Source organism: Zophobas morio, unplaced genomic scaffold (assembly GCF_036711695.1).
Source record: "Zophobas morio isolate AGI-343-1 ecotype UQ-CSIRO unplaced genomic scaffold, CSIRO_AGI_Zmor_V1 ptg000003l, whole genome shotgun sequence".
NCBI lineage: Eukaryota > Metazoa > Arthropoda > Insecta > Coleoptera > Tenebrionidae > Zophobas > Zophobas morio.
This window is the reverse complement of record NW_026972108.1, coordinates 72,090-133,836: the sequence shown is the minus strand read 5'-3', so window position 1 is coordinate 133,836 and position 61,747 is coordinate 72,090. Positions and strand designations below refer to the sequence as shown.

General features: G+C 33.2%; 9 protein-coding genes across 14 annotated transcripts; 6 read left to right on the top strand and 3 right to left on the bottom strand.

Annotated features, from left to right (window-relative positions):
- The first annotated feature begins 5,304 nt into the window (after positions 1 to 5,304).
- LOC135133092 (serine-rich adhesin for platelets-like) lies at positions 5,305 to 28,455 on the top strand. 2 transcript variants are annotated; one of them, XM_064061363.1, is made up of 5 exons: positions 5,305 to 6,280; positions 27,421 to 27,464; positions 27,514 to 27,624; positions 27,693 to 27,771; positions 27,814 to 28,455. In XM_064061363.1, the coding sequence occupies exons 1-5, from the start codon at positions 5,532 to 5,534 to the stop codon at positions 28,343 to 28,345; spliced, it is 1,515 nt and encodes a 504-aa protein (XP_063917433.1). In that variant the 5' UTR covers positions 5,305 to 5,531; the 3' UTR covers positions 28,346 to 28,455. The 2 variants fall into 2 exon arrangements, with proteins under 2 accessions (XP_063917433.1, XP_063917426.1); XM_064061356.1 differs by having other exon boundaries at positions 5,307 to 6,280; positions 27,693 to 28,455.
- Positions 14,897 to 15,656, bottom strand: LOC135133218 (peritrophin-1-like). Of its 2 annotated transcripts, none has more exons than XM_064061543.1 (5): positions 15,549 to 15,656; positions 15,471 to 15,503; positions 15,247 to 15,423; positions 15,180 to 15,203; positions 14,897 to 15,129 (listed from the first exon to the last, which is right to left on the bottom strand). In XM_064061543.1, the coding sequence occupies exons 1-5, from the start codon at positions 15,589 to 15,591 to the stop codon at positions 14,930 to 14,932; spliced, it is 477 nt and encodes a 158-aa protein (XP_063917613.1). In that variant the 5' UTR covers positions 15,592 to 15,656; the 3' UTR covers positions 14,897 to 14,929. The 2 variants fall into 2 exon arrangements, with proteins under 2 accessions (XP_063917613.1, XP_063917621.1); XM_064061551.1 differs by having other exon boundaries at positions 15,253 to 15,423.
- On the bottom strand, positions 19,291 to 20,786 carry LOC135133201 (endochitinase-like). 2 transcript variants are annotated; one of them, XM_064061509.1, is made up of 11 exons: positions 20,579 to 20,779; positions 20,489 to 20,524; positions 20,250 to 20,438; positions 20,173 to 20,199; positions 20,095 to 20,121; positions 20,015 to 20,038; positions 19,931 to 19,954; positions 19,842 to 19,865; positions 19,757 to 19,789; positions 19,650 to 19,706; positions 19,291 to 19,599 (listed from the first exon to the last, which is right to left on the bottom strand). In XM_064061509.1, the coding sequence occupies exons 1-11, from the start codon at positions 20,613 to 20,615 to the stop codon at positions 19,391 to 19,393; spliced, it is 687 nt and encodes a 228-aa protein (XP_063917579.1). In that variant the 5' UTR covers positions 20,616 to 20,779; the 3' UTR covers positions 19,291 to 19,390. The 2 variants fall into 2 exon arrangements, with proteins under 2 accessions (XP_063917579.1, XP_063917586.1); XM_064061516.1 differs by lacking the exon at positions 19,842 to 19,865 and having other exon boundaries at positions 20,579 to 20,786.
- On the top strand, positions 21,139 to 22,032 carry LOC135133245 (peritrophin-1-like). Of its 2 annotated transcripts, none has more exons than XM_064061584.1 (4): positions 21,139 to 21,439; positions 21,515 to 21,719; positions 21,768 to 21,812; positions 21,863 to 22,032. In XM_064061584.1, exons 1-4 carry the CDS (start codon positions 21,410 to 21,412, stop codon positions 21,931 to 21,933), a joined length of 351 nt encoding a protein of 116 aa, XP_063917654.1. In that variant the 5' UTR covers positions 21,139 to 21,409; the 3' UTR covers positions 21,934 to 22,032. The 2 variants fall into 2 exon arrangements, with proteins under 2 accessions (XP_063917654.1, XP_063917648.1); XM_064061578.1 differs by having other exon boundaries at positions 21,140 to 21,473; positions 21,522 to 21,719.
- On the top strand, positions 22,375 to 25,362 carry LOC135132938 (probable chitinase 10). The gene is made up of 12 exons (XM_064061160.1): positions 22,375 to 22,478; positions 22,526 to 22,720; positions 22,768 to 23,064; positions 23,113 to 23,178; positions 23,226 to 23,426; positions 23,811 to 23,882; positions 23,929 to 24,123; positions 24,176 to 24,205; positions 24,252 to 24,470; positions 24,517 to 24,741; positions 24,795 to 25,043; positions 25,093 to 25,362. The coding sequence occupies exons 1-12, from the start codon at positions 22,436 to 22,438 to the stop codon at positions 25,299 to 25,301; spliced, it is 2,001 nt and encodes a 666-aa protein (XP_063917230.1). The 5' UTR covers positions 22,375 to 22,435; the 3' UTR covers positions 25,302 to 25,362.
- On the top strand, positions 25,554 to 26,635 carry LOC135133185 (peritrophin-1-like). Its single transcript, XM_064061487.1, has 5 exons — positions 25,554 to 25,672; positions 25,721 to 25,915; positions 25,970 to 25,999; positions 26,047 to 26,265; positions 26,313 to 26,635. Exons 1-5 carry the CDS (start codon positions 25,621 to 25,623, stop codon positions 26,540 to 26,542), a joined length of 726 nt encoding a protein of 241 aa, XP_063917557.1. The 5' UTR covers positions 25,554 to 25,620; the 3' UTR covers positions 26,543 to 26,635.
- Positions 28,456 to 28,565: 110 nt separating the features above from the next.
- LOC135133166 (probable chitinase 10) lies at positions 28,566 to 29,583 on the top strand. Its single transcript, XM_064061464.1, has 5 exons — positions 28,566 to 28,676; positions 28,722 to 28,916; positions 28,968 to 28,997; positions 29,044 to 29,265; positions 29,312 to 29,583. Exons 1-5 carry the CDS (start codon positions 28,628 to 28,630, stop codon positions 29,536 to 29,538), a joined length of 723 nt encoding a protein of 240 aa, XP_063917534.1. The 5' UTR covers positions 28,566 to 28,627; the 3' UTR covers positions 29,539 to 29,583.
- Positions 29,584 to 29,685: 102 nt separating this feature from the next.
- On the top strand, positions 29,686 to 30,835 carry LOC135133231 (peritrophin-1-like). Of its 2 annotated transcripts, none has more exons than XM_064061569.1 (4): positions 29,686 to 29,803; positions 29,861 to 30,252; positions 30,327 to 30,530; positions 30,579 to 30,835. In XM_064061569.1, exons 2-4 carry the CDS (start codon positions 30,201 to 30,203, stop codon positions 30,779 to 30,781), a joined length of 459 nt encoding a protein of 152 aa, XP_063917639.1. In that variant the 5' UTR covers positions 29,686 to 29,803; positions 29,861 to 30,200; the 3' UTR covers positions 30,782 to 30,835. The 2 variants fall into 2 exon arrangements, with proteins under 2 accessions (XP_063917639.1, XP_063917631.1); XM_064061561.1 differs by having other exon boundaries at positions 30,324 to 30,530.
- Positions 30,836 to 34,112: 3,277 nt separating this feature from the next.
- LOC135132950 (peritrophin-1-like) lies at positions 34,113 to 34,896 on the bottom strand. Its single transcript, XM_064061170.1, has 4 exons — positions 34,785 to 34,896; positions 34,531 to 34,725; positions 34,440 to 34,475; positions 34,113 to 34,380 (listed from the first exon to the last, which is right to left on the bottom strand). Exons 1-4 carry the CDS (start codon positions 34,825 to 34,827, stop codon positions 34,196 to 34,198), a joined length of 459 nt encoding a protein of 152 aa, XP_063917240.1. The 5' UTR covers positions 34,828 to 34,896; the 3' UTR covers positions 34,113 to 34,195.
- Between the last annotated feature and the right edge of the window lie 26,851 nt (positions 34,897 to 61,747).

Genomic DNA, 61,747 nt, shown 5'->3' with positions numbered 1-61,747 from the left:
GCCCGCAACAACAGGCATAAAGGTATCACAGGAAGGCGGACAGCCTAATCAAATTAGCTCGACATGTCAAGGCTCATTTCATCACTTTTACTATTTCAATATCTCTCAAGATTATGTTAACATTATTTGACAACTGACTCGGTACCATTTATCAATAATCATGTCAAATGCAACAATAACAACAAGGAACGGACTCACCAAATTACAGTAGATAATCCAATTAGCTTTTACAACAATTAACAATGCAGATTACACCTTAGTGAAATCTCACTCACATCACCCCTAAGACCGATAACTCAGTGATACACTCACCTCAACACTTTTTGAACAACCGTAACACGGAACTGTTAAATTTTCGTCTTAATCGGTACGCGTCCGTTTTAAAACTGAAATCTTTATCCAGGCCCTTTTAGTTACACCCTCTCAACAGAAACACAGTCAACCAATCAACCCCAATCTGGTCTATTTTCTTTGGGTCACACATGTGGTTTCTGTTTTTGCCTGCGACTGCGATAATCTCAGATTTGTTTCGCTCAAGTGTAGGTCGCTGGACCACCCGCACCCCTGCATCGCAGGCCATTAGTAGGCGTGTGAAAGGACATAAGCCATTCCCCAGTTTCTGGGAAATATATATTTTTACGAGCCCCAAATTAGCATGAAACTCTTAACTGCATGCTTCTACACCCCAAATATAAAAAATATGAAGAGAAACACATGTTAAGTACAAACCTATCTTACAATTGATAAAATAATTGTTAATTAAAGCAGTCATATTCTTGATAAAGTAGTACCAACCTTGCTGACTGATAATAAGTCAAAATGACACGGACTCACTATTTAAAGAGTAATACCCGATTAGCAAATTCGCCACATCGACTTTAGGGATCGATGGCTCACATCCCCAATCACGTTTTACAGGTTGCATAATTGTTGTTATGACCGATTCACCTCGACACCAGCCCTCCTGACCAGGCTATAAATGTAATTAATCAGCTATCAACACTGACGACTTAAAAGTGAGTTTATGATTTAATTATGTTATATTAAGATCTGACGTTTGATAATGTGGATAACTGGTAAAGAAATAATGTAACGCCCTCACACACATCAAAAAAAAAAAAATGTGTTCTTTTGTTTAAAATTTTTCTCCCCTACATTTGTCACTTCAGCGATAAAAACACAGTGCTCCAGGCTCCAGTACTTCCAGTCCCGTGTCCCATGTTCCCATTTCCGACCCAATACGAACTCGTCCGAGCCATGGCGGTATTTTCATCCCTGATTCCGCTAACAATTTTTTTAATCGTGTTTAGAAAACTTTCGATTAAATAACTTCCGACTAGACCATTTGCTATCCACTCCACCTACCTCCCGTTCCCCTCAACCCCAGGGTCGCTGATGCTTTCCAACTGATGGATTCTAAATCTGCTCATATTTTATGATTTACTGTAATTCCGGGCGTGCTTAAACCGGCGGAATAATCGGGCGGAACGCGGAATTTAGCTTGTTTTGGTCCGTTCTGTGTTTTCTTTATTAGAGAGGAACGAGAAAATTGTGTTTGTTCGGGTCGAGGTAATAAATTTATGGAGGTGGCAGTGGATGTGGCTGCGGAATTCTTGTCCGATAAGTCTTAATTTTGATAATAGTGGTAATACGGGATGTGTTCGAGTTGACTTTGTAAAATGGGGCGTGATTTCGAGCTGCACCAGATGGCTGCGAGTTGTTTATTTACGTGTGACGCAATTGTTTATTTACTGCATGTTTAATAATGCAATGAGATTTATCTTGTCGGTGCCAATAATCCGGGTTGAACAGAGATTGATTTTTCAATGACAGACGAGATACATATCCGACGTTTGTTGTCTTGCTTGTCGTTTTTGTTATCTGACGTTATCTTTTCGTTTTTTTCCTGCGTAGTTTAATTTCGCAATTTTTATTTTTTTATATTTACAAATTACGTAATTATTTTTTTTGGTTTAAGCACGGTACTTCACTTGAGCTGATAAAATTGTTTTTTAATAAAGGCTATAATAGCTGTAGATATGATTCACAGATAGGTACATCAACAATTTTGTTTACTTCGTGTTAAAAATTTAGAAAATATTTATCTTTTCAAAAATGAAATTTTGACGATTTTACTAAATTTGACGCTACAATAAATTTTTGGCGGTTTTGGTCACAAAATTGGATTTACGATCATTCTTTATGAATTTTTTCGCCAGATCGAGTTAAGTCAGGTCATTTTAAGCCACTTCAGGTCAAGTCAATTCAATTTAGCTTATTTCAAGTTCGTTGTCAGGTGAGTACAAATTCGCCTAAATAGGTTATGTAAAGTCAAGCCAGATCAAATCAGGTCCAGTCAAGTCAAGCCACTTTAAGTGAGGTCAGTTCAAATCGGACCAGGCTAGGCTAAACTAGGTCAGATTGATATAGATTAGATCAGGCTAATCTAAGTTGAATCTTATCGGGTCAAGTAAATTTATTTTAAGTCATGTTATGTTAAACTAGGTGAGGTCAATTCAAATCAGGTCAAGTAAAGCCAAGTCAAGTCAATTAATTTATGTTGGATCTTGTCTAATCTGGTCAGGTGTCAGATGAGTATGCATCTGGTTAGGTTAGGCCAGGTCAGATTAAGCCAGGTGAGGTCAATTCCAGCCAACCCAGCCCAGGTTCTAAATTCAGTGAAATTTCTTTTTCCTGTTTTACTAAATGCTAAATATTTACTTTCCCTTTGTTTAGTATAGATTTTGACCTCTCTATGTAACAATAATATATCTCTAACAAACTTCCTGATATTTCTATTTAAATATTAATTTCACAGAATAAAAAAATGACATTTCGTCAAAATTTTGCTGTTGATAGTAACTATGATGTTCAAATTTTGCCATATTTTAAGGGGTTTACCAGAAAAATGGAGGATTTAAGTTGATTACTACAAAAATTTACCATCTTAGACATGTTTTAAGTTTCTTGTTGTCGAAATAAGTCTACACATACTAAGAAACAAAGCCAAAATATAGCCCCGCCCACCCACCCTGTCTCAATTGTGATGATCTTTTATTATTCGTCGTTAGCCAAGGGGGCGGAGCTTAACTGCAAAATCATTACTTTTTTGCGAGAAATTAAAAACATGTTTTTGAGTATCGTGTTGTTTAAAGAAAACTGTATATATTAAAAAAAAAGGCACAAATTAGGCCCCACCAATACACGCCCCGATCTCAACTCTCAATTGTGATGAATTTTTCATTCGTTGTCAGATCGAGAGGCGGGGCTTAATTGCAAGATCCATATTTGTCTATAAGAATTTACCATTTTAAACATGCTTTAAGGTTCTTGTTGTGAAAAGATGACTGCACATATTAAGAAAATAGGCAAAATATAAGCCCCACCCACCCGCCCCATTGCAGTTGTGATTCGTCCTGAGCCCAGAAGGCGGAACTTAACTACAAAATCTTTATTTGTCTAACATGTTTTTGAGTATCGTGTGGTTCAAAGAATACTATATATATTAATAAGAGTTTTAAGTTTTTATGACTAGAAAAATCATCACAATTGTGATGGGGTGGGTGGGCGGGGTCAATATTTTGCCTTTTTTTAATATACCTAGTATTTTTTGAACAACACGATACTCATTTTTAATTTCTTGTAAAGAAATAAGTATTTTGCATTTAAGCTCCGCCCCTTTAGTTCACAGCGAATAAAAAAATCATCCCAATTTAGACAGGGCGGGTGGGTGGGCCTATATTTTACCTTTTTGTTTTATTATGTGTCGACTTCTTTGTACAATATGAAACTTAAAACATGTTTAAAATGAGAAATTTGTATAAGGAAATATCAATTTTGTAATTACGCTCCGCCCAATAATTGCAAAATCTATATTTCCTTGCACAAACCATTTTAACCATGTTGTAAGTTTCTTGTTTGAAAAAATGGCCATGTATATTAAGAAATAAAAGTCAAATATAAGCCCCGCCCACCCGCCCTGTCTCAATTGTGATCATTTTTTTATTCGTCGTGAGTCAAGCGGACGGAGCTTAACTGCAAAATCATTTTTTCTCCACGAAAAATTAAAAACATGTTAGCGGAATCAGGGATGAAAATACCGCCATGGCTCGGACGAGTTCGTATTGGGTCGGAAATGGGAACATGGGACACGAGACTGGAAGTACTGGAGCCTGGAAGCACTGTGTTTTTATCGCTGAAGTGACAAACATCATCCCCTTGTTAGCCTCAACGAATAAACCCCATTATTATTTTTAATACGTGCTTTAATTAAGTAGTATTCCGACATCAGAAGTGGGATTTCTTCCACGGCGAACAGTTTAGTAGTGTCCGTTTTAGTGTATTAATTAGTGTGTGAATAGTTAATTGAAAAAAAAAAAAAAATGCCACGAATCTTCCGATCACGTCAACGTAGCATGGACGAGCATGACGATGGACGTCGAAGACGCCGTAGTCGTAGCGAGCGTCGGCGTCGGTCGACTCAGGAGAAGGACGCTAGATGCGTTGGACGACGCAGTACTCCAAGATCGCCGTCGTCAACAAGAAATAGACGGCGACAGGTAGAGGAGCAATCACCATTAGCACGGCGTCAATCGCTAGACGGACGTCGTTCTGGGGAAGAGTGCGGAACCACCACCGTTTCAATGTCAGTGGCGGATCTGTCCGAGGCAATTGCTCAAGGTATGGACAGGATGGCAGGTAAATTACGCAGGCATACCGGGAACGAGCAAGTAAGTTTAAGTACGTCCATTTTAAATAATGTAATTGCCGAATTTAACCCTCTGAATGACGACGTTGGTGAGTGGTTGAACGCGGTTGATGAATTTGCTACCCTCTACAATTGGAATGACGCTACGACTTCTCATTTGGCGTTAGGTAAACTCCGTGGTCCGGCGGAAAATTGGTACCGAGGTTTGCCAACAAAATTATTTACATGGGCTGAGTGGCGGGCTATGTTATTAGAGAATTTTCGGCCGAAACGAGACCTGCATAAAGCTCTGCAGGCCATGATGCAGTGCAGACCTAGTACCAAACACACACTTTATGAGTATGTGTTTATCAAGTTATCATTGATCCATAAATTAAAATTACCTCTGTCGGGTGAAGATCAGGTCAACTTGATAATGGGGGGTATAGATGACCAACAAATTAAATTTGCGGTCGAAACGGCTGGCATTAAAGAACCGCATGTGCTGGCGACGCACTTCAAATCGTTGGATGCGATAAGAAAACATCCCGTAAGTGGGTGTTAGAGTTCTTGTCGAATTGCTCTAATTGACGCCCACATTCGTCTACCCCTGGCGCCGATCTGAGAAATATGATCCATGTGTCGAAGGCCAAGTTGGCGGATATGTGCGATATATGCATAATGAGTCAGTCTTATGTTTGGTCTCTCGAATGTGAGACGCTGCCTTGTATTATTCTTATATAAAAGTATTGTTTGCTGAACTGTTTTTGATTGACTCTTTACGAAATCTAACAAGTCAGAAGTGGGATTAGAGACCCTTGTACTAGTAGTTAATTAGTGTACGATGCCAAATAACACTAAAAAGCGAAGACGCGGTAGTACTTCGAGTTCGAGCACGAGTTCGCGTTCGAGGTCTACCTCTAGTTCGAGTTCGACTTCGAGTTCGAGTTCGAGTGTAGTGTCAAAAAGAGAAGTGCAAAAATTGAAGCGTCAGGTGAAAAAGCTGAAAAGACACCGATCAACGACATCTACGCCCCGGACAGGTGACGAAAACCTAATTCCAATCTTCGATCCAACACGCCCTGAAGCAGTTGTGAAGAAATGGGTGGAAAAAGTCGACAATCTGGCCCGCCGTTACAACTGGGATGATAATGCAGTTATCCGGCTCATCCCAAGTCGTTTGCTGGGTAACGCACGTCAATGGTACGACGAAAGTGTCAAGTACGACGCAACATGGAAGAAACTGAAACTCTCTCTTATTGAACAATTTAGTAAGTCCGTTCCATTTTCGCTATTGTTAAAAGATGCTGCTAATTATGAAACAACACCAGGTCAAAACCTTGGAGATTATTGTTTCCAAAAACTATCCAAATTGAAAGCTTTGCAGTTGAAAATCCCAGATGAATTTTTGATCGATGCAGTAATTGGCGGCATTACAGACAATAATATTGCTCGTACAGTGGGGTCGGCACGTCATGCTAGTGCGAATGCTTTGTACGCGTACTTGAACACAATGGGGGACGCAACCGCCGCCGCTGTCGCGGTACCGAAATCCGATACCAGTGATTCGCGCCGGTTTCAAGATAAACAGAAGGTCAGGATTGAAAATCTTAAACCGAGCACGTCATCCGAATTATCCAAAACGATTACGTGTTTTAATTGTGGCGGTCCACATCGAGTGCGAGATTGTACCAAGACGATTTTGAAGTGCCACTCATGCAATAAGTTTGGCCACTTAAAACCAAACTGTCCGAATGAAACGTCCAAAAAATAGTAAAGAAGTTCGACAGTTTCTGGGGCTGTCGGGATACTTCCGCAAGTTAATCCAAAACTACGCACGATTAGTAGAACCTCTTACACGATTGACGAAGAAAGATGCTGTATGGTCATGGCCAGATGAACAAGATGGTTGATCTGATACATTTATTTGGTGCTCCGTAACGTGTGATTACTGATAGGGGAACTGCCTTCACTGCCGCCAGTTTTGAAAAGTTTTGCCAAATATACGGTATCGCTCACGTTTTAAACGCTGTAGCCACGCCGCGAGCGAACGGTCAGTGCGAGCGGTATAATCGAACGGTTTTGAGTGCTATCGCTACTAGTGCTGCTGGGCTCCCCGAAGACAAATGGGACACCGTTGTGAAACAAGTGCAAAGCGCCATGAACTGTACTGTCAACAAGGCTACAGGTGTTAGCCCTCTTGAAGTGTTGGCAGGTTATCATCCGAGAAACCCAGCGAATGCAAGATTAAGTATTGCTGTCAGTGATGCGCAGAATCTCCATCGCTTGGACTTGCAAGCTCTGAGAAATACGATAAGCAGTAGAATTACTGAAGACCAGCGGAAACAAAAGGCTCGATTTGACCGCAGCAGGACCATTGCCAAGCAGTATACAGAAGGAGACCTCGTTTTGGTCCTCATAACTGGGCAGAACAATGATGGGAACAGCAAGAAACTTCTCCCAAAATTCAAGGGGCCTTTCCGAATTGTAAAGGCATTGGCTAATGTCACTGTGGTAGCAGAGGACAAAATCAAACCCTGGATCTCACTGAAGGGTGAGTTGAAATTCAGTGGTTGAAAAGAAGTCTATCAGTGAAGGGGGTGTTATCAAGTGTCAGGCTCAATTATTTATTGAGGTAATCTGAGATGGGCATTATGTTTAAACGCCGGGTTCACGGACTATTGACAGAAAGCTAAATGAAGGGGGTAATGATAACATGTTGGGCTCAAATACCTAAGAGAGGTATATTGAGATGGGCATGATGCAGTACCGGGTTTATGGCTTGAAGATACAGTAATGTGAAACATGAAGGGGACGTGGCTAATTGTCAGGCTCAACTGTCCAAGGGATGGATTGAGATGGACAAGGCTAAACGTCGGGTTCATAACTACAAGTTGTGAAACATGAAGGGGACGTGGCTAATTGTCAGGCTCAACTGTCCAAGGGATGGATTGAGATGGACAAGGCTAAACGTCGGGTTCATAACCACAAGTTGTGGAACATGAAGGGGACGTGGCTGATTGTCAGGCTCAACTGTCCGAGGGATGGATTGAGATGGACAAGGCTAAACGTCGGGTTCATAACCACAAGTAAGGCAAGTGTTTTCAGTAAGTAGTTGGTCGTTTGTTTCAGATCCTCATAATTGTTAATGATGGTCTGAGGACAGACCATTACTGCAGCATGGCCGACTGTTAGAGTTCTTGTCGAATTGCTCTAATTGACGCCCACATTCGTCTACCCCTGGCGCCGATCTGAGAAATATGATCCATGTGTCGAAGGCCAAGTTGGCGGATATGTGCGATATATGCATAATGAGTCAGTCTTATGTTTGGTCTCTCGAATGTGAGACGCTGCCTTGTATTATTCTTATATAAAAGTATTGTTTGCTGAACTGTTTTTGATTGACTCTTTACGAAATCTAACATGGGATTTCTTCGTCTAGTGTCAATGACACCCCCATAACATCCATTGTAAAGTCGCGCCCCAGCAAAACAACCACTCCGCAAATGAGCCAGAACGCCTCATATATGTCTAAAAATAGACATGAGGGCCACGACGCACGTGTCAATCTTCGCTGCTTCGCTTGCAAGGGATATGGGCATACCAAAAGGTACTGCCCGGGTAATAAAGATAATTTTCCCTCAAGTCGTTCCTGACTCACCGACTTGGAACATAAAAATATCAACATAATAAGCGTAGCCGATGGTAATTTTAAGTTTTTTAAAACCATAATCATTAAAAATATAGCTCATAAGTGTTACGTAGATTTGGGTAGTGAGGTCTCATTAATCACAGAATCCAGAGCAAAGGCACTTGACTTAATGAGTTTCGAACGTAGTCCTCATGTTATCCTAAAAACGTTTGGTGATATTCGCATCAAAGTCACCCACTCAATACATGTTGACGTAATTCTCGATGGTATCAGCAAGAATCTTGAATTATTGGTGGTAGACAAATGTGTTCAGGGCGTTGATGTGTTAATAGGTCAAAATTTTACCGAATTATCAGACATTTCCTATATCAAATCAAGACATAAATTACAGTTCTTCCAAGTTTGCAATATAAATAAAATAGAAACACATCAATTCAATATCGGAGTTGATGATTCAGTAGTCGTCAACCAATTAGTAGAATTATTAAATGACTATCCAATGTGCGTAACTGATGATATACGAGAAATAGGAAAATCAAGTGCGACCCATGTGAAAATTGACGTGACGAGTACGATACCTATTGCATATCGTCCTCGAAGGTATCCAGAACCTGAAAGAGACATCATTCGTAAACTTATTCGCCAAATACTCGATAACAACATCATTCGAGAATCAAATTCCCCATATGCTTTTCAAGCACTCCTCGTTTCAAAGAAAACAGGTGACTGGCGGTTATGTATTGATTATCGACCATTAAATCGTATTACTGTCAAAGACAAATATCCGATTCCTCTTATTGACGATCAAATAAGCAGGCTTTCTGGTTATCAGTGGTTCACTTCCTTAGACCTTCTCTCTGGATATTATCAAATCCCGATGGCCCCCGAATCTATTCCCTTAACAGCGTTTGTAACCCAAGACGGTCATTATAAGTTCCTGCGCATGCCGTTTGGTCTGACCAATGGGCCTGCCGTTTTTCAACGAATGCTCAATATGGCGCTGGGACAGCTACGATTCACCAAGGTGTTGGTATATTTAGATGATGTCTTGATTCCCGCACACTCGATCCAAGAATCATTAAGTGTTCTCAAAGAGGTTTTGGAAATTTTTAAACAAAATGGATTAACTCTTCGTCTCTCCAAATGTTTCTTTCTCAGTACAGAAATTGAATATCTTGGCCACATTGTATCTAATTCTGAAATTAAACCTAATCCTCGTAAAATCCATGCAGTGGAACAATTTCCAACCCCAACTACTGTTCATGAAGTAGGTACGTCAGTTTTTAGGTCTCACAGGCTATTTTCGTAAATATATTCCAAATTATGCATTCAAAAGCAAACCTCTTAGTGAATTACTGAAAAAGGATACTCAGTGGACATGGAATAAAGACCAAAACGATTCATTTCTGTCCTTAAAATCATTACTTGTAGCAGAACCTATTCTAAAACTTTTTGATGCTTCCTTGGAAACTAAATTATATACGGATGCAAGTCAATTGGGAATCGCAGGCATTCTCGTTCAGGTAGTCGATAAAAACGAACACGTGATCGAGTACTTCAGTCGCACTACACGTCCTAATGAGGAGCGTTTCCATTCCTTTGAGTTAGAAACGTTAGCTATAGTTGAATCCGTAAAAAAATTTAGACATTATTTACTGGGCATTAACTTCACCATCATAACTGATTGTGCTGCAGTACGACACGCATTCCTTAAAAATGAATTAAATAATCGCATCAGTAAGTGGATTATTGCACTAAGCGAGTACCAATTGGAAATAAAACACAAAGGGAATCAAAATATGCGACATGTTGATGCACTCAGCCGTAATTTGGCGGTTGAAAAGAGTATTTGCTTGGTAACAATGGCGGAAGATGACTGGTTACTCGCCGCACAGCAGTCCGATAAAAATATCCACAATATTCGAACCATTCTCGAAACAGGTGACCGTTCCGAACATTCAGAGATATTTAATGAATATGCATTAAAAGGTGGGAAAGTCTATAAAATAACTGCTAGGGGACTCCGTGGGGTAATTCCAAAAACAATCAAATTCCAATTATTAAGACTTCATCATGATGATATCGGTCACCTGGGTTTTGAAAAAAACGTACGAACTAATAAAGCGCACTTACTGGTTTAACGATATGCGACGATTTATTAAGAAATATGTAAGAAACTGCCTCGATTGCGTCTTCTTTAAAAGTCCGACTGGTAAGAAACAGGGTTTTCTTCACCCTATCCCCAAATTACCCGTTCCTTTTCCTACAGTACATGCCGATCACTTGGGCCCTTTTATTAAAACCAAATCTGGTAATACATATGTTATTACAATAATTGATGCATTTACCAAATTTATTCTCGTTTATCCTGTAAAAAGTACTCAGAGCCGTTACTTACTCAAGGTGTTTCAGGAAGTTCTAAAGATTTTTGGAGTACCTCACAGACTAATCAGTGACCGAGGTACCGCTTTCACCAGTCAGTCATTTACACAGTTTTGTAATGAAAAGGGGATCATCCAGCATCTAAATGCGACGGCCATGCCTAGAGGAAATGGACAGGTGGAGAGGTACCATCGCACAATCCTCGAATCCATGGCAACAATGGGTGCACAAGTGGATGACGATCAATGGGATCAAAATGTGGCGAATATTCAGTTGGGTCTGAATGGGAGCGTTAATTCTGCGTTGGGAGTAACACCAAGCGAGGCGTTAATGGGTTTCCGCGTCAGACCCAACAGGGTTGTGAATGCTGCGGCCGATCCAGTTGATGTTACAAAGGTCCGAGAGGAAATTATTACCCGCATCGCCGAAGATCAGCGAAAACGAAAAGAACGGTTTGACGCAAGGAGAAGAAAAGGTCATTTGTATCAGGTCGGTGACCTGGTAATGACGAAGGTCCAGTGTAATCCAGTCACAGGATCAAGCCAGAAACTGATGCCCAAGTGGAGGGGTCCATTTCGAGTGACCAAATTACTGGACCATGACCGGTTCGAGATTAGCGACATCCCTGGGGCAATTCGGAGTCAGAAAAAATACGTCGGAGTGGCGGGTTTGGAAAATATTAAACCCTGGGTTAGCTACTCGACGTAGGTAACGTATGTTGCGCTGGTACGGGCACTGGTCTTACCGGACGTACGGAAGCCTGGCCGGGTACCTTGTAGCTAGGTCACAGAGCTTGCATGGGCACATAATGTGCTGGTCTTGCGGAAGCTTGGACCGGTAGCGCAGGGGCGGTTTTTGTAGCTAGGTCCCAGAGCTTGCATGGGCACGTCATGTGCTGGTCTTGCGGAAGCCTGGACCGGTAGCGCATAACCGGTTAATATGTAGCTAGGTCCCAGAGCTTGCATGGGCACGTAATGTGCTGGTCTTGCGGAAGCCTGGACCGGTAGCGCATATGGCCTGTGGCTTGTACGGGTATAGGTGCTTGAACGTACTGGAAGCGCGTGTTGTTAAGGTTAAATAACCATGGTTAGTTAAGTTACTTTAAGCTTATTAATGCGGTTTGGCCAAACTCACATTATTATTTACAGGTTAAACTACCAAGGCGCAGTACCTGAAACGCTCAGTTTTGAAAATTATAAATTAATATTACATATAATCAGTGCGATGTTTTCTGAGTAGATGAAATTCCAGGTACTCTCCCAGTTTCCAACCGAGTGGGACACTCGTTCGTCAGGAAAGGCCGTGTTAGCGGAATCAGGGATGAAAATACCGCCATGGCTCGGACGAGTTCGTATTGGGTCGGAAATGGGAACATGGGACACGGGACTGGAAGTACTGGAGCCTGGAAGCACTGTGTTTTTATCGCTGAAGTGACAAACATCATCCCCTTGTTAGCCTCAACGAATAAACCCCATTATTATTTTTAATACGTGTTTTAATTAAGTAGTATTCCGACAAACATATTTTTGAGTATCGTGTTGTTTAAAGAATACTATGTATATCAAGAAAAAAAGCAAAATATAAGCCCCGCCCACCCGCTCCAACTCAATTGTAATGATTTTTTTTAATCGTCGAGAGCCAAAGGAGCGGAATTTAAATATAAAATTCATATTATTATTATTTCTTTTCAAGAAATTACCATGTAAAACATGTTTTTGAATATCGTGTTATACAAAAATCACTATGTATATTAAGAAAAAATTAGAGCCAAAGATTAAGCCTTACCCATACCTGCCCTGATCTAAGTAGTAATGAAAATTTAATTTGTTAGCAGACCTAGAGGAGGAGCCTAATTGCAAAATCCATATTTCTTGACAAAAATTTACCATTTTAAACGTGTTTTAAGTTTCTAAGAATAAAAAAATCATCACAATTGAGACAGGGTGGGTGGGCGGGGTTTATACTTAATATACATAATATTCTTTCAACAACACGATACTTAAAAACATGTTTTTAATTTCTTGTAAATAAATAATATTTTGCAGTTAAGCTCCGCCCCCTTGGTTCACAGCGAATAAAAAATTTATCACAATTGAGAGAGGGCGGGTGGGCGAGAGTATATTTAGCCGTTTTGATTTAATATGTGTAGACTTTTTTTCAAAACATGAAACTTAAAACATGTTTAAAATGGAAATTTGTGTAAGGAAATATCGATTTTGCAATTAGGCTCCATCCCATAACTACAAAATCCACATTTCCTTGCAAAAATGTTTTAAGTTTTTTATTGTGAAAACATGGCTATGTATATTAAAAAAAAATATAGCAAAATATAAGCCCCGCCCACCCACCCTATCTCAATTGTGAGGATTTTTTTATTATCTGTCTCGATCTAAATCGTGATGAATTTTTCATTCGTTTTCAGACCGAGGAGCAGAGCCTAATTGCAAAATTGATATTTCCCTATACAAACTTACCATTTGAAACATGTTTTAAGTTTCTTGTTGTGAAAACATGACTACACATATTAAGACAAAAAGGGAAAATTTAAGCCCCGCCCACCCGCCCTTTCTCAATTGTGATGATTTTTTTTATTCATCCTGAGCCAAGAAGGCGGAGTTTAACTGCAAACTCTTTATTTGTCTACGAAAACTTAAAAACGTGTTTTTGAGTTTCGTGTTGTAAGGAAATACATATTTTGCAGTTAAGTTCCGCCCACTTGGTTCACGGCGAATAAAAATATTCATCACAATTGCGATAGGCGGGTGGGCGGGGTATTCATATTTCCTTGCAACCATTTTAAGCATGTTTTAAGTTTATTGTTGTAAAAAGAGGGCTATGTATATTAAAAAAAAAAAAAAAAATAGCCCCGCCCACCCTCCCTATCTTAAATGTGATAATTTTTTTATTCGTCCTGTTCGAAGAAGGCGGAGCTTAAATGCAAAATCTTTATTTCTTTACGAGAAATTAAAAACATCTTTTTGAGTATCGTGCGATTCAAAGAATACTATATATATTAAGACGAGTTTTATGTTTCTAAGATTATAAAAATCATTACAATTGAGATGGGGTGGGTGGGCGGGGTTTATATTTTGTTATTTTTTCTTATTATAGATAATATTCTTTGAACAACACGATATTTAAACACATGTTTTTAATTTCCTATAAAGAAATAAGTATTTGCAGATAAGCTCCACCCTCTTGGTTCACAGCGAATAAAAAAAATCATCACAATTGAGATAGGGTGGGTGGGCGGGGCTTACAATTTGCCGTTTTGTTTTAAAATGTGTAGACTTCTTTTCACAACATGAAACTTGAAACATGTTTAAAATGGAAATTTGTAAAATTGCAAAATCCTTATTTCTTGCAAATACCATTTTAACCATGTTTTAAGTTTTTTGTTATGAAAAGATGGCTGTTTATATTAAGAAAAAAAAGTTTAAATATAAGCCCCACCCACCCGCCCTGTCTCAATTGTGATGATTTTTTTATTCGTTGTCAAACCAAGGGGCGGAGCCTAATTGCAAAATCGATACTTTTCTACAAAAATGTACCATTTTAAACATGGTTTCCATACATTCTAGCAACCCCCTGTAAATGGTGAGGGACAAGTCTCCAAATGAATTAGACTTGTTTACTCCATTCAGAATTTCAAGGCTTCCACGAGATTTAATATTTTCGGTGCAAAAAATAAAACCAACAATAATATAACAGTAGCCCTGTAAATAATTCTGTTTGGGCAAACACCGAAGAAACACAGCTTGTTATCAAATACCGATAAATTTGGCAGCCAGCGCACGTTTCCCACACATCGCTAAACCAAACATTGACTCAATTTTTAATGAATTAATCAATTAAAAACAAATATCAAAGTCAAACAGCCATGAAACTCCGGCATTTCGCAACCACCACTCCATCAAACTATTTATTGTCACTTATCGTCCCCGGCACCATCTCGAATTAATCAGAAGCCAAGATTTGTTTACAGCCTCTTCGATTCCAGCGCCCATAAATCCCACAATTGCCCACAAACCCCTTTACAAGCACCGCATTAATATCGGATTAGCCGAACCGTAATTTTTCCTCTAAAACTTTGATCGCGAATCTAGACATTCCAGATTTAATTAAGTTTTATGGGGATAATGAAAGGCGGATTACTGCGACATAAAGTCAACTGATTTCACAATAGCAACTTTATTTGATTAAATTTTCTAACAGGTGGAACTATGGTTGCAACACTCGGATTGGTTGGCGTTGACACATTCTTTTTTAATATCTGACCAGTAGAGACCTGTTGGACACTCCATCTCGTAGGAGAAGCCGTTCATGCACTCTATGTACCTATTGCAATACGCAGGGTGCGGGAAGTACGCGGTATTCCCATCCACACATCTGGGATCAGGGCCAGGAGCTGAAACACAAAACTAGAAAAACGAACCGAGGAAAAATTCAACGAAATACATGGTCTACGGGTCGTGGAACCATCTGAAATGAAACACAATTAGACGTGGTCATATCGAATTAGTACTAGTACCAATGCAGTACGATCCGGGATAATCGCAGTCGCTGATTTCTGGGTGCCACCACAAACCCTCGGAGCACTCAAACAGAGTACCGACTTCGTTGAAGCACTGAATGTACTTGGAACAGTCGCCCGCCACCGGGAGGAAGATGGTCTGCGTTGGATCAAGACCATGGCAGGCATCTAAAGACACAATTCTACAATGGGTTCAGTTTCAACTCGGTACTTACCTGATGGATCCGTTTGCGCAGAACCACCTGCAACTGCAAAAACGTTATCAATTGGAAATTTTTAAGTACCACACTTACTTAAAGCGGCACAGATTGTGATCAAACCAATGAATTTATTCATTTTGACGGCTGGGTACTGACTGCCAAAAACTGCACTGAGAGGCTTTATATAGACAAAAAAATCATAATCTTAATCCCATCTACTACAAAGATTCATTCAGATTGTGATTGCATAAAAATGATAAAGAAGCTGAGATTGTATCGGGTGTTCAGAAGTACGACTTTCATCATTGTTATGGGTTTCTCCAATGTTATTTTTAAATGTATTGCTAAAGTCGAACAAATACTTTAGATTGTCGGCTTGCCTTGTTAATTGCTCTAAATGCATTATTTCCAAGGTCCAAACACTTTAAATTGCGACCTTACAAGGTGGTACCTGTGTGTCGGTTTTAGTTTATCAATGATAAGAAAGTTTAGAGTATAAAGGAATACAGAACCATGGGTACTACGTCATGAAGTATCCGTTATTTCGCAGGAACTATCTTCGCAGCATTCTACGTATAGATGGTACACGTTTGGTACTTACGTTGTTCGTACTGTAGAAGTATTTGTGTCACAATAAACTTAAACTTAAAGATCTGCCACCAAATTAGGATGGGACCTGCTGAACCAACATAATATATAAAATTTGGATTCGGGTACCGGTGTTCTGGTGTACTACGGTACCAATGCTACTGGTGTTTCCGAAAAATTCCTTATTACCAGGTGGCTGAATCCGCCCCTGTCTTTGAAGCAATTTGAAAGATTCTCGGGGAACCCTTGTGTCTGGTTTTTGAAGTACTTTGAAAGAAACTTGAGGACCCGTTTTGTTTTATTTTTGAAGTAGTTTGAAAAAAATCTTGAGAATTCCTTGTCTTACTTTCGCAGTAATTTGAAAAAATCTCGGGGACCTCTTGTATCTGGTTTTTGAAGTAATTTGAAAGAATCTCGGGTATTTTTCTGTGTACTGTTCTTGAAGAAATTTGAAAGATTCTCGGGAACCCTTGTATTTGGTTGTTGAAGTAGTTTCAAATAATTTCGGGGATTCCTTGTATCTAGTTTTTGAAGTAGCTTGAATCAATTTCGCGGACCGCTTATATCTGGTTTTTGAAGTAGTTTGAAAGAAACTTGAGGACCCCTTTTGTTTTGTTTTTGAAGTAGTTTGAAAAAAATTGAAAATCCCTTGTCTTGTTTTTGGAGTAGCTTGAAACAATCTCGGGGATCCATTTTGTTTTATTTTTGAAGTAGTTTGAAAAAATTGAAATTTCCTTATCCTACTTTTGGAGTAATTTCTCGGAAACCTGTTTTTTGCAGTATATTAAAAAAATCCCGGGGACCTCGTGTGATTGGTTTTTGAAGTAATTTGAAAGAATTTCGGGGACTCCTTGTGTCAGGTTTTTGAAGTAGTTTGAAAAAATCTTGAGAATCTCTTATCTTGCTTGTGCAGTAATTTTAAAGAATCTCGGGGACATTTTTGCTTTGGTTTTGAAGTAGTTTGAAAGAATCTCGTGGATCCCTTTTATTTTTTGAGAATCTCTTGTCTTGTTTTTGTACTAAATTGAAAAATTCCCGAGGACCTCGTGTGATGGGTTTTTGAAGCAATTTGAAAGAATCTTGGGGACTCCTTGTGTCTAGTTTTCGAAGTAGTTTGAAAAAATCTTGAGAATCTCCTATCTTGCTTTTGCAGTAATTTTAAAGAATCTCGGGGACCTCTTTTGTTTTGGTTTTGAAGTGGTTTGAAAGAACCTCGTGGATCCCTTTTATTTTTTTAGAATCCCCTGTCTTGTTTTTGCAGTAAATTGAAAAATTCCCGGGGACCTCGTGTGATTAGTTTTTGAAGTATTTTGAAAGAACATTGGGGATCCCTTGTGTCTGGTTTTTGAAGTAATTTGAAAGAATCTCGGAGACCCCTTGTGTCAGGTTTTTGAAGTAGTTTGAAAGAGTCTCGGGAACCCCCTGTGTCAGGTTTTTGAAGTAGTTTGAAACAATTTCAGACCTTTTTTATTTTGTTTTTGAAGTAGTTTAAAAAAACCTCCAGAATCTCTTGTCTTGCTTTTGCAGTAATTTGAAAAAATTTCGGAGACCTCTTTTGTCTTTGTTTTGAAGTAGTTTGAAAGAATCTCGAGGACCCCCTTTATTTTTTGGGAATCACTTGTCTTGTTTTTGCAGTAAATTGAAAAATTCCCGGGGACCTTGTGTGACTGGTTTTTGAAGTAATTTGAAAGAATCTCATGGATTCCTTGGGTTTTGTTTTTGAAGTAGTTTAAAAGGATCTCTTAAACCCTTTTGGACCTTGTTTTTGAAGTAATTTGAAATAATGTCGTCGATTTCTCGCGTCTAGTTTTTGAAGTAGTTTGAAAGAGTTTCAGACACCCCTTTTATTTTGTTTTTGAAGTAGTCTGAAAAAAACTTGAGAATCTTTGTCTTGCCTTTACAGTAATTTGAAAGAATCCCGGGGACTTCTTTTGTCTTGGTTTTTGAAGTAGTTTGAAAGAATCTCGAGGATCCCTTTTATTTTTTGAGAATCACTTGTCTTGTTTTTGCAGTAAATTGAAAAATTTCCTGGGACCTCGTGTGATTGGTATTTGAAGTAATTTGAAAGAACATTGGGGACCCCTTGTGCCTGGTTTTTGAAGTAATTTGAAAGAATTTCGGGGACCCTTTGTGTCTAGTTTTTGAAGTAGTTTTAAAAACTTTCAGAGACCCCTTTTATTTTGTTTTTGAAGTAGTTTGAAAAAATCTTGAAGATCCCTTGTCTTGCTTTTGCAGTGATTTGAAAAAATCTCGGGGATCGCTTTTGTCTGGTTTTTGAAGTAGTTTGAAAGAATTTTTGAAGTAATTTGAAAGAATTTCGAACTGGATGCGTACCAGTTTCAGTACTATGAAGGTGTTTGTGTGAATTTGAAAATATTCTGATATGAATAGTACTACTACAATCAGCAAGTACTTTATTGATGCAGATGCAAGAATAACAGAAAATGACACTAATTTTATTCATTATTAATCAGTAAATTTAAATGTTCTTTGCGTCTAAAATCCTTAGGTGGTACTACCACATTAATCTCCTGAAGAAAACACAGTTCTATAATATCAGATTCAATAAGAGTACTACTTAGTTTTCATATTTAACGCCGCCAGCACAATCTGTGTACTGTAAATGATAATTGAATGATTATAATCTAGTACTAAAAGATATATAATTTGACCAAGTACCGGAAACGGATAATCTAACCTGGTAACACCTACAAAAATAAATTTGTGTAAACAGAGCAAAATAAAACCATTACGTACTTAAAAGTAGTACCGTAGACAGTCTTCTCCTTTTCGCAAAAGATGTAGAATAAGTACCAAAACAAAGCAAAATCAGTGTACCTTTGGTTGAAGATAAAGGTGTCAAACAGACTTTATATAATCCTGCTTAAAGCCGACACTCAAAATTTTTTATCGCGGGACGTGAGATAGTACCTTGATCCATTCAGTGATTGCAAAATTTTCCACCAATGGATTAAATTTGACATATTAAGTCTGAGTGCGGTATTAACATAGCAGAAGTACACTGACCCCGAATTCATTTTAGTAGTACCCTACTATGGTGTCTGGATCTAGTGGAAATGTTATTCATTCTCTCTAAAGTTCTGCATTCTGATGGTTGGATACTAAATATGAAAGTCCATGAAAGGGTTTTGTAGACCAAAAAATGATTTATGTACATGTAGTACCCTCTGTAAAGAGGGGTCCAGAAGGTGTTCCCTGGGTTCCACACGACATTAAAACAAAAACCCACATTAACACTAAGTATATTATATAGTATTACATCAATAGTAGACACTTATGTATAAAAATATAGAAGAGGTCCCATAGTTGTTTCTTGAGTGGAATTACTAGCACTTGGTACTGCTGGTGCAACATTCTGATTCGTCGGAGTTAACGCACCTTTTGTGCTCCTCCGAGAAGTACAGTCCTTGTGGACAAACCATTTCGTAGGAGTCGCCTTGGTAGCATTCCACATACATGTGACAGTGAACGGGGTGTGACCAGTAGTTCATCGATTCGTTTATACATCTGGGGTCGGATCCATGTCCGGGTTTGACTAAAAGAAAATTTTCATCTAAGGGAACACAAATTGGGGTGAGGATTTACGAGTGGTGGTTAGTACCGTAGAGGTGTGCTCCGTCGTGGTGTGGGGTACAGGGGTACCTAGAATGTTGATGTAGCAGAACGTAACTACAAAGATAGTAAGTACTTACTAGTTGTTGTCGAGGTGGACGGTTTAGGTGTTGCTGAAAATACATTGTCTGGTAGTACTGAAACTACAAGTTGGCGAGTACTTACTTGTTATGGTAGTTTCACACATTACTGCAAGCAACATAATTAGTGTCCAAACAAAAAACACGTATGGTTGTAAAATACACACTACTTACTTGGTTCAGTTGTCGTAGGGGTTGCTGCAAGAGAAATTATAAGTGTTTGGTAGTACCGCAACGTACTTTATATAATCGACTTACTCCTTTCGGGTGTCGTCGTTGTTGCTAAAATTCAATCAGTTAGTACGTGCTACAACAGGTACTACATCAAAGGTACTTACTTCTCGGCGCCTCTGTAGGTGTAGGTGCTAGAATTATGTAAAATTAGTGACGATATAAAATATTTAAGTAGTACTAACTTGGTTCTGGGTTGGTGGGTGAATGTACTAAAAAGAAACTATTAGTAAAATTGGGTTTTAAATCGCGACGGTACTACCGCAGTAATCTCCTGGATAGTCACAGGTTTCGGCTGCTGGGTGCCACCATAACCCATCAGTGCATTGGTATTCGTACTTAAAACCGTCAACACACTCTATAAACTTAGAACAGTCCCCTGGTACTGGAAGATATATAATGCCCTCAGGTGCCGGAAACGGACAATCTGGATCTGGGGTCCAACGAACGTCTACAGAAACAGAATAGTCGGAACGAACCTGAAATATAAATAGTACTTACCGGATCCCTCCGTGGGTAGAGAATTGCCGCGTGCAGCTAAACAAACCATGAAGTATATTTTGCTAGTACTAGTGGTACCATAACACTTACCAATAACAAAAATACATGAAAATAGTACCGTGAACATGGTTTTAGTTTCGTAAGACTTAGTTAACAATTATCGCAATAAAGGAAGTGTAAAACTATTTATATAGAAAATCGATGTTTTATTAATCCATCTTGGCATAATCCTGGTCGGAATTAATTGTGAGAAGATTATCAAGCAGTACCGTGACAGATACGTCAATATTCTCCTAGTACGGATTAATCTTAAATCCACAGCATTAATTTTGATTGTGGTATCAAGGTTAAAGTTGTCGTTGCGTTTGGAGAGTTTTATTTTTTTCATCGTCGTAACTTATGTAGTACTCACCACATAGGTGAATTTTCGTGTTATGACGCAACTGATTGATAAGACAGAATAAGGTGATGCGTTATTTCTCTCAACAAGTCAAGGGTTTTATCTGAAGTTGAGAAATTTTTTGCTGAGTGAAGCTGTAGTACCCAGGACAAGGTTTAGTAAATAAATAAATAAAATTAATAATAACATCTTTATTTTCATTTAGTTTTTCTGAATATTGCTTTAAAGCTTCTAGTAGCATAGGTGCTGCCAGTACTACTTTAAACCTCGTTCCGGTACGACTAAATAAAACTTTGAAACGGTACTGTTTCGACAATACTGTTTTGACTGTTTGTTCGAACGCACCCATACATTTCACGTGAATTTCTGACGCCACAAACAAGACACTTAAGTACTCTTAAATTGATACTAAAAGACATCTTCGCAGTTCTCGAAATAGATCTGTTGACACAAAAAACCGATAAGACCATTGGCTAATATAAAAACAATCCAATTTTGTGAGGTAGTACTTGCGTGTCACAATGAAGGACTTTATCATTTCCACAACCATTGTAAGATTGGTCGTACTCTTTTCCTTTGTTTGTTGTGAGTACTGAAATACGAAACTATTAATAGTTCATACAAAGTTTTTAGATGCTCAATGGACTCCCGATCCGTTTTGTCCGTACCCATACCCTGACCACGCGACCAAGTACCGGTACTATGGTAACTGCTCCGTCTACTGGGAGTGCTACTATGGGGCCAAGTACATAATGGAGTGTCCTGAAGGACTCGAATTCAACGAACCTTTACAACAATGTGACACTCCGTCCATTGCAAACTGCGATCCTTGTAGGTGGTACCGTCGATGAATTTTTTGATTTGTAAGACTTGTTTTAGGGGCTTCCACCACTGGTAATCCGGACCATACAGGATCAACAGACAGTACGTTTTGGGGGTGGTACTTGATTAAAACTAATCGAATGTGTTCTTAGGTACTTATTCTGCAAGTAGTACAAGAGGTCCTTATCCGCAGTGTCCTTGTGTACTTCCCGTACCTAGGTGACTGCACTAAGTACTGGGAGTGTTTCGCCGGGAATGGGTACTTGTACAATTGTCCAGATGGGTTGTGGTGGCACCAGGAAATCAGCGAGTGTGACTATCCAGGGTCGTACTGTGACAATTCCACAACGATAGACTAGTCAACGCCCACAACCCCAACAACCGAGGGACTCACTACTTGTCCCCCAAATTTGTACTTTTCGGATAGGGTAAAGGACTGTGTCAGGGTAGATGAGTCAGAGTGCTGCCTGGAGTACGACTGTCCTCCAGGAAAATAAACGTTCGCTTGTAATAACAATTTTTAAATAAAAAATTAGTACCAAAGTCGTACTTTACATTTAGTAATAGTTGGATAACTTCTCCACGTGTAGGTTATTTCAAAGTCAAGTTAGTTAAATCTCTCTAGAATTATCTTGACTTACTTTTGCGCCCAGATTAGGATTATCACCGCGTCATTTTTATAAAAATAGTTTTTCTAATACAAAGCCACATTCCACGGTACTACCATGTTCAAATACGTGATTTTTAGTGTTCTGGCTTATCTGGCTTGTAAGTACTTTAATTGGCGAAAATTTTAACTTAGTACGACTTTGTAGACTCGGAATGGACCCCCGATCCCTTGTGCCCTTACCCATCCGAGGTAGTCACCAATTTCCCCTACTATGGTGACTGTTCGTACTACTGGGCGTGCTTCGAAGGCTCCAAATTCTTAGTGCAGTGTCCCATTGGGCAAGAATTTGACTCCAAAACCAGCGAATGTGCTTCTCCAGAGGTGGCACAGTGCGACCCTTGTAAGACAAAATCAGAGTGTGTGGTACTTAGTTGACGATTTTTGTAGATATTTCGACGACCACGACGACCGAAAGTACGGGAAGTACTACCACTAGGACGACCACCACGGAAAGTAGTACCACCACAAGCTCAACTACGACTGATAGTGGTACTACAACTGAAGGACCTTATCCGCAGTGTCCCAATTCCGAAGACATTATTTATTTGCCTGATATAGCAGACTGTTCTAAGTACTGGGAGTGTTTCGAGGGGAGTTCCTACATGTACCATTGTCCTGACGGTTTGTGGTGGAACCAAGCAGTACTTCAGTGCGACTATCCAGGGGATTATTGCAATATCTCGAGTAGGTACTGCCTTGTGACTTTGTTTTCTTAACTCGGTAATTTTTTAGCAACGACTAAAGGAAGTACCGTCACACCAACACCTACAATTCCAACGTCTACCACTTCTACATCAGGTACGACCCTATTGTCGTAAAATCTAGTACCAACTTTGTAATTTTAGGACCTACCACTACTCCAAATCCTGACGATATAACTTGTCCAAACCCTAACGACCAGTCAGTCTATTTTCCGGTGGTTGGCGACTGTACCAAGTACTGGGAGTGTTTCGAAGGAAACAAGTATTTATTGACTTGTCCTGAAGGCCAATGGTGGCACCAAGAAGCAACAAAGTGTGAACAACCAGGAGATTACTGCCAAAACTAAACCTCATGTAGTACAATATTCCAAAACAATAAAGTTGTTGACAAGAACTACCAAATTCTTTCTTGATTACACGTCAATGTCAAGTTTTTATCAAACTTTGACGTCATCAAAAAAACTATTCGAGCACCTCCCATTAGAATAACACTCAAAAAGAGTTCTTAGAAGAAATCGGTACCGACAGTACCAGTTCTTTCGCAGAACACTCGACGATAACACCAAGTCAAAGTACACTCTTGTGACATTTTTCTAGATCAATGAATCTATTTTTAACATCTTGAAATAGAAATGTAGTACCACTATCGCGCAACCTTGATCGAATAATAGAAACCGCTATCAAGATGAGTATTGTCTATAAAAGCACTTCTTCGCACTTCGGTGTCAGTTGAACTAGCGCACTACACCATGAAGAACGAAATTTTTGTGGCGATCTTCGCACTATGCGTTGGTGTTTGTCGTAAGTACCTCGGTACTACTTTGGTTTTGGTTAATTAAGTTCGCAGAGGCACAATGGACGCCGGACCCTTTTTGCCCGTACCCGTCCGACCACGTGACTCGGTACCCCTACTATGGTAACTGCTCGGTCTACTGGGAGTGCTATGAAGGGTCCAAGTACGTCATGGAGTGCCCAGAAGGGCTCGAATTTAACGCCCCTTTGCAACAGTGCGACACACCGTCGATTGCCAATTGTGATCCTTGTTAGTACTTTATTATTTCTATCTAGTCAAGTATAAAATGTTGTGTTTTTAGTTGCTAGTACCACTGGGAATCCGAATCCACGTAAGTACCTTTAGTTTGATAAAATTTGTTTGATGGTAGTTTTCAGCGACGTACACCACTGAGTCGACGGTGTCCCATCTTCCGGGACCCGACTGTCCGTACCCATCGGAAGAACTGATCTATTTCCCGTACCCGGGAGATTGTACCATGTACTGGGAGTGCTTCGAAGGTAACCACTATCTATATAACTGTCCTGATGGTCTTTGGTGGCACCAAGAGATCAGTCAGTGTGACTATCCGGGAGATTTTTGCACCAATTCTACTGGTAGGTAGTACCTTTTGACTGCAATAGGTGTAGCATGGTTTTGTAGGCACCCCCACCGTGACACCACCTATTTCAACCACCACCCATAATGGTCAACCCGACTGTACTGGTACTGGTGACGACCCCGTCTTCTACCCGTACTATGGTGACTGCACTAAGTACTGGGAGTGCGCAGACGGCAAACTCTACATTCAAGACTGTCCCGACGGGTTGTGGTGGCACCAAGAAGCCAATCAGTGTGACTACCCCGGAGCTTTTTGTACCAATTCGAGTCAGTAGTACCACTACTGGTAAGTACGGTACTACTTACTGGTTTTATTGTAGCTATACCGACGGACTCTACCTGGTCGACACCCACATGGACACCACCGCCAACCACATTGCCACCTCCAACGTGTGATGGTAGCAGCACCGACGAAATTTTCTATCCGTACCCTGGGGATTGTACCAAGTACTGGATGTGTACCCACGGAGATTTGTACTTGTACGAGTGTCCCGATGGGTTGTGGTGGGATCCGAACACATCGGAGTGTGAGTACCCGGGCGACTTTTGCTTCGATGGTACTACACCGAGTAAGTTTGAAGTAATTTGGTACAAGGAGGTGTTGATGGGTGGTTTTAGCAACAAATCCTACTACTCCGTTGGTGGAGTGTGAAGAGGAAGGTAGTTCGTACTTGCCGGACCCCAATAGCTGCCATTTGTTTGTATGGTGTCTAGATGGGTCATGGTACGAGGAAGAATGTCCCACAGGGTTGTACTATGACGAAGATACCCAGAAATGCGTACCTGCCGAGGAATCTGATTGTTGTCAAAATAGTACCCAGTGTTAATTTTGTTAACTGTAATAGTGTAAAAGTACTAATAATAAAGATCGTTGTGGCTTTTTTATAACACGGTGTTGTTATTTAGTAAGCCAGTAGTGGTACCAAGAACTTAGAAATCACACGAAGGCGAATTCTTCACGTGATAAAGTACCATCTTTCCTGATTGCAGAATCTACCGGATGTACCTATCAACATAAGATAAGAAAATCGAAGTACACAAAATGTTGTACCACTTGATCGGACAATAAAAAGCTATCAGTAGATGAGTTTCGTATAAAAGCACTTCTTCACACTTCGGTGCCATCAGTGACCAGAGTACTGCACCATGAAGAACGAAATTTTTGTTGCGATTTTCGCCCTGTGTGCTGGCTTTTGCCGTAAGTACTTTGGTACTACTTGCTATACTTTGCTAATTTAAACTGCAGAGTCACAATGGACCCCGGACCCTTTTTGCCCGTTCCCGTCGGACCACGTCACCCGGTACCCGTACTACGGTAACTGTTCGGTCTACTGGGAGTGCTACGACGGGACAAAATACGTAATGGAATGTCCCGAAGGGCTTGAGTTTAATGCCCCTTTGCAACAGTGCGACACGCCTTCGATTGCCAACTGTGATCCTTGTAAGTACTTCACCGTACTATCTATCTGTACATTAAACTAAACAATGTTTTCAGTTGCTTCGACTACTGCGAACCCGAATCCACGTAAGTACCGTCGCTTTTAAGAAAATTTGCTTGATGGGTGTTTTCAGCGACGTATAGTACCCATACGACGGTTTCGCTTCCTCCGGGACCCGACTGTCCGTACCCGTCCGAAGAACTGATCTATTTTCCGTTCCCGGGCGATTGTAACAAGTACTGGGAGTGCTTCGAAGGCAACTACTACCTTTTTCAATGCGAAGAGGGGCTTTGGTGGCACCAGGAGATAAGCCAGTGCGATTATCCCGGCGATTATTGCACGGATTACACTAGTAAGTAGTACCTTTCGTCTACCAGGTACTGTAGTACGGTTTTACAGCTTCTTCCACGCTCACGCCGCCCACCACCCAGGAAGGACAACCCGACTGTACTGGTACTGGTGACGACCCTGTTTTCTATCCAGTGGTTGGGGACTGCACTAAGTACTGGGAGTGCGCGGACGGGAAATTGTACCTTGAAGACTGTCCGGAGGGGTTGTGGTGGCACCAAGAAGCCAATCAGTGTGACTACCCCGGGGCATTTTGTACCAATAGTACTGTGCTAGTGTGAAGAGATCGACGAATGGGTACTACCGGATATATCCATCAATGTTAATTTTGTTAACTACTAATAAGTACTAAAAATAAAGCTTTTTTGTAGAAACTGTTTATCAATTTTTCTCGATATAATTAGGGTACTACAAGAGATGCATCCATCATCTTTATGGAACTTAATTATCGATCTGTTTTGCGTTAATACCCACTTATAAATGTGATTTAGCACGATTTAGTGTCATGATCGCCTTATCTCGAGTGTTTTTCTCCGAACAAAGGTGGAAACAATTTCATTGACTGTTGGAAATATAGTATTTACCTTGTTTTTTCAACCAAAAATTAAATATTTATTTTTAAAGAGATAAAAGACAAAAGGGTTAGTACTATGACTAGAATAAAAAAATAAATACAAAAAAATATGCAATAGATATATTGACAAAAATTTTAAGTGTTTAAAATGTAATTTTAACTCTAATTGTACTTTATCTCGATGGGCTTTTTCCTTTAGAATCAATGAAACAGAAGTGACTCACCTAAGTTTTTATCGCACTGTCTACATTTTGAAAGTCATCATAAATTTGAAAAACTACCAACAAAATTCTTTTATAGTCAAAACCATTAACTTATTCTTCAAAAGAACTAAATTCAAAACACTTTCAGTCATTGTTGCGCTGTGAGAGGTATGTCCGTGTCCACAAACAAAGCTGACTCATTTTCCAAATATCTAGATTGAGTCTGATAAATCACCAATGACTTGCCAAAACGATTGTCATCAAAGAGGGCACATCCGGATTGTCAACAAAGAATTACGTTGGTACTCAATCCTTTATTCCAAATTTAATATAAAAAGCGTTTTTGAAATTCTACAAATCAGTTTGGAAGCAACCAACACAACAAAATGACCACAAACCAGGTTCTTGCAGCTTTTATTCTAATTTGTAAGTATTCTAGCTTCTGGAAATTTTTGAATATTTTTGGTTTGTTTAGCTTGTCTGGCATTTGGTGCCACAGCAAAAGAGATCAGAGTTGAGGAAGATATCAAAGTCGGAGATGTGGCTATCTCCATCCAAATTATCGAAAAAACCGACGATGACGAAGGTAATTTTGTAATTTTTTGAAAGATTTTAACTAGGGGAGGTCAGAAGGAATTTAAAGTACTTTTTTAGGTAACGTAACAGTTTCTCCAACTACGAATGCCACGAATTTTTGGAACGGGACCACGATTTGGCCAATCACAAACTCCACCTCGTGGAATGTTACTACGGCTTGGCCAATCACCAACTCGACGTCCTGGAATGGTACTACACCGTACCCAATCACAAATTCCACTTCCTGGAATGTTACTACAGCTTATCCAATCACAAACTCGACTAACTGGAATGTTACTACACCTTACCCAATCACCAACTCGACGTCCTGGAATGTTACTACAGAGTACCCAATCACAAATTCCACTTCCTGGAACGTTACTACAGCTTATCCAATCACAAACTCGACTAACTGGAATGTTACTACACCTTACCCAATCACCAACTCAACGTCTTGGAATGTTACTACAGAGTACCCAATCACAAATTCCACTTCCTGGAACGTTACTACAGCTTATCCAATCACAAACTCGACTAACTGGAATGTTACTACACCTTACCCAATCACCAACTCGACGTCCTGGAATGTTACTACAGAGTACCCAATCACAAATTCCACTTCCTGGAACGTTACTACAATTTACCCAATAACGAACTCAACTTCCTGGAACGTTACTACAGTTTGGCCAATCGACAATGGAACCTCCCCGGGAAATATCACTCTAAATTAGGATCCAACTGGTAGTACTTGGTTTTACATTTTACAATGCTACTAGTACTAAGGTGGTACCAAATCTGAACGGTGTCAGTTCAGTAGTTAAAAAATAAACCCTGAAAATCACTTTTAGCTGTTTCATTCACACAAATTTCCTAATATCAGCAAAAACCGGTTTTGTCAAAACAAACGCATCGATTAGATACTAATCGTACCATAATCATGGAAAACAAAAATGCACTTATCAGAATATCTATATAAACGAATCACAGCCCGCCGTTTCATTCATTCATTCAAGATGTACACCCAAACTTTTGTTGTGGTACTAATTTCGTGCGCCTTTGCGGGTAAGTACTACCTCTATATTAAAAAATGATCTAACTCAGAAAAAGGAGCCCAGTGGACGCCCGATCCCTTTTGTCCTTACCCATCATACGAAGTCACCCGGTACCCGTACTATGGCGACTGTTCCCTCTACTGGGAGTGCTTCGAAGGGACAAAGTACGTCATGGAATGTCCTGAAGGACTCGAATTCAACGCGCCGCTGCAGCAATGCGACACACCGTCGATAGCCAACTGCGATCCTCGTAAGTACTTCACCAATTAAAATAGTTCCATTGTACGTATTTGTTTTGTAGTTGCTTCCACCACTGCTAATCCAAACCCACGTAAGTACCCTTTCAGTACCGTCGCAAGTTTTACCGGAAATTTTAGCCACTTTTAGTGTCGGACCGACGAGCTCGGATGGGCCTGGACCCGACTGTCCGAATTCAGAAGAAATTACGTACTATCCGTACGATGGCGACTGTACCATGTACTGGGAGTGCTACGCTGGTAATCACTACCTCTACAATTGTCCGGATGGTCTCTGGTGGCACCAAGCCATAAGTGAGTGTGACTACCCTGGAGATTTCTGTGGCGCGTCTACACTAACAGGTAAAACTATGTCTTGGTGGTACCAGTTTTGACTTTGTTTGAGCAGATGGTACCGGATCAACTGATATTCCTACGACCAAAGGCACTCCCGATCCTTTGTGTCCTCTTCCCGGGGACGAAGTCACCTATTATCCTTATCCTGGCGATTGTACGAAGTACTGGGAGTGTTTCGCTGGGGATAAGTACGAAATGACGTGTCCTGATGACCTGTGGTGGCACGAGGAAATAAGCGAGTGTGATTATCCCGGAGACTTTTGTACCAATGAAATTTAATTTTGAATTATATTAGTTCTGAATAAAGATGTTTGACGTTTAAAATCTTGTATCCGTTATTTTGAGTCGTGGTGATAAAACGTGACATTGATGGACGGAACGATACAATCTATTGTTTCATCTAATTATCTCTGGTACTACTCAATCACAATTTTCGAGTAAACAGACCTGAAATTAACTATTGATTTCAGTAGTACCAGATTGTCATTCACGATGTACAACACAATTTTTACGGTAGTACTTTTAACATGTACTGCTCTTCCAGGTGAGTACCACCTCCTCCAACTTAAACCAAAGTCGTTTGGTACCATTTTTGCTGTAGTTGTTTATGGGGTGTTGTTTGACGATTCCGAACCGGATTGTTCTTTAACCATTGGGAGTGTTTTGCTGGGGTGAAGTACGAAATGACGTGTCCTGCAGGACTGTGGTGGCACTAGGAGATAAGCCAGTGCGATTATCCTGGAGATTTTTGCGATTGTCCTTAGTTGGTTTAAAATGTAAAACTGATTCTAATAAAAAATTTACATTTTGGAATTTTAATTTTCAAACGAAAACTTATCAATACAGAAACGGACACGATGAACGATTAGATTACCATCTACTAAGTAACTTATCAAGAAACATATATAAAAGGACTGCATAGTACCGGATCATCATTCAAGATGTACAGCAAAATTTTCACAGTAGTACTTCTAGCCTGTGCTGCTTTACCAGGTAAGTACTACTTCCTCCTACTAGAAAAAAATTGTTTGGTTTTGTTTTTACTTTTTCAACCACAATTGTAGCAGTTTTTGGGAGTCCGTCTGACGATTCCGGGCCGGACTGTTCCTCAGTAGAAGATGGTACCTTTTATCCTTACCCCGGTGACTGTACTCAGTTTTGGGAGTGCCTTGAAGGTAAGAGTATACTCTTCAATTGCCCCGCGGGTTTGTGGTGGCACCAAACAGTAGGCTTGTGCGACTTCCCGGGAGATTACTGTGACGATTCCACTGGTACGTTTTTTGGTTGTGGTGGTACCGGTTTGATGGTTATTTTGACAGGTTCTTTGATTAATTTGACTTCGGATCCTTTGTGTCCTTATCCTTCGAATGACATCACGTATTTTCCTTATCCTGGAGACTGCACGAAGTTTTGGGAGTGTTTTGCTGGGGTGAAGTACGAAATGGCGTGTCCTGCGGGACTCTGGTGGCACCAGGAGATAAGCCAGTGCGATTATCCTGGAGATTTTTGTCAGGATTCGTAGTTATGTTAAATAAAATGTAGGAAATGATGGGAATAAAGATGGTGTTGCATTAAAGTGTTGTTTCTTTTATTATTTAGATAATCTCCGAAACTACTTGACCGATTGTTGTCACATTTTGTCACATTTTGTATGTTAGGGATGTCATGATAATAAAAGTTAAAAATTGACAGAATCTTGATCTTGTGGTTTATGAATTCGTATTGAATTTTCACCCTAAACATCGAAATTTTTCGAAAAAAAAAGCAGAATTGTAGATATAACAATTTTTCGATATCTCAGTTTTTGATTTTGAATTTTTCGGTTTTTTAATTTTCCGATGTTCGGTTTTTGCGATGTCTCAAATTTTCAATTCTGGACGTTTCTAAATTTTCCATTTTTCGATGTTTCAGTTTTAGGATTTTTCAATTATCCGATTTTTCAATTTTTTTTCAATTTTCCAATTTTTCGACTCTTCAATTTTTCGATTTGTCAAATTTTCGACATTTGACGTTTTTCAATTTTCGATTTTTCGACTTTTCGATTTCCCAATTTTTTAATTTTTCAATTTTTCGATGTTTCCGTTTTGGATTCTTCAGTTTTTCGATTTTTCAATTCGTCCATTTCTCAATTTTTCGATATTTCAGTGTTGGGATTTTTCAATTTTTCGATTTTTCAATTTCTCATATGTTTGAAGTTTCTGAATTTTCGATTTTTCAACCTCCATTTTTCAATTTATCGATTTCTCGATTTTTGAAATTCTTAATTTGTAAATTTTTCGATATTTCAGTTTTGGGATTTTTCTATATTTTCATTCTCCAATTTTTCGTTTTTTCGACCTTTCGATTTATCGATTCCTCAATTTTTCGATTTTTTGTGTTTACATTTTTTGATTTTCAATTTTTCGAATTTTCAGTTTTTCGATTTTTCGATTTGTTTTTTTTTAATTTTTAATTTCCCTATTTTTTACTTTTCATTTTTTGGATTTTTGGATTTTGGTCTATTTCGATTTCTCAATTCTTCGATTTTTCGACTGCTCGCCTTTTCAATTTTTTGATATTTCGATTTCTTGACATCTAGGTTTTTCCAGTTTCAAAATTTGTCGACGTTTCGATTTTTTTAGGTTTCTTGATTTTTCAATTTTTCGATTTCTAGTTTTTCGATGGTTCACTTTTGGTATTTTTCAGTTTTAAAATTTTTCAAATTTTCTTCCATTTTTCAATTTTTCGATATTTCAGTTTTGAAATTTTTCAATATGACGATTTTTCGATTCCTAGATTTTTTTGTTTTTAGATTTTGCAATTTTTCGATTTTTAAATTATAGATTTTTTTGTTTTTTAGCTTTCGGATATTTCTGTTTCAATTTTTCTAATTTCTAAATTTTAGATTTTTCAGTTTTTTGGTGTTTCGACTTCTCGATCTTTTGAGTTTTCTACTTTTCGGTTTTAAATTCTTCGGTTTTTCAATTTCTCGATTTTTGATTCTTGAATTTTCGGTTTCTAAATTTTTAAATTTTTTAGTTTTTTGATTTGTCAAATTTTCGACTTCTCAATTTATCGAGATTTCGATGTTTCAACTTTTTAATGGTTAAATTTTTCGATTTCTCAATTGATGGATTTTTTTACCTTCAGTTTTTGGATTTTTCGATGTTTGAAATTCTTCGATTTGTCGATTTCTCGGTTTTCGATTTTTAAATTCTTTGGTGTTCTTACATTTATTCAATTTCCTTAATTTTTAAATTTTTCAATTTTTTTAGTTTTTCGCACATTTTGACTTTCTCCGAATTTTAAAATGCTTCGACATTTCAATTTTTAGATTTTCGATTTTTCAGTTTTTCGATAGTTTAATTTTTTTTCAATTTTCCAATTTTTCGGTATTTAATGTTTCTAAATTTTCAATTATTCGGTCACGATTTTACGACTTTTCAGTTTCCCGATTATTAATTTTTTAATTTCCCAATTTTTCGATGTTTCATTTTTTAGGATTTTCTATATTTCGATTCTCCAATTTTTAGATTTTTCGACTTTTCGATTATTGATTCCTCGATTTTTTACTTTTACGATTTGTGAATTTTTCAATTTTTCGAATAATGAAATTTTATATTTTTCAGGTTTTTCCGATTTTTCTACTTTCCAATTTTTCGATTTTTAAAATTGTTGAATATTCAATTTATCGGTTTTTAAACTTCTCTACAGTTTTCAGTTTTTCGATTCCTCCATTTATCAATTTTTTTTATTTTTAATTTTTCAATTTTGTAGTTTTTGACTTTGCGATTTTTCGATTTTGAGGTATTTCGAATCCTCAATTTTCGATTTTTTCGATTTTTAAAATTTCGATTTCTTTACATCCAGGTTTTTCAGTTTCAAAATTTTTCGAAGTTTCGATTTTTTAGATTTTTCGATATTTCACTTTTTGTATTTTTCGGCTTTTCGATTTTTCAATTTTTTCCATATTTGGACTTTTGATTTATCGATTTTTTGCTCTTTGGGGTTAAAAAGTGGAGTCGAAAAATCGAAAATTTCAGAAATAGAAGAATTGAAAAATCAAAAAAACAAAGATTTTGAGTAACTTTGGCGATTTTATCAATTTTTCAGTTCCTAATTTTTCGAATTTTTCGTTTGGGTTTTTTTCAGTTCTTGGATATTTCTATTTTTCAATTTTTCCAATTTTTAAATTTTAGATTTTTCAGTTTTTCCATTTTTTGAGTTTTCGACTTTTCCGTTTTAAATTCATCGGGTTTTCAATTTTTCGATTTTTAAAATTTTTGACCCTAGAATTTTCGGTTTCTAAAATTATCAATTTTTCAGTTTTTCGATTTTTCAAATTTTCGATTTGTTTTTCAAACTCCTCACTTTTTCAGTTTTTATCTTTTCGATTTTTCGATTTTGGCATATTTCGATTCCTCAATTCTTCAATTTTTTTCCGATCTTTGAAATTTTGCTTCTCGATATCTCAGTTTTTGAATTTTTGAAAATTGAAGATGTGAAAAAGTGGAAAAACGTAAAATTGAACCATCGAAAATTGAAAATCGTGAAATTGAAAAACTGGGAAATTGTAAAATCGAACAACTGACGAATCCCAAAACTGAAATTTCGAAAAATTGAAAAATGAAAGAAAAACTGAAAAGTCCCAAAATTGAAATAGGTATCCAAAAACTGAGAAATTAAAAAAAAATCAAAAAAGTGGGGTCGAAAAATCGAAAATTTCAGAAATAGAAGAATTGAAAAATCAAAAAAACAAAGATTTTGAGTAACTTAGGCGATTTTATCAATTTTTCATTTCCTAATTTTTCCAATTTTTCGTTTGGGTTTTTTTCAATTCTTGGATATTTCTATTTTCTGAAATCTATGGAGAATAATTTGTAATATCATATATTTATTCTTTATGTATACACAGATAATAAATAAATAAATTTATGTCAGCGTTGGAAATTCTCTGCTAATCCCACTCACAATCGACATTAGCGGCAACGTCGCACCTTCCCAGGGCCTGACTCCAGTAATATCCCGCGGGGCACTGATGCAAATACGTGTTTCGTTGATAACATTCCCAGAATTTAGTGCAGTCGCCCTCATAGGGGAAATATATGACCTCATCACCCGTTGCAGAGCAAGGTGGACGATCTAGAATTCCACTTTAGAGTAGATTAACAAAAAAAAAAATAAATAAATAAAAAAAATACCTGTTGAAGGAGCCCAAGTGACCGTGGTAATGTCATCTGAAAATAACACACTTACTAAATACCAACTCTGAAAAATAAAAACAAAACTTACTGGGGTCACAATTGACCGCTCCCGCCGCTTCACAGTCTTGACGTTCGTAATCAAATTCGAACCCATCTGGGCAACTTAGCAAGGTTTTGGTACCACCCAAGCACTCGTAGTACTTGGTGCAGTCACCTGGCACAGGAAATCTGGTGGGTTCGTATGACGGGTACGGACAGAGAGGGTCGGGTGTCCATTGGGCCACTATTATACAATTACGATTAGTATTATCACCTATATGACATTTAAAACGTTGTACTTACGTGCAGCTGCCACCAAGAACAATACAGCAGTTATAGTCTTCATTGTGTGTATGGATTTTGTCGTTCTGTGGATCCAATATCAACTAATTTCGCTTTTATACTTTTTCTAATTATTACGAAATTTGCTTTTTTTTTTGTATTAGAGTCAGAATATGAAGTGTTCTCAAGAAATGTTAATATCTGATTAGCATTGTCCGATTGTATCGCCGGATGTTTTTCTGTTTTTTAAATGATTTTAACGATAAGGAGCAGATTATCGGGAGAATGTGACAGATTGGACGAATTTCTATTGTGTTTTGAGTTAGTTAATTAATTAAAAAGATCTTATTTATATTTTTCTTTTATTATTTAAGAGGATTATTTAGTCATAATTAAATTTATATTCGGTGGGTTTATCATGCCACTGCAAGTGCATGCTTGAGGTGAAGTACTGCACCGATAACGTAAGGATAAGCGTCCGCAGTGAAAATATATTTTTTTGGTTTAATATAAACCGAGAAGCTTGATTTTGATTTTTCGACTTCACTTTTTTGGTCTTTTTATTTCTCAATTTTTCAATTTTTTAATTTCTCAGTTTTTCCATTGTTCACTACTTTTTCTTTCATTTTTCAGTTTTTCGAAATTTTAGTTTTGGGATTTTTCTGATTATTTATTTTTCAATTTTTCGATTTTACAATTTTCCGATGATTCAGTTTTACGTTTTTTCAATGCTACGATTTTCAAATATTTTGATTTTTCAGTCCTTGACTTATATAAACACAATTTTTCGATTTTTCAATTAATCGATGTTTGATTTTTCCATTTCTTGACTTCCGATTGTTTCGATTTTTCAGTTCTTCAATTTTTCGATTTTCCATTTTTTCAATTCAATTTTTCGATTTTTAAATATTTCGATTTTTCAGTTCTTCATATTTGACTTTTATAAACTCCCAGTTTTTCGATTTTTCATTTCTTCAATTCTTCAATTTTTCAGTTTTTTAGGTATTTAATTTTTCAATTTATTAAGTTTCGATTTTTCGATTTCACTTTTCCGATTTTCCGATTTCTCAATTTTTCAATTTTTTGATTTCTCAATTTTTCGATGTTTCAATTATGGGATTGTTCAGAATTTCTTTCATTTCTCAATTTTTAGAGATTTCAATGATGTGATTTTTTACTCTATTTATTATTCAGTTTTTCGATTTTACAATTTCTCAATTTTTCAATTTCTCGGTTTTCAACTTTTCGATTTCTCAATTTTCCGGTGTTTCAGCTTTACGTTTCTTCAATCATTCCCCTTTTCAATTTATTAATTTTTGACTTCTCTAAATTCCCAATTTTTCGATTTTACGATTTCCAATTTTTCTCTTTTTCAATTTTACGATTTTTCAATTTTTCAAATTTCACTGTTATAAACTCTCAGTTTTTTGATTTTTCATTTCTTTAATTCTTCAATTTTTCACAGTTTAGGTATTGTAATTTCTCACTTTTTGGGGCTTTTCAGTTTTTCTTTCATTTTTCAATTTTTCGAAAGTGCAGTTTTGGGTTTTTCAAATAATTTATTTTTCAATTTTTCGAGTTTACAATTGCTCAATTTTTCAATTTTACGATTTTCAATTTTTCGATTTCTCAATTTTACGATGCTTCAGTTTTACGTTTTTTCGGTTTTACTCCTCTTCAATTTTACAATTTTCAAATATTTCGATTTTTCAATTCATTAATTTTTGACTTTTCCAAAATTCTCAATTTTTCGATTTTTCAATAAATCGATGTTTTAATTTTCCCATTTGTTGACTTCCGACTGTTTCGATTTTTCAGTTCTTCAATTCTTTAATTTTTCGAATTTTCAGTTTTGGGATTTTTCAGTATATTTACTATTCAATTTTATAATTTCTCAATTTCACGATTTTTTAAATTTAACTTTTATAAACTCTGTTTTTCGATTTTTCGTTTCTTCAATTTTTCAATTTTTCAGCTTTTTAGGTTTTTGATTTTTCAATTTTTTAAGGTTTTGATTTTTCGACTTCACTTTTTGGCTTTTTTATTTTTCAGTTTTTCAATTTCGCAGTTTTTGGATATTTCACATTTGAGATTTTTTCATTCTTCAGTTTTTCTTTCATTTTCAATGTTTCTAAAGTTTTGGGATTTTCAATTATTTATTTTTCAATTTTTCGAGTTTCCAATTTCTCAAATTTTCAATGTTTCGATTTCTCAATTTTCCCATGTTTCAGTTTTACTCCTCTTCAATTTTACGATTTTTAAATATTTCGATTTTTTAATTTATCAATTTTTGACTTTTTTAAATTCTCAATTTTTCGATTTTTCAATTAATCCATGTTTTGATTTTCCCATTTCTTGACTTTCGACTGTTTCGATTTTACAGTTCTTAAATTCTTCGAATTTTCAGGTTTTTGATTTTTCAATTTTTCTACTTTTTTAAGGTTCGATTTTTCGACTAAACTTTTTTGATTTTTCGATTTCTCAATTTTTCAATTTTTTAAATTCTCAATTTTTGGAAATTTCGATTTTGGGATTTTTCGACTTTTCTTCCATTTTTCAATTTTTCGAATTTTCAGTTTTGGGACTTTTTAGTGTATTTATTATTCAATTATATAATTTCCCAATTTCACGATTTTCAATTTTTCGATGTTTCAATTTCACGTTTTCCCATTTTTCTCCTCTTCAATTTTACGATTTTGAAATATTTCTATTTTTCAAATTTAACTTTTATAAACTCTTTTTTGACCTTTTTATATTAAATTCTTCAATTTTTTAATTTTTCAGTTTTTAGATATTTCAGTTTTGGGATTTTTCTGTTTTTCTTTCATTTTTCAATATTTCGATATTTCAGTTTTGGGATTCTTGAAATTATTCAATTTTACAATTTTCAAATAATTAGATTTTTCCATTTATCAATTTTTGACTTTTCTAAATTCTCAATTTTTCGATTTTTCAATTAATCCATGTTTTGATTTTCCCATTTCTTGATTTTCTACTGTTTTTGTAATTTTCAGGTTTTTGATTTTTCAATTTTTGAACTTTTTTGAAGTTTCGATTTTTCGACTTCACTTTTTTGATTTTTCGATTTCTCAATATTTCAACTTTTGGATATTTCTATTTAGGGATTTTTCAACTTTGCTTCCACTTTTCAATTTTTCGAAATTTCAGTTTTGGGATTTTTCAGTATATTTATTATTCAATTTTATAATTTCTCATTTTCACGATTTTCAATTTATCGATGTTTCAACTTAACGTTTTCCAAATTTTTCTCCTCTTCAATTTTACGTTTTTTAAATATTTCGATTTTTCAAATTATTTGTTTTTCAATTCTTCGAGTTTACAATTTCTCAAATTTTCAATTTTTCGATTTTCAATTTTTCGACTTCTCAATTTTCCTATGTTTCAGTTTTACGTGTTTTCAGTTTTACTCCTTCAATTTTACGATTTTTAAATATTTAGATTTTTCAATTTATCACTTTTTGACTTTTCTAAATTCTCAATTTTTCGATTTTTCAATTAATCCATGTTTTGATTTTCCCACTTCTTGACTTTCAGACTGTTTCGATTTTACAGCTCTTCAATTCTTCAATTCTTCGAATTTTCAGGTTTTCGATTTTTCAATTTTTCTACTTTTTTAAGGTTCGATTTTTCGACTTCCCTTTCTTGATTTTTCGATTTCTCAATTTTTCAGTTTTTTAAATTCTCAATTTTTGGGGTTTTTGGGATTTTTCGACTTTTCTTCCATTGTTCAGTTTTTCGAATTTTCAGTTTTGGGACTTTTTAGTGTATTTATTATTCAGTTTTATAATTTCCCAATTTCACGATTTTCAATTTTTCGATGTTTCAATTTTAGGTTTTTGAAATATTTATATTTTTCAAATTTAACTTTTACAAACTGTTTTTGCACTTTTTTATATCAAATTCTTCAATTTTTTAATTTCTCAGTTTTTGGATATTTCAGTTTTGGGATTCTTCAGTTTTTGTTTCATTTTTCAATTTTTGGAAATTTCAGTTTTGGGATTCTTCAGTTTTTGTTTCATTTTTCAATTTTTAGAAATTTCAGTTTTGGGATTCAAATTATTTATTTTTCAATTTTTCGCGCTTAGAATTGCTCAATTTTTCAATTTTACGGTTTTCAATTTTTCGATTTCTCAATTTTCCGATGTTTCAGTTTTACGTTTTTTCAGTTCTACTCTTCTCCAATTTTATGATTTTTAAATTTTTCGATTTTTCAAATAATCCATGTTTTGATTTTCTCATTTCTTCACATTCTACTGTTTTTGTTATTTTCAGGTTTTTGATTTTTCAATTTTTCAACTTTTTTGAAGTTTCGATTTTTCGACTTCACTTTTTTGATTTTTCGATTTTTCAATGTTTCAACTTTTGGATATTTCTATTTAGGGATTTTTCAACTTTGCTTCCATTTTTCAATTTTTCGAAATTTCAGTATTGGGATTTTTCAGTATATTTATTATTCAATTTTATAATTTCTCATTTTCACGATTTTCAATTTATCGATGTTTCAACTTAACGTTTTCCAAATTTTTCTCCTCTTCAATTTTACGTTTTTTAAATATTTCGATTTTTCAAATTATTCATTTTTCAATTCTTCGAGTTTACAATTTCTCAAATTTTCAATTTTTCGACTTCTCAATTTTCCTATGTTTCAGTTTTACGTGTTTTCAGTTTTACTCCTCTTCAATTTTACGATTTTTAAATATTTCGATTTTTTAATTTACCAATTTTTGACTTTTCTAAATTCTCAATTTTTCGATCTTTCAATTAATCCATGTTTTGATTTTCCCATTTCTTGACTTTCGATTGTTTCGATTTTACAGTTCTTCAATTCTTCGAATTTTCAGGTTTTTGATTTTTCAATTTTTCTACTTTTTTAAGGTTCGATTTTTCGACTTCACTTTCTTGATTTTTCGATTTCTCAATTTTTCATTTTTTTAAATTCTCAATTTTTGGTAATTTCGATTTTGGGATTTTTCGACTTTTCTTCCATTTTTCAATTTTTCGGGTTTTCAGTTTTGGGACTTTTTAGTGTATTTATTATTCAATTTTTTAATTTCCCAATTTCAGGATTTTCAATTTTTCGATGTATCAATTTTACGTTGTACCATTTTTCTCCTCTTCAATTTTACGATTTTGAAATATTTCTATTTTTCAAATTTAACTTTTATAAACTATTTTTTGACCTTTTTATATTAAATTCTTCAATTTTTTAATTTTTCAGTTTTTAGATATTTCAGTTTTGGGATTTTTCTGTTTTTCTTTCATTTTTCAATATTTCGATATTTCAGTTTTGGGATTCTTGAAATTATTCAATTTTACAATTTTCAAATAATTAGATTTTTCCATTTATCAATTTTTGACTTTTCTAAATTCTCAATTTTTCGATTTTTCAATTAATCCATGTTTTGATTTTCCCATTTCTTGATTTTCTACTGTTTTTGTAATTTTCAAGTTTTTGATTTTTCAATTTTTGAACTTTTTTGAAGTTTCGATTTTTCGACTTCACTTTTTTGATTTTTCGATTTCTCAATATTTCAACTTTTGGATATTTATATTTAGGGATTTTTCAACTTTGCTTCCATTTTTCAATTTTTCGAAATTTCAGTTTTGGGATTTTTGAGTATATTTATTATTCAATTTTATAATTTCTCATTTTCACGATTTTCAATTTATCGATGTTTCACTTAATGTTTTCCAAATTTTTCTCCTCTTCAATTTAACGTTTTTTAAATATTTCGATTTTTCAAATTACACTATGCAACAAATTAAAAAAAAATAAATTTCACAGAATGCACAGTATGTAGTTAAAATTTCTTACCTCAAACTCAATTGAGGATTATACTTGAAAGAATCGTATCACATCAGGTTTCAAAATGAAAAGCGTTTTTTGAATTTTTTGAAATCATACAAAATTAATAAAACAATACTTCATTTTTCATTGAAAAAGGTATTTTTTTTTCGAACGATTGGCATTCCTATTGTAGCCAGATCTCACAGTGTCCCTCTGAAGACACCAACAGAAATCTGCAAGCATGGGTGGATACATAAAAGTGATATTTTTACGATTAAATGCAATCAAGTGTCCCAAAAAGTACGAAAAACAAAACACCCGTTATCTATGTTTTGTGATGTGACATGAGGATAAAACATTTTTTTCTTTAGTATATGGAGTATAGCTACCCAACCTATCACATCAGATTTCAAAATGAAAAGTGTTTATTGAATTTTTTGAAATCATTCAAAATTAATAAAACAATACTTCATTTTTCATTGAAAAAGGTATTTTTTTTCAAACGATTGGCATTCCTATTGTAGCCAGATCTCACAGTATCCCTCTGAAGACACCAACAGAAATCTGCAAGCATGGGTGGATACATAAAAGCGATATTTTTACGATTAAATGCAATCAAGTGTCCCAAAAAGTACGAAAAACAAAACACCCATTATCTATGTTTTGTGATGTGATATGAGGATAAAACATTTTTTTCTATAGTATGTGGAGTACAGCTACCCAACCTATCACATCAGGTTTCAAAATGAAAAGTGTTTTTTGAATTTTTTGAAATCATACAAAATTAATAAAACAATACTTCATTTTTCATTGAAAAAGGTCTTTTTTTTCGAACGATTGGCATTCCTATTGTAGCGAGATCTCGCAGTATCCCTCTGAAGACACCAACAGAAGTCAGCAAACATGGGTGGATACATAAAAGCGATATTTTTACGATTAAATGCAATCAAGTGTCCCATAAAGTAAAAAAAGCAAAACACCCGTTATCTATGTTTTGTGATGTGATATGACTACAAAACATTTTTTTCTTTAGTATATGGAGTATACCCAACCTCAAACACTGTCTGAACTTTCTGTGAATTTTTTAGTGTTGCATAGTGTTATTTATTTTTCAATTTTTCGAGTTTACAATTTCTCAAATTTTCAATTTTTCGATTTTCAATTTTTCGACTTCTCAATTTTCCTATGTTTCAGTTTTACGTGTTTTCTGTTTTACTCCTCTTCAATTTTACGATGTTTAAATATTTCAATTTTTCAATTTATCACTTTTTGACTTTTCTAAATTCTCAATTTTTCGATTTTTCAATTAATCCATGTTTTGATTTTCCCACTTCTTGACATTCGACTGTTTCGATTTTACAGCTCTTCAATTCTTCAATTCTTCGAATTTTCAGGTTGTCGATTTTTCAGTTTTTCTACTTTTTTAAGGTTCGATTTTTTGACTTCACTTTCTTGATTTTTCGATTTCTCAATTTTTCAATTTTTTAAATTCTCAATTTTTGGGGTTTTTGGGATTTTTCGACTTTTCTTCCATTGTTCAATTTTTTGAATTTTCAGTTTTGGGACTTTTAGTGTATTTATTATTCAATTTTATAATTTCCCAATTTCACGATTTTCAATTTTTCGATGTTTCAATTTTACGTTTTTGAAATATTTATATTTTTCAAATTTAACTTTTATAAACTCTTTTTGCACTTTTTTATATTAAATTCTTCAATTTTTTAATTTCTCAGTTTTTGGATATTTCAGTTTTGGGATTCTTCAGTTTTTGTTTCATTTTTCAATTTTTGGAAATTTCAGTTTTGGGATTCTTCAGTTTTTGTTTCATTTTTCAATTTTTGTAAATTTCAGTTTTGGGATTCAAATTATTTATTTTTCAATTTTTCGCGTTTAGAATTGCTCAATTTTTCAATTTTACGGTTTTCAATTTTTCGATTTCTCAATTTTCCGATGTTTCAGTTTTACGTTTTTTCAGTTCTACTCCTCTCCAATTTTATGATTTTTAAATTTTTCGATTTTTCAAATAATCCATGTTTTGATTTTCCCATTTCTTCACATTCTACTGTTTTTGTAATTTTCAGGTTTTTGATTTTTCAGTTTTTCAACTTTTTCAAAGTTTCAATTTTTCGATTTGACTTTTTTGATTTTTCGATTTCTCAATATTTCAACTTTTGGATATTTCTATTTAGGGATTTTTCAACTTTGCTTCCATTTTTCAATTTTTCGAAATTTCAGTTTTGGGATTTTTCAGTATATTTATTATTCAATTTTATAATTTCTCATTTTCACGATTTTCAATTTATCGATGTTTCAACTTAACGTTTTCCATATTTTTCTCCTCTTCAATTTTACGTTTTTTAAATATTTCGATTTTTCAAATTATTCATTTTTCAATTCTTCGAGTTTACAATTTCTCAAATTTTCAATTTTTCGACTTCTCAATTTTCCTATGTTTCAGTTTTACGTGTTTTCAGTTTTACTCCTCTTCAATTTTACGATTTTAAATATTTCGATTTTTCAATTTATCACTTTTTGACTTTTCTAAATTCTCAATTTTTCGATTTTTCAATTAATCCATGTTTTGATTTTCCCACTTCTTGACTTTCGACTGTTTCGATTTTACAGCTCTTCAATTCTTCAATTCTTCGAATTTTCAGGATTTCGACTTTTCAATTTTTCAATTTTTTAAATTCTCAATTTTTGGGATTTTTCGACTTTTCTTCCATTGTTCAATTTTTCGAATTTTCAGTATTAGGACTTTTTAGCGTATTTATTATTCAATTTTATAATTTCCCAATTTCACGATTTTCAATTTTTCGATGTTTCAATTTTATGTTTTTGAAATATTTCTGTTTTTTAAATTTAACTTTTATAAACTCTTTTTTGAATTTTTTATATCAAATTCTTCAATTTTTTTATTTCTCAGTTTTTGGATATTCCAGTTTTGGGATGTTTCAGTTATTCCATGTTTTCATTTTCCCATTTCTTGACTTTCTACTGTTTTTGTTATTTTCAGGTTTTTGATTTTTCAATTTTTCAACTTTTTTGAAATTTCGATTTTTCGACATCACTTTCAATATTCAACTTTTGGATATTTCTATTTTGGATTTTTCAACTTTTCTTCCATTTTTCAATTTTTCGAAATTTCAGTTTTGGGATTTTTCAGTATATTTATTATTGAATTTTATAATTTCTCATCTTCACAATTTTCAATTTTTCGATGTTTCAACTTTACATTTTCCCAATTTTTCTCCCCTTTCAAATTTGACTTTTATAATCTCTTAGATTTTCGATTTTTCATTTCTTCAGTTTTTTGGTTTTGATTTTTCGTTTTGGGATTTTTCAATATTTGGCTTTTTCGACTTTTCGATTTTTGGCTTCTTGATTTTTCGAATTGTTTTTTGATATTATAAATTTTCAATTTTCGAATTCTCTTTTTCAATAATTTGTTTTTTCAAATTTTCCATTTTTTAATTTTTATTTTTAAAATTTTTCAATGTTTTGGTTTCCTGATTTATCGATGTTAGATTGTTCAGCTTCTCTATTTATCAGTTTTTCAATTTATAACTTCTCGATTTTTTATTTTGACCTATTCGGTTTTTAAATTTTTCGATTTTCCAATTTTTCAACTTTTAACTTTTCGTTTTTCGATTTTGGCCTATATATTTTGATTTCTCGATCTTTTGATCTTTCGATTTTCAATTTTTCGAATTTTTGATGTCTCGGTTTTTCGATTTTCCAGTTTTTCGAATTTTTCGATTTTTTAAATTTTGGAGTTTCGATTTCTTGACATCTTGGTTTTTCGATTCTTAGATTTCTGTTACTTTTGGTTTTCGATTATTCAAATTTTCGATTATTTTAATTTTTCCTTTTTTTTTTATCAGTGTTAATATCAGACAATGTATCGAAAATAACCACAAAAATTGTCAATAAAAACATTTAAAAATTCATACAAAGTAGAACTCAGTGTGTCCAATCCAAAAACATTGTTAATTTAAGACGCTTTATAGGTATAAAACACAATTAAAGAGTTAATTCTCAGTTAAACAAAAACATAGTTCTCAGACAACAACACGTAAAGTGAAAACTTCCCATTACGTATAATTAAAACGTACCCTGGGGTAATATTTTGCAACAAAACTCCCGATTTGCTAAACCTCAAATTACCCCCAACAAACACCGATTTGCATAAAACCATATTTATAATGTAAATGAGCGATTTTTCGAACAGGTGTCCGATTCCCACGCGCAAACCAGCGCCTGGATTTACCAGGATTCGTTAAATCAACAAGGTTTGTCTAGTCGATCATTTAAAATAAAATCCAGCACATACTTACCGCAATTCCGCTTTGAAACTCTAAACCGCGCTGAAATTACGAAACTCTAGACGATCTATTGTAAAAGGAAAATACGCAGACAAAGCAATAAAAACGAAACAGTCAAAGTTGAATCAAGACAACTTCTATAAAAGTCTTTTATCTGAGATGAAACTCAACCTTTGCGAGTTCCTTTACGCCGAATACCGAAGCGGAATATCAAGCTCGAAATTATTAACGATCGGGATTTCTCGGTAACCTAGCGCAGGATAAATGAAAGAGTTATGCAAAATACGGGAAATAATTAAAAAAGCGCAACAAAAGTTGACGGATTTTGCTTAAAATTCGTAACGTGAACGGATCTGACTTTGTTACAGTATTAGAAAAATTGTGGACAGAAAATACATTTAAATTAAGGAAATTATCGGCTTCGTACTTAAATTTTATAGGAAGATTAAAATTAACCGCGACGGTGGATTGAAAATAGATTCAGTCGATGGCCTCAAACCAGTAGTTGGAAAATCCGTTGTTTCTGGGCTGGAATGAGCCACCGAAGTTGCCTTCAGATAACCAGAAATCCAGAGAATTGTGGGACTAATTTTACTAATTTTCGTGTTTTACCACCAACTTTGCAGTAATCATTTCAGGATAGATAATTCCAGAACGTCTCAAACATGCTAAATGCGTGTGTTCGTCATCGAAATCTTTATCTGTTAACTTTTTAAATCAAACTTGTTTGATTTTAATTTCGTCAATATTCCTATTGTTTTCAAATTCGATAGCACATCGCAAAAGTAGATAAGTTTTTTTTTAACTTGGAGAGATAGTGAAGCGGATGTCAGGAAAGCAGATAACAGAAAATTACAAAAAAAGTTTTCATTGAATTCTTATTGAGTTTACGATTCTCAGAAACCTGTGGTTCAGATAAGAACGATATTTTTGTTTCTATTGTTTTTTTTAATGATGGTTAAGAACAATCTGGATTAACTACTGCACTTTTTTTGATTTTGTTGCACTATTTTAAAAGTTGTTAGTTTTATTTATAACTTAAGATTGTCGATAATTGCCACTTTTGTAGGTTTTAAGTTATATAACTTAGGTTTTAGTAAGAAAGTTCCTACGTAATAGATAAGTAGTGGATCAGGCGACAGTTCAAGTACGCGTATGAATGATGCATATCAAGTAGGCGGAGCGAGCGAAGTTCGTGACATATTTTTAATGTACAGCGTCAACGTGCGCTAATTTAATAATTTAGTTTCATAGTTTGTATCACATTTTTTTTTTTATATATTTGTTGTCTTTCTGTTTCTATTGGCTATTTTATTAAAAAATAAATCTTGGAAAACACCCTGTACGTAGTTCGAAAATTTGTTCATAATCATCAAAAAATTGAGGACGTCGTTTCAAAATTTTCCTTAGGAAATTCGATTTAAAATAATTTTTAATCTATTGCAAGATTTTGAATTTAAAAAATTCTTTCAAAAGTAGGACACTAGGGGGCCTAATATTTTTTCAGATTTTTTGAAGAACTAAAAATCAGAGGTGCCAACATTCTTGTAGAGTTTAAAAAAACATTAGAGATTCTTAAGTATCTTTCAAATCCTTTCAGAAATAAAGCACCAGGGGCTCATAACATTTTTTTGAAACCTGTTAAAAATAAAACAGCAGGAACTCTCAAGATTTTTCAATTTTTCAGTTTTTTAATTTCTCATTTTTTGGACATTTCAGTTTTGAGATTTTTGCTTCGGGATTTTTCAGATTATATATTTTTTAATTTTTCAGATTCTCAGTTTTTGGATATTTCAATTTTGAGATTTTTCAGTTTTTCTTCCATTTTTCAATTTTTCGAAATTTCAGTTTTGGGATTTTTTAGTTTATTTATTATACAGTTTTTCGGTTTATTTATTATTCAATTTTTCGATTTTACAATTTCTCAATTTTGACTTTTTTATATCAAATTCTTCAATTTTTTAATTTCTCAATTTTTGGATACTTCAGTTTTGGACTTTTTCAGTTTTTCTTTCATTTTTCAATTTTTCGAAACTTCAGCTTCCGAATTTTTCAGATTATATATTTTTTTATTTTTCAGATTCTCAGTTTTTGGATATTTCAATTTTGAGGTTTTTCAGTTTTTCTTCCATTGTTTAATTTTTTGAAATGTCAGTTTTGGGATTTTTCAGTTTATTTATTATTCAGTTTTTTGGTATATTTATTATTAAATTTTCCGATTTTGCAATTTCTCAATTATATATTTTTTAATTTTTCAGGTTCCCAGTTTTTGGATATTTCAATTTAGAGATTTTTCAGTTTTTCTTCCATTTTTCAATTTTTCGAAATTTCAGTTTTGGGATTTTTGAGTTTATTTAGTATTCAGTTTTTCGGTTTATTTATTATTCAATTTTTCAATTTCTCGATTTTCAATTTTTCAATTTTCCGATGTTTCAGTTTTACATTTTTTCAATCTTTCTCCTCTTCAATTGTACGATTTTTAAATATTTCGATTTTTCAATATATTAATTTTTGACTTTTCTAAATTCCCAATTCTTCGATTTCACAATTTTCAATTTTTCGATATTTCAATTTTACGTTTTTCCAATTTTTCTCTTCTTCAATCTTACGATTTTTCAATTTTTCAAATTTCACTTTTATAAACTCTCAGTTTTTCGTTTTTTCATTTCTTCAGTTTTTCAATTTTTCGGTTTTTAGGTGTTTGAATTCCCAATTTTTTTAAGTTTTGATTTTTCGGCTTCACTTTTTTGACTTTTTCATATCAAATTCTTCAATTTTTTAATTTCTCAGTTTTTGGATATTTAAGTTTTGAGATTTTTCAGTTTCTATTTCATTTCCCAATTTTTCGAAATTTCAGTTTTTGGATTTTTCAGTTTATTTAGTGTTCAGTTTTTCGGTTTATTTATTATTCGATTTTTCGATTTTACAATTTTTCAATTTTTCAATGTCTCGATTTTCAATTTTTCAATTTTCCGATATTTCAGTTTTACATTTTTTCAGTCTTACTCCTCTTCAATTTTACGATTTTTAAATATTTCGATTTTTCAATTTATTAACTATTGACTTTCTAAATTCCCAATTTTTCGACGTTTCAATTTTACGTTTTTCTAATTTTTCTCTTCTTGAATTTTACGATTTTTCAATTTTTCAAATTTCACTTTTATAAACTCTCAGTTTTTCGATTTTTCATTTCTTCAGTTCTTCGATTTTTCAGTTTTTAGGTATTTGAATTCTCAATTTTTTAAAGTTTTGATTTTTTGACTTTTTTATATCAAATTCTTCAATTTTTTAATTTCTCAGTTTTTGGATATTTCAGTTTTGGACTTTTTTCAGTTTTTCTTTCATTTTCAATTTTTCGAAATTTCAGCTTCGGGATTTTTCAGATTATATATTTTTTAATTTTTCAGATTCTCAGTTTTTGGATATTTCAATTTTGAGATTTTTCAGTTTTTCTTCCATTTTTTAATTTTTCGAAATTTCAATTTTGGGATTCTTCAGTTTATTTATTATTCAATTTTTCAATTTTACAATTTCTCAATTTTTCAATTTCTCGATTTTCAATTTTTCAATTTTCCGATGTTTCAGTTTTACATTTTTTTAGTCTTTCTCCTCTTCAATTTTACGATTTTTAATTATTTCGATTTTTCAATTTATTAATTTTTGACTTTTCTAAATTCCCAATTTCTCGATTTCACGATTTTCATTTTTTCGATGTTTCAATTTTACGTTTTTCCAATTTTTCTCTTCTTCAATTTTACGATTTTTCAATTTTTCAAATTTCACTTTTATAAACTCTCAGTTTTTCGATTTTTCATTTCTTCAGTTCTTCAATTTTTCAGTTTTTAGGTATTTGAATTCCCAATTTTTTAAAGTTTTGATTTTTCGACTTCACTTTTTTGACTTTTTTATATCAAATTCTTCCATTTTTTAATCTCTCAGTTTTTGGATATTTCATTTTTGGACTTTTTCAGTTTTTCTCTCATTTTTCAATTTTTCGAAATTTCAGTTTCGAAATTTTTCAGATTATATATTTTTTAATTTTTCAGATTCTCAGTTTTTGGATATTTCAATTTTGAGACTTTTCATTTTTTCTTCCATTTTTCAATTTTTCGAAATTTCAGTTTATTTATTATTCAGTTTTTCGGTTTATTTATTATTCAATTTTTCGATTTTACAATTTGTCAATTTTTCAATTTCTCGATTTTCAATTTTTCAATTTTTCAATTTTCCGATGTTTCAGTTTTACATTTTTTCAGTCTTCCTCCTCTTCAATTTTACGATTTTTAAATATTTCGATTTTTCAATTTATTAATTTTTGACTTTTCTAAATTCCCAATTTCTCGATTTCACGATTTTCATTTTTTCGATGTTTCAATTTTACGTTTTTCTAATTTTTCTCTTCTTCAATTTTACGATTTTTCAATTTTTCAAATTTCACTTTTATAAACTCTGTTTTTCGATTTTCCATTTCTTCAGTTCTTCGATTTTTCAGTTTTTAGGTATTTGAATTCCCAATTTTTTAAAGTTTTGATTTTTCGACTTCACTTTTTTGACTTTTTTATATCAAATTCTTCCATTTTTTAATCTCTCAGTTTTTGGATATTTCAGTTTTGGACTTTCTCAGTTTTTCTTTCATTTTTCAATTTTTCGAAATTTCAGTTTCGAAATTTTTCAGATTATATATTTTTTAATTTTTCAGATTCTCAGTTTTTGGATATTTCAATTTTGAGATTTTTCAGCTTTTCTTCCATTTTTTAATTTTTCGAAATTTCAGTTTTGGGATTTTTCAGTTTATTTGGTATTCAGTTTTTCGGTTTATTTATTATTCAATTTTTCAATTTCTCGATTTTCAATTTTTCAATTTCTCAATTTTTCGATGTTTCAGTTTTACATTTTTTCAGTCTTTCTCCTCTTTTTATTTTACGATTTTTAAATATTTCGATTTTTCTATTTATTATTTTTTGACTTTTCTAAATTCCCAATTTTTCGATTTCTCAATTTTCGATATTTCAATTTTACGTTTTTCCAATTTTTCTCTTCTTCAATTTTACGATTTTTCAATTTTTCAAATTTCACTTTTATAAACTCTCAGTTTTTCGATTTTTCATTTCTTCAGTTCTTCAATTTTTCAGTTTTTAGGTATTTGAATTCTCAATTTTTTAAAGTTTTGATTTTTCGACTCACTTTTTTGACTTTTTTATATCAAACTCTTCAATTTTTTAATTTCTCAATTTTTGGATATTTCAGTTTTGGACTTTTTCAGTTTTTCTTTCATTTTTCAATTTTTCGAAATTTCAGTTTCGGGATTTTTCAGATTATATTTTTTAATTTTTCAGATTCTCAGTTTTCAATTTTTCGATTTTACAATTTTTCAAATTTTTCAATTTGTCGATTTTCAATTTTTCAATTTCTCAATTTTCCGATGTTTCAGTTTTACATTTTTTCAGTCTTCCTCCTCTTCAATTTTACGATTTTTAAATATTTCGTTTTTTCAATTTATTAATTTTTGATTTTTCTAAATTCTCAATTTTTCGATTTCACGATTTTCAATTTTTCGATTTCTCAATTTTCGATGTTTCAATTTTACGTTTTCCCAATTTTCCTCTTCTTCAATTTTACAATGTTTCAATTTTTCAAATTTCACTTTTATAAACCCTCAGTTTTTCGATTTTTTTTCATTTCTTCAGTTCTTCAATTTTTCAGTTTTTAGGTATTTGAATTCCCAATTTTTTAAAGTTTTGATTTTTCGACTTCACTTTTTTGCCTATTTTATATCAAATTCTTCAATTTTGTAATTTCTCAGTTTTTGGATATTTCAGTTTTGGACTTTTTCAGTTTTTCTTTCATTTATCAAGTTTTCAAAATTTCAGCTTCCGAATTTTTCAGATTACATATTTTTTAATTTTTCAGATTCTCAGTTTTTGGATATTTCAATTTTGAGATTTTTCAGTTTTTCTTCCATTTTTTAATTTTTCGAAATTTCAGTTTTGGGATTTTTCAGTTTATTTAGTATTCAGTTTTTCGGTTTATTTATTATTCAATTTTTCGATTTCTCGATTTTCAATTTTTCAATTTCTCAATTTTCCGATGTTTCAGTTTTACATTTTTTCAGTCTTTCTCCTCTTCAATTTTACGATTTTTAAATATTTCGGTTTTTCAATTTATTAATTTTTGACTTTTCTGAATTCCCAATTTTTCGATTTCACGATTTTCAATTCTTCGATTTCTCAATTCACGATGTTTCAATTTTACGTTTTTCCAATTTTTCTCTTGAATTTTACGATTTTTCAATTTTTCAAATTTCACTTTTCTAAATTCTCAGCTTTTCGATTTTTCATTTCTTCAGTTCATCGATTTTTCAGTTTTTATGTATTTGAATTCACAATTTTTTAAAGTTTTGATTTTTCGACTTCACTTTTTTGACTTTTTTATATCAAATTCTCCAATTTTTTAATTTCTTAGTTTTTGAATATTTCAGTTTTGGACTTTCTCAGTTCTTCTTTCATTTTTCAATTTTTCGAAATTTCAGCCTCCGAATTTTTCAGATTACATATTTTTTAATTTTTCAGATTCTCAGTTTTTGGATATTTCAATTTTGAGATTTTTCAGTTTTTCTTAAATTTTTCAATTTTTCGAAATTTCAGTTTTAGGATTTTTCAGTTTATTTAGTATTCAGTTTTTCGGTTTATTTATTATTCAATTTTTCGATTTTACAATTTCTCAATTTTTCAATTTCTCAATTTTCCGATGTTGCAGTTTTACATTTTTTCAGTCTTCCTCCTCTTCAATTTTACGATTTTTAGATATTTAGATTTTTCAATTTATTAATTTTTGACTTTTCTAAATTCCCAATTTTTCGATTTCAGGATTTTCAATTTTTCGATTTCTCAATTTTCGATGTTTCAATTCTACGTTTTTCCAATTTTTCTCTTCTTCAATTTTACGATTTTTCAATTTTTCAAATTTCACTTTTATAAACTCTCAGTTTTTCGATTTTTCATTTCTTCAGTTCTTCAATTTTTCAGTTTTTAGGTGTTTGAATTTCCAATTTTTTAAAGTTTTGATTTTTCGACTGCACTTTTTTGACTTTTTTATATCATATGCTTCATTTTTTTAATTTCTCAGTTTTTGGATATTTCAGTTTTGGATTCTTTCAGTTTTTCTTTCATTTTTCAATTTTCCAATGTTTCAGTTTTACGGTTTTTTGGTTTTTCTCCTCTTCAAGTTTACAATTTGTAAAAATTTCGATTTTTCAATTTACCAATTTTTGACTTTTCCAAATTATCAATTTTTCGATTTTTCATTTAATCAGTATTTCGTTTTCCCATTTCTTGACTTCCGACTGTTTCGATTTTCCAGTTCTTCAATTCTTCAAAATTTTTTCAGAAATAAAACACCAGTTGCTCTCATTTTTTTAAATTCTACAAAAAAAGGAATCAAAAGGTCCTAACTATTTTTTAGAACCTTACCAAGCACTCCTGAGATTTTTTCAAATTCTTAACAAAAAAACACAAGGGGCCTCTAATATCTTTAGAATCTTTTAAAAATAAAACACTAGAAATTCGCAAGATTTTTTCAAATTTATTTAAAAATAAAACACTACCGGACCCATTTTTTTATTCTGTATTAAAGACATCAAGAGCTTCTAACTTTCTTTAAGAATCTCTTTTAGAACCATTTTTAAAAATTAAACACAACAGATTCTCAATGTTTCTATAATATTTTTAAAAATAAAACACAAGGTGGCTCCTATTCTTTGAAGAATAAATTATAAAGGACCCCCGACAATTTTCCAGTTGTATAAAAAAAACAAAAGGTTTTAACATTCTTTTGCAATCTTTTAAAATAGAACACTAGAGATGTTCAAGATTCTTTCAAAATTTTCGGAAATAAAACACCAATTGACTCAATTTTTATAATTCCGTAAAAAAAGATATCAAGTATTCCTAACTTTCTTTAAGAATATTTAAAAATAAAATACCGAGGGCCCCTGAGATTTTTTCAAGTTCTATGAAAAAAAAGGATTTTTTGACATTCTTTTGGGAGGTTTTGAAACTTTTTAAATATGAAACATTAGAGATTCTCAAAATTCTTTATACTTTTTAAAAAAAGAACACCAGGTGGACCAAGTTTTTTAATTCTATAAAAAAAACGACATCAGGGACTACTATATTCTTTTAAAAATAAAATATCAAGGGTTCAAATTGTGTAAAAAACACCAAGGGCTTCCGAAATTTTTTCGGAATCTTTTAAAAACAAAACACTAGATGTTTTCAAGATTCTTTCCAAATTTTCAGAAATAAAACACCAAGTGACCCAGTTTTGTTTAATTCCATAAAAAAACACATCAAGAGATTCTTACTTTCATTTAGAATAGATTAAAATAATATACCAAGAGCCCCTGAGATTTTTCAAATTCCCTAAAAAGAACAAGAGGATTTGTTGATATTCTTTTGAAACTTTGTTAAATAAAACTTCAGAAATTCTCAAGATTCTTTCTTAACTTCTAACTTGATTGTAGAATCTCTTTTGAAACCTTTTAAAAATTAACCACTAGTGATTCTCAAAATTATTTCAAAATTTTTAGAAAAAAAAAACACCAGGTAGACCAAGTTTTATAAATTCTATAAATAAAACGACACCAGGAACACCTATTTTCTTTTAAAAATAAAATATCAAGGGTTCCCGACAATCTTGAAATTGTGTAAAAAATACCAAAGGCTTCTGACATTCTTTCGCAATCTTTTAAAAACAAAGATCTAGATATTTTCAAGATTATTTCCAAATTTTCAGAAATAAAACACCAAGTGGGTCAAACATAAAGAGATCCTAACCTTCTTTTAGAATCTTTTAAGAATGGAAGACTGAGAGCCCTGAAATTTTTCCAAATTAATACCAGGGGCTCATAACATTTTTTTTAACCTTTGAAAAATAAAACACCAGGAACTTTCAAGATTCTTTTAAATTCTTTCGAAAACAAAAGCGATTTTTTCAAATTTTTAAAAAGCAAAAGGAGTTTTTAACATCCTTTTGGAGCTTTTTCAAATAAAACACTGGAAATCCTAGAGATTCTATCTAGTTCTTTCAAAAATAAAACACTAGATGGACCGACTTTTTTTCTTTTATGTATAATATAGACAACAGGGATTCCTAATTGTATTTTAGAATCTCTTTTGAAACCTTTTCAAAAATTAAACACTACAGAACTACTATTTTTTTAAGGATAAAATTAAATATAAAATACAAAAAATATTCAAAAAACACCAAAAAGGACGCCAATTTTTTATTTCTATAAAAAAAGATATCAAAAGATCATGACTTTGTTTTAAAATATTTTAAAAATAAAACACCGAGGACCCTTAAGATTTTTTCAAATTCTGTATAAACTACCAGGAGTTCCTAACACTGTTTCGAAATCGTTTAAATATAAAAAACTAGAGACTTTCAAGATTCTTTCAAAATTTTCAGAAATAAAACACCAAGTGGGCCCATTTTTTACTTCTATAAAAAAGACATCAAGAGATCATAACTTTCATTTAAAATCTTTTAAAAATGAAGCACCGAGGACCCCTGACATTTTTTCAAATTCTGTACAAACCACCAGGAGTTCCTAACATTCTTTGATAATCTTTATAAAAAAAAAAAACCAGGAACTCTAAAGGTTATTTTAAATTCTTTCAAAAACAAAGTACATCAAGAGCTCCTGACTGTCTTTTAAAATCCTTTAGAAATAAAATATGTACATTGTTTTTTTAATAAAAAAAAACGAGGGGTTCTGTTAACATTCTTTTGGAAGATTTTCAAATAAAACACTAAAAATTCTGAAGATTCTTTCAAATTCTTTCAAAAATAAAACAGCAAGTGGACTCTTTTTTTTATTCTATGATAAAAATATCATTAGTTTCTAACCATATTGTAGAATTATAGCAGGGGCTCTTAATATTCTTTTGGAATCTTTTTAAAGATTTTCAAGGCTCTTTCAAAATTTTCATAAATAAATCACCAAGTGGGTCCAACATCATTAAATACTAACTTTCGTTTACAATCTTTTAAAAATAAAGTACTGAGAGCCATAGGATTTTTTCAAATTCTATTAAAAAAAACACCAGGAACACTCAAGATTCTATTCAATTCTTTCAGAAGCAAAATACAAGATTGCCTCTTACATACTTTTAAAAATAAAATACCAAGGGCTTCTGAGATTTTTTCAAATTTTTAAAAAAACAAGAGGAGCTCTTAACATTCTTTTGGTCCTTTTTCAAACAGTGGAAATTCCAAAGATTCTTCCAAGTTCTTTCAAAAATAAAACCCCAGGTGGATCCATTTATTTTTATTCTAAGTTTAATAAAGACATCAATAGTTCCTAATTTTATTGTAGAATCTTTTTTCAAATCTTTTTAAAATTAAACACTGGAGATTCTTAAAATTCTTAAAAAATTTTTAGAACATAAAATGGGCCAAGTTTTTTTTAATTATATATAAAAAAAGGACATCGGGAACTCTTATTTCCTTTTCAGGGCAAAATATCAAAGTTCCCCGACAATTTTCCAGTTATATAAAAAAAACAGCAGGTTTTCGCAATCTTTAAAAATAGAACACTAGAAATTTTCAACATTCTTTTAAAATTTTCAGAAATAAAACACCAATTGGGTCCAACATCAAGAGATCCTAACCTTTCTTTAGAATCTTTTAAGAATAAAAGACTGAAAGTCCTAAAAAATTTTCAAAAAAAAATAATAAAAAAGAACACCAGGGGCTCCTAATTGGAACCTTTTAAAAATAAAACACCAAGAACTCTAAAAATGTTTTCAAATTCTTTCAAAAACAAAATACATCAAGGTCTCCTAACTGTTTTTTAGAAACTTTTAAAAATAAAATACGGAGGGCCTCTGAGATTTTGTCAAATTTCGGACCGTTTTCAAATAAAACACTTGAAAGCCAAAAGTATCTTTCAACATCTTTCAAAAATAAGACACTAGGTGGACTTAGTTTTTTTATTCTATAATGAAGACATCAGGAATTCCTATTTTATTTTAAGAATAAAATATCAACGGTTTCCGACAATTTTCGAATGAAACACCAAAGATTTGCAAGATTTTTTCGAAAAAAAATTTCAGAAATAAAACACCAAGTGCGCACATTTTTTTTTCAATTCCATTAAAAAGCCATCAAGAAATCTTAAAGAGGAACGTACACGTTGAAATAGAGGCTACCATCGGAAACGAGGATTATTCAGCCGACGAGTCGAGTCCAGTTGCGCCGGAATTATTTTGTACATAATGACTGTGTCGTGTAAACGTTTCATGAAAACTAACAACAAAAATAATTTATTTCTCTCGACTTTATCCTCATTTTCCATGTGTTTTTGAGCATGAGGGCAATTTCTTGCCAGTCAAATTTTAAACTTGTCAACTCAAAGGAGCGCCGTCATTTGGCGGTCACGCTTAATCTATTTATACGATTCTTCATGCCCTTTTAAGAAATGAATTTAAATGAGCAGATGATGCAAGAACGCGGAAATGAACTTTTTTATAAATTCGTTTTAGTTCGTTTTGTGTTATCAAAAATAGCATTAATGTAATTTAGTCAAAAATTTAATTCAGGAAATGTTTGGATAAAACAGATCTTAAACTTTTGCCATCAAGCAATTAATAAAGTGCTTATATCATTATAACTACGATGTAAACAATCACTGACATATCTAAATCGACATTCGTCGAAAAAAAATCTTGAATCACACTCTTCGATTCATACGTCTTGTAAATATTTACACATATCTACGTCGCCTGGTTTTTCGCATAAATTTTAATAAAATTTCTCTGAAAATGATTCAGCAACGATTGTCCCCATTTGTTGAGATTTGAGGATATTTTTAGACTGACCACGTGTTTAAATAAGTTTCCTTCAATAGCATTTATTCGATTTATGTCTTTAATGACACGCATATTTCTTCCACGACTAACCCAACCAAAATAACACGACGAATGAGACATCGGCCACTGACGTTTCCGAGAAACGTAGACGAGAAAATCGAAAATAAAAATTAAAACTCTATTTATTTTAAGTGACACCCGGAAAAACAATTTCCAACGCACAAAATTATTATTAATAATTTAACGAAGCATTTTTGAGAAGTGGATTTCCTTGAATACAAATAAGTTACTTTATTTGGTCCATGCTCTTAGTATGTTTGTGTAATTAATTCAGAACGTGATCGTTGATTTACAATTCATATCCATTGTGTACACAACAATATTAAAAAAAACGAAAACGATTTTCGTCACACTGACCCGATTAATTTTGAAACCTGATTAAAAAACTTCGTAAAAATACCCCAAAGCCACAAAATTACACAATTTCGTGTGTGTGAATTCAAAATAGACGCGTCGCCTGATTGCCGATTTTGTAATTTTTTTAGGCGGTTGTGTCAAATCTGTCTGGCAAAAACGATAAAAGCAGGCTTCCAACAGCTGTAGAATTTTCCAACAGAAGCTGTTTATTTAAATTTGTGTTTGTTTTTCTAGCAAGAGGGTTTTCCGACACTTCGGAAGTAGATTTTTTGTTGTACGTAAAAATTTGTGACAGTTGTTTACTTCTGATTTTTCAAGTAAGTAAATAAAACCAAACGTGAATTGGCGACGTAAAAAGCGCTCATTAAAAGGATGTTTTTCTACCCAATTGATTGGTGGAGTTTATTATTTGTATATGTATTTTTTTATATTTTCCATTAACACAAAATGTTTGTAAAATAAATAACGCAATATTTTAGTGCCCGGATGAATCCTGATGTCAATATAAATATGTCCAGGCCGACATTAATTAAATTACCTAGCTAAATATTATTACACACTATACACGCTACAATATTTTCCAACATCAGATTTTTTTTAAACAATCAAAATTAATTATCACGCTTTTCAACAAAAACAAAATAAAATAAAATAAAATAACCCTCCATCATTTTGTTTCTTTCGCTTCGAATGTTTTTACTCAACAATGTCTACATATTTTTTTCCGCTGTTATTAATAGATTTAATCGTTCGTTACATAAATCAAGAATAATTACCATAATATTTACACTGATATTTCTAATTTTGTCATATATTAAATAGTGTTTAACAATCTCCACATTTAACAAATTGGCGATTGAAGATCGTTCACAGGAAGTGGACAAAAATCCCGTTGGTCGGTCTTGCATGGTTCAGTGGTAAAATGATGGTCCGTGGCGTTTACGGAAAACCCATTTTTTCTGGGAAGTATTTAACGACTCCAAACCGTGTTTTCACAACGCTATTTTTGTGAATTCGTAAAATCTTAGCAAATGAGAAAAACCTTGTTTAATGTGAATTTTGTTTTAGTTTTGGTTTTTTAATGTGGTTAAACACGTTTAAATAATGGAGTATTAGCTTCTAGGGGTCATGAAACGTCGAAAAAACCTGAAAGTGGCCAATCGCTGGGTGGATCCTGAACAGTATATTGCTTAGCGTACACTTGGGTGGTAAAAATTGGTCAGTTCGATATTTTACGATTTTTACTGTGTATTTTGTGATGTTGAATTAAAAGATAAAATGATTATGGAGTAGAAAAAAATTCTCAAGCAAAATGTGTTTTGTAATTTAGAGATAAATTTTATAAAAATATTTTGACAAAATTTATTCGTTGTTATTACGAAAGATAACGAATATAGTTTGACCTCTCCTCTTTCAATATCATGGGAAATCCTCAAGACGCAATGTGTAGGAAAGTAGTGACTAATTTTTTTTTAAGTACTGTGAACTGTTATCATAATGGTCTGTAATTTTTCGATTTTTTAGCTACCTGAATTTGCATTCTTTTGATTTTTCAGATTTTTGATTTTTAATTCTAAGATTTGGCAATTTTCAATTTCGCAAATTTTTAATTTTAAAATTTTTCGATTTCTCAATTTTCCAGTTTTTCCATTCCCGATTTATGAGTTTTCTCGTTTTTCAATTTTTCAGTAATTTTTCAATTGCTGACTTTTCAGTTACCTGCTTTTTTAGTTTTTCGATTTTTCACTTTCTTGATTTTTCAACTTTACGATTTTGTAATTTTTAAATTTCCCAATATTTCAATTTTTAATTTGTTAGTTTCAATTTTTCGATTTTTCAATTTTACAATTTTTCCTGTTTCCAATTTTTCGGTTTTTCAGTTTCTTGATATTTCAATATTTCCGATTTTTTGATTTTTCCACTATTAATTTTCCAATTATTTTTCGGTTCTTCGTTTTTTTTAATTTTTTCGATTACTCAATTTTACAATTTTTCCATTCTCGATTTTTCAAACTTCTCATTTGCAATTTTTCGATTTTCCACTTGAGAATATTCTTTTTAATTTTTGAATTGTTTCCGCTAATAATTTTTCAATTATTCTATTTTTAGATTCCTCGATTTTTGAATTTATCGATTTGTCAATTTTAGGATTGTTTAAATTTTCAATCTTTCAGTTTTGATTTTCAAGTTATTGGTTCTAGAATTTTTAATTTTTCATTACTAAATTTTTCAGTTACAAATTTTTTAAATTTTATTTCGCAGTTTCTCGATTCTTCAATTTTTGGATTGTTCGATTTTACAAGTCTGTAATGTTAAGATTTTTCAGTTACTTGATTTTTTAGTTTTTCGAATTTTCGTTTTTTTCATTTTTCAATTTTACGATTTGGCAATTTTCGATTTTTCAGGTTTTAATTTTTACATTTTTCGATTTCTCAATTTTACAGTTTTTCCATTTTTGAATTTTTGAATTTTTTTATTTTTCAATTTTTCGATTTTCTCCTTCAGAATATTCCATTTTTTCCACTATTAATTTTTCAATTATTCTATTCTTCGATTTGATTTTATAATTTATCGATTTGTCAATTTTTGGATTGTGCAATTTTTCAGTCTTTCACTTCTGATTTTCAGGGTTTAGTCTTTTATTTTTTATTATTTCAATTTTTTCGTTTCCAATTTTACGATTTTAGAATTATTCCCATTTTTATTACCGCAATTTTTAATTTCCCTTTTTTTAATGTTTTATTTATTAATATTTTAATTAATCAATTTTTCAATTTTTGGATTTTTCGATGTTACTGTTTAATGCAATGTTGCGATTTTTCAGTTACCTGCTTTTTTAGTTTTTCGATTTTACAATTTCTTGATTTTTCAACTTTACGATTTTGTAATTTTCAAATTTCTTAATATCTCAGTTTTTCAGTTTCTTGATATTTGAATATTTCAGTTTTTCACTTTCCTATATTCGATTCTTTTATTTTTCCGCTATTAATTTTCCAATTATTTTTTGATTGTCCACTTGAGAATATTCTTTTTATTTTTTTAATTTTTTCCACTAACACTTTTTCAATTATTCTATTTTTCGATTCTTCGATTTTTGAATTTATTGATTTGACAACTTTTGGATTCTTCATATTTTCAATTTTTCAGTTTTGATTTTCACGTTATGGGTTTTAGAATTTTTAATTTTTCATTTTTTCAATTTTTTCATTTTCAAATTTTTCAATTTTTTGATTTCCCGATTTTTCCTTTTTCAATTTTTCGGATTTTTAACTTCTTGGTTTTCCTATTTGATTTTCCTATTTTACGATTTGGCAATTTTCTATTTTTCAGTTTTTAATTTTTAGATTAATCATTTTCTCAATTTTACAGTTTTTCCATTTTCTAATTTTTTCATTTTTTTATTTTTCGATTTTCTCCTTGAAAATAATCGATTTTCTCCACTATTAATGTTTCAATTATCCTATTATCCAGTTTTTGGATTGTGCAATTTTTTAATCTTTCGCTTTTGATTTTCAGGTTTTCGGGTTTAGAATTTTTTATTTTTCATTTTTTCATTTCCAATTTCACGATTATACAATTATCCGTTTTTCCAAATATTTCAGTTTCCTAATATTCACATTTTTATTACCTATAATTTGTAATTTTCCTATTTTCAATGTTTTAAATATTATTTTTTCAATTTTTTAAAACTTTATTGGCAATTTCTCGATTTTTCATTTTTTGTATTTTTCGATTTTAATGTTTAACATAATACTGAAATTTTTTGGATTTAGAAAAAAATATTTTCAATGAACGTGAATTTATTTTATTGGTTTAATCAGGAACTGCAAAACCGAATTCTTTAATCCAAACGTATTTGCTCATCCCCCAAGTTGCTTATACAGGGTGTTTCAGAAAAATTAATATCTGACTTGATAAAAAATAAATACCCAATCAGATATCGGAATTTAACTCGTTACTATGGAAATATGCAATTTAGCACTTTCTACATTTAACAAGTTTTTACAAGTTTAATAAGGGCAAAATCAAGTGTAAGCCCCGCCCACCCACCCCCTCTTTTCTCACAGTATTTGTCATTTGCCAAAATAAGCTTTATCTTTGCAAGTACTAGCCTCGCCCACCCGCCCTCTATTTTGTCAGAGAATATGTCATTTGCCAAAATCAGTCTTATCTTACCAAGTACTAGCCCCGCCCACCCGCCCCTATTTTCTCAGGGGATATATGATTTGCCAATATAAGACTTATCTTAGCAAGTATTAGCCAGTACTACCCCCTGAGAAAATCAAGAGGGGGTTGGCGGGGTTAGTACTTGCTAACATAAATCATATTTTGGCAAATAACATATCCTCTGAGAAAATAATGGGGGCGGGTGGGCGGGGCTAGTACTTGGTAAGATAAGACTGATTTTGGCAAATCACATATCCTCTGAGAAAATAGAGGGTGGGTGGGCGGGCCTAGTATTTGTTAAGATACAACTGATTTTGCCAAAATCTAAAAATTGAAAAGTTAAAAACAGAAAAATCGATAAATCGAGAAATTGAAGAATCAAAACATCGAAAT

Excerpts from the sequence above, each read along its gene's own strand:
- LOC135133092 (XM_064061356.1), top strand. The coding sequence starts at position 5,532 with ATGCCAAATAACACTAAAAAGCGAAGACGCGGTAGTACTTCGAGTTCG. Across the intron at positions 27,465-27,513 it reads TGCAGCTTTTATTCTAATTT|CTTGTCTGGCATTTGGTGCC; the intron begins GTAAGTATTCTA and ends TGGTTTGTTTAG. Across the intron at positions 27,625-27,692 it reads AAAAACCGACGATGACGAAG|GTAACGTAACAGTTTCTCCA; the intron begins GTAATTTTGTAA and ends GTACTTTTTTAG.
- LOC135133218 (XM_064061543.1), bottom strand. The coding sequence starts at position 15,591 with ATGAATAAATTCATTGGTTTGATCACAATCTGTGCCGCTTTAA. Across the intron at positions 15,504-15,548 it reads CACAATCTGTGCCGCTTTAA|TTGCAGGTGGTTCTGCGCAA; the intron begins GTAAGTGTGGTA and ends ACGTTTTTGCAG. Across the intron at positions 15,424-15,470 it reads TGCGCAAACGGATCCATCAG|ATGCCTGCCATGGTCTTGAT; the intron begins GTAAGTACCGAG and ends TTGTGTCTTTAG.
- LOC135133201 (XM_064061509.1), bottom strand. The coding sequence starts at position 20,615 with ATGTTCACGGTACTATTTTCATGTATTTTTGTTATTG. Across the intron at positions 20,122-20,172 it reads ACCCACCAACCCAGAACCAA|CACCTACACCTACAGAGGCG; the intron begins GTTAGTACTACT and ends ACATAATTCTAG. Across the intron at positions 19,866-19,930 it reads CCCTACGACAACTGAACCAA|TAATGTGTGAAACTACCATA; the intron begins GTAAGTAGTGTG and ends TGTTGCTTGCAG.
- LOC135133245 (XM_064061578.1), top strand. The coding sequence starts at position 21,410 with ATGAAGGACTTTATCATTTCCACAACCATTGTAAGATTGGTCGTACTC. Across the intron at positions 21,474-21,521 it reads ACTCTTTTCCTTTGTTTGTT|ATGCTCAATGGACTCCCGAT; the intron begins GTGAGTACTGAA and ends CAAAGTTTTTAG. Across the intron at positions 21,720-21,767 it reads CATTGCAAACTGCGATCCTT|GGGCTTCCACCACTGGTAAT; the intron begins GTAGGTGGTACC and ends GACTTGTTTTAG.
- LOC135132938 (XM_064061160.1), top strand. The coding sequence starts at position 22,436 with ATGTTCAAATACGTGATTTTTAGTGTTCTGGCTTATCTGGCTT. Across the intron at positions 22,479-22,525 it reads TGTTCTGGCTTATCTGGCTT|ACTCGGAATGGACCCCCGAT; the intron begins GTAAGTACTTTA and ends ACGACTTTGTAG. Across the intron at positions 23,065-23,112 it reads GGATTATTGCAATATCTCGA|CAACGACTAAAGGAAGTACC; the intron begins GTAGGTACTGCC and ends GTAATTTTTTAG.
- LOC135133185 (XM_064061487.1), top strand. The coding sequence starts at position 25,621 with ATGAAGAACGAAATTTTTGTTGCGATTTTCGCCCTGTGTGCTGGCTTT. Across the intron at positions 25,916-25,969 it reads GATTGCCAACTGTGATCCTT|TTGCTTCGACTACTGCGAAC; the intron begins GTAAGTACTTCA and ends CAATGTTTTCAG. Across the intron at positions 26,000-26,046 it reads TACTGCGAACCCGAATCCAC|CGACGTATAGTACCCATACG; the intron begins GTAAGTACCGTC and ends GGGTGTTTTCAG.
- LOC135133166 (XM_064061464.1), top strand. The coding sequence starts at position 28,628 with ATGTACACCCAAACTTTTGTTGTGGTACTAATTTCGTGCGCCTTTGCG. Across the intron at positions 28,677-28,721 it reads AATTTCGTGCGCCTTTGCGG|GAGCCCAGTGGACGCCCGAT; the intron begins GTAAGTACTACC and ends ACTCAGAAAAAG. Across the intron at positions 29,266-29,311 it reads TGGCGCGTCTACACTAACAG|ATGGTACCGGATCAACTGAT; the intron begins GTAAAACTATGT and ends TTGTTTGAGCAG.
- LOC135133231 (XM_064061561.1), top strand. The coding sequence starts at position 30,201 with ATGTACAGCAAAATTTTCACAGTAGTACTTCTAGCCTGTGCTGCTTTA. Across the intron at positions 30,253-30,323 it reads AGCCTGTGCTGCTTTACCAG|CAGTTTTTGGGAGTCCGTCT; the intron begins GTAAGTACTACT and ends CCACAATTGTAG. Across the intron at positions 30,531-30,578 it reads TTACTGTGACGATTCCACTG|GTTCTTTGATTAATTTGACT; the intron begins GTACGTTTTTTG and ends TTATTTTGACAG.
- LOC135132950 (XM_064061170.1), bottom strand. The coding sequence starts at position 34,827 with ATGAAGACTATAACTGCTGTATTGTTCTTGGTGGCAGCTGCAC. Across the intron at positions 34,726-34,784 it reads GTTCTTGGTGGCAGCTGCAC|TGGCCCAATGGACACCCGAC; the intron begins GTAAGTACAACG and ends ATTGTATAATAG. Across the intron at positions 34,476-34,530 it reads AGCGGTCAATTGTGACCCCA|ATGACATTACCACGGTCACT; the intron begins GTAAGTTTTGTT and ends TGTTATTTTCAG.